Source organism: Gossypium arboreum, chromosome 12 (assembly GCF_025698485.1).
Source record: "Gossypium arboreum isolate Shixiya-1 chromosome 12, ASM2569848v2, whole genome shotgun sequence".
NCBI classification, from domain to species: Eukaryota; Viridiplantae; Streptophyta; class Magnoliopsida; order Malvales; family Malvaceae; genus Gossypium; species Gossypium arboreum.
The window spans coordinates 116,870,700-116,931,647 of record NC_069081.1 but is presented as its reverse complement, the minus strand read 5'-3'; the positions used below and the strand labels follow the sequence as shown (position 1 = coordinate 116,931,647).

Below are 60,948 nucleotides of genomic sequence, written 5' to 3'. Positions count from 1 at the left end.
TTTTATATTTTAAATAATTTTGATATAGAATTAGGGTTAAATTGACAAAAATATAAAATTTGAAGACTAAAATTATTGTCATACCAATTAAAAAAGTGTCACTTAACAAGTGACAAAAAAATAGAAAAATATCAGTGACTAAATTGTAACTTTTTTAGTTAAGTGACCAAAACGAAAATTTACCCATAATTGAATGATTAATGTTGTCGTTTACCCTTAAATTAATATACAATGCATCCAATTTTTCTTCAATAAAATTAGTCACTAAACTATGGTAAGTTTTCTTTTTGGTTATTTAACTAAAACAAATTACAATTTGGTCACTGAACTATTTAAAAGAATTCATTTAAGTTATTGAGTTGTTAAAATCGATGCTTTATAGCTTTCTCCATTTGCACGATTTGCATAAATCGAAAGCTCTTTTTCCTCTTCATTTCTATAGTTTAATTTTTTTTATGAAACAATTTTGGACATCACGAATTTACAAACCAAAATTTAAATAACTTTTTTCTCTCATCTCCGACATTGACCATCAGATTGACTTGGATTTGAGATATGTTTTTCTATTGATAGATGGATATTGATCCACCGTATTGATTAATCATTAATTAAAAATCATTGGTAGAACTTTAAAAAAAAAAAACTTAACAACTCAATGACTTAAATAATTTTTTTTGAACAGTTCAATACCTTAAATAAAAACTTTTCAATAATTTAGTGACGAAATTGTAACTTTTTTTTAGTTAAGTGACTAAAGTTTACCCATAATCGCTAAACTAATTGTGTTGTTTACCCATGCATTATATATGTGTGTCAAACAGTATTTTAACGGCCAGACAAGCAATTGGTTAGGAAGTTAATAATCCACTAGTGACTAAAAAGATAATTTTAAAATAGTTTAATAATATTTTATAATTTTTTAAAGTTAAATAATTAAAATGAAAATTTGTTAATAAATTAATGAATAGTTTACCCAAGTAATTAATATAAAAAGGGTAGAACAATCGGCATATCCTACAGTATGTCTATTTATGGTTTTTTTCAACTAGATGCATACTGCAAATAAAACCAAAAAAAAAAAAAAGAAATGAAAGAAAGAAGAAGAAGAAGAAGAAAGAATGGGTTTTGTGCGATTTTGTGTGTGTGTTGTCTGTTTGATTTCTTAATTTCTCAGAAGGCAATTTATGAAAAGCGGGACTTGCTTAAATGTAGCTTTCGGGCTTATATTTCAACCTTTAGTGAACTATTTATATATTTGTATAATGCAATTGAAGATAATCTCTGAGTAGTTGATATTTTGTTTTAGTTATTGCGTCGATATAAACAACTGGCCTGCAATTTTAAGACCAGGTTTTGCAGTTGTCTTTGTTGTCGACTAGTGGTATATCAGATGTACCCGTGCCTTTATAAGCAACCTGAATCTCGGCTACTCAAAGGTACGATAAAAAGGAAGAAATTAACTATGGCATCAGGAGCTTCCACCGGTGCTGATGAATTGGGCCGTAGAATGAAGCCGTCGTCTAGAGGACACCATAGATTCGTGGGAGTTGGGCAAAGACCATCAGGGAGGTGGGTGGCTGAGATCAAAGACTCTTTGCAAAAAGTCAGGCTTTGGCTTGGAACTTTTGATACCGCCGAGGAAGCAGCTCGAGCTTACGACGATGCTGCTCGGGCGTTGCGTGGGTCTAATGCCAGAACCAACTTCGAACTACCTAGTCCTCAGTTGGCTTCTAGCTCGTCTACCAACCGTTTAATCTTTGATAATCTTCGGCCTTTCTCATCTGAGAAAGCCTGTGGGAGTGATACTGGTGGGCTTCTTGTTGGTGCACTTTCCAAGTTGCTTGATGCTGGTAAAGGGCATGGGGTCCTTTCAGCTGCTAATTCTGCTGGTTTGCAACTTAGCGTTGCTTCTGACCTTCCTCTCAGCAACAAGAACTTAGGCCTAGAATCAGGAAACATGAACCTTGTTCAGGGTTCTAGCAAGCCTGACCTTGCCATAAATCATGATCAAGCATATGATGGTCAATCGGCAGTTGGTCAAATTGGGGTTCAATGGCATCAACTCAAAAGTCAACCGACATCTATGGCAAGCTCTAAGTGGTCCAATGAACCGTCTTTTGAAGCATTATGGGATTCACAGATGACCCTTTCCCCTCTGAATGGCTTGTTTAATATCTCTACTTCGATCACTGCTACATCAACATCAAGAGGACACCAAAGATGGGTGGCTGAGATTGATGACTCTCTGCAAAAAGTTGGGCTTTGGCTTGGAACTTTTGATACTGCTGAGGAGGCAGCTCGAGCATACGATGAGACTGCTCGGATATTGCATGGAGCTAATGCCCACACCAACTTCGAGCTGCCTCAGTCAGCTTCAAATTCGTCTGTGAATCGCGTCTCGTTTGATAACATTCGAGTTAAAATTTATTTTATGCAAATATTAATTAAATTACATTTTAGATTTTTAAAAATTTTATTTAATATAATTTTGAAATTTTATTTTTTATATAGTCACAAGACTTGCACCCTGAATCGACAATCGCGAAACTTTCCAATAAACGTGTTAGGGGTTCTGATGATTACATGAACAAGAAAAAGCTTAAAGCTATCAAAGCAAGTCTTTAAGTTTATCATTATTTTATGTTTTGTGATTTTTTTTAACTATATCAATAATTGTTCATCTTCGTGTCCTCTAACTATATATATAATCGGAAAATTATTTTCTTCTTTTTTGCAGAAAACTTGTCGGGACAATGCGTACAAGTATTGGCATATTGACGATGGGTTTTGGTCTCAAGCTATTGGGTGTGGTGCAAGGCCAAGACCACGTGTTTCACCTTCGACCAGCAATTCACACTGCCATTCAGATGCAGCGAGCTGCACTCCTTATGTTCCTACAGTTTCCCAACAGGGGTCGTCGACGACACAACAATTTCCTGAAGAAGTGCAAACAATGAAGTCTAATGTTTCCAACATCATGACGCAGATGAAGCAAATGAATCAGACACTGTGTAACATTCAGAGGATGTTGGAACCCATGATGCAGTTACAACAGCGGTCCCAACGGCAGTTCCAATTTGTTGGTGGCCGAGGCAGTCATGTAGGAGCCGGTGGTGGCAAAGAGAATAGCCCTCCTCAGTGATGCACTTATGATCCATCCCATTTCCTATTATAATATGAATGTTTGAATTTTTTATTTTAAACTGCTATTTTCTGTAATTTAAATGCTTTGTTATTTTGTGTAATTAAAATGTTTTGTTTTTATAATATTAATTAATTTCTTTTGGTTTGATTATTTCATTTTTGAGATTTGCTTGTCTGATCTTTCGCTCTCTAAAATTTTATCTTTAAGGATTATTTTAGGCCTTGTTTCAAGAATTAAGAAGTAAGAATATACATTTCAGAAGGTGGTTGTGAAGACGCAAATTAGATTTTTTTGTTATAAGAAATTATTGTTGTTTGATAGTTTGTAGAATCCATTGTATGTACTTTGCATGCCTTAGTCCATTCAATAAGATTGAAATGAATGAAATGTTCACCATTAACATTTTAAATGACCATTTTATAAAAATAGTTAAATTATATTTTTTAATGAAAATATTGATAACATTAAAGTTTTAAATATAACAATTTACGATAATTCTCGTGTCAATTCATACTATCTTTTAAAATTTTAATAACTTTTTTATATTTTTATTCAAACACGTGGGCTATCACAAATGGAATAAATATCAAATTTATACACGAGCTTTCATTTAATGTGATATTTTGATAAATAAACTTTAATTTGGTACAATTATACATATGACACTTGAATTGTGATTCAAATGTATACATGAAATTTTGATTTTGATTCAATTATACACATTTAAAGAAATGAATACATATATTATTTCCATATTGGATTAATATATTTATTTGTGTATGCAATATATTAACATAAAATGGTGTTAATTTAATGATATTGTTTTTGATTTGTGAAAATTGAATCAAATTAAAATTTTATGTATAAAATCACACAAAATCAAAGTTCATATATGATATTGCACATTAAATAAAAGTTCATGTTAAGTTTTGATATTTTTCCTATTTAAATTGAATTAAAATATTGCCTTAACTTAATTCGAGGTGTAGCAAACTCTAATGATCGAGTTATACCACCCTCAACCGGGTCACTAACTCATTAGGAAGTTCAGAGAGTGTCTTTTCATAATTAAAATAAATAATATTATTCGAGAGTATTTTAATCTTTTCACTTTATAAAAAAAAAACTAATAAAAATATGCATAGCGTGAGATTTGAACCCACACTAATTATATTAGTAAAATCTTTAATTTATCACTTAGTTAAAGTTTTACTTTAATATTTTATATATTTTAATTTTATTATGCACACTTTAATACATTTATCAGTTGTATATCTGTACTTACTATTAATAAAATCACTGACTGAGTTGTTGTCACCTTCAACCAGTTCACCAACTCGTTAGAAAGTTACGAGAACATCCTTTTGTAATTAAAATAAGTAATATTATTTGAGGGTATTTTAGTCCTTTCACTTTATAAAAAACCAATAAAATTATGATTAATTAGTTTCAATCCATACATTTCATTAGTTATTTTTTTTTATCATATTTGTTCTTTTTGACACAATATCTAAAATTAGGCATAACCCCTCCTAAACCCATAAATAAGAGGATAATGTGTTTTAACGCACTTGATGCCATATTCTCCTATATTGGCAACAATGTCTATACCAATCGAGTTAAGACCCAATCGACTATTATATGTTATTTTTAAACACACATTCATCTTTTAAATCTATAAGACTTTTGGTTTGAAATAAATGAGGTGAAAGATAAAATGATAATTACAAATTGTAAAATAATTGGAACGAATATAGATTGCGTAGCTAACCCATTAATCTTATCTAATATTCTGAGGTCTACAAGTATATAGCAATTAAAATTATAATATGCAAACTAAAAAACAAATCACAAAAAACAAATAAATCATAAAAAAAGGAAATCATAGTCACTACCTATGGTGATTAACACCTAAAAGATAAAGTGATTAAGAAAAATAGGTTTCCATTCTTTCATTTTTCATGTCTCTAAAATATTTAATATATATAAATATTTACAAATACAGGATCAATGAAATTAAATAAATTTAAAACATAAAATATTATCAATAAATTTCAAAAATGAAAATAAATTAGTCAATAATTTACCAAAAAAGTTACCCCATAATTTTCACTGAGCAAAAAAAATATCGAGAGAATAATTTTTTTAAAATATTAGCCTCAAATTTAATATATATATATATATATATAATTACTTTAAAAATTTTATATTCAAGCTTGATATTAATTTCGACAACACGTACTTCTAACCCTTATAAAAAAAAATAATCCCAATTTTTACTGCTCTATTTTAAAATTGGAGTTGCTAACTTGATTCTACTTGTAACAAGAATACAATACAACAAATTCATGTTTTAATTACTGGCTACTGTATTTTTAGTAATTGCGTCGATATAAACTAGGCCTGCCGCAATTGACATCCCAATATTTTAAGCCTCGGGTTTTGCCATTTTCTTTGTTGTCGACTGATGGCATACCAAAGATTCCCGTTGGAAACCCGCCGTTATAAGAAATCTAAACCTCGGCTACTCAGAGGTTCGATAAAAGGAAGAAATTAACTATGTCAGTTCCCATCCGTGCTGATGTATTGGGTGGTAAAAAGAAGTCATCGTCTAGAGGACACCATAGATTCGTGGGAGTTAGGCAAAGACCATCAGGGAGGTGGGTGGCTGAGATCAAAGACTCTTTGCAAAAAGTCAGGCTTTGGCTTGGAACTTTTGATACCGCCGAGGAAGCAGCTCGAGCTTACGACGACGCTGCTCGGGCGTTGCGTGGGGCTAATGCCCGTACCAACTTCGAACTAGCTGGTCCTCAGTTGGCTTCTAGCTCGTCTACCAACCGCTTTTCATTTGATAAACTTCAGCCTTTCTCGTTTGAAGAAGCCTGTGGGAAGGGAGGAAGTGATGATGGTGATGGGTTTATTGGTGCACTCAAGGCCAAGTTGCTTGATGGTAAAGGGCTTAAAGTCCTTTCACTTGCTAATCCTGCTGTGGTTCCTCCTCCTCAAAGAATTGGAAACATGAACCTCGTTCAGGGTCCTACCAGCAAGCCTGATGGTGAAGTTGCAGTAGGTCATATTGAGGCACAATGGCATCAACCTGTTCAAAGCCAAACACCATCTATGACAAGCAAGATTTGGTCCAATGAACCTTCATTTGAAGCTGCAACATGGGGTGCACAGATGAACCAAGTCCCTCCCAATGGCTTGTTCGATATCTCTACTTTAACTGCTGCTACATCAACATGGCCACTACCAGGGACAGCTGTATCGACGATGGACTTGTCGTTTCCAAACCAGTGCCAAATAGAGTTGCCGGTGAACATGCCGATTTCCCAAATCAATGGAACAACGACGGAAGGTGTTTGGTCATCGGAACAGCAGTTTCTTCAATGTGACAATGACACATTGAGTGGTCCTATTGGCTCTTGGGGGGATCCCTACTTGTATGTTTCCTCTGTGCTTGATTGATGTCAATCCAGTCACAGATTCATCATGCATGATTAATACAATTCTTTCATTCTCTATTTCTTTATAAATTGTTGTACAACAACATTCACCAATTAATCATTCTTTACTTTGTGCTAATTGAATCTCAATTAAGCTGCAATTTGAATGCTTCTTTTCATGGAAAAAACACAGAATATGAATAATCAAATACTAATAAGACATCTTTCATTTCAGAAAAAACCCTCCTCTAATATAAATGCAATTATATGAAAAAATACATGTGTAGAATTACATGACTCTACTAAACTTGTTGATATCTATCGGGTGAACTAAAAGGTGCCAGAACTTATACTTCGAGACACTTTCCTTAATAATGAAAGGTATGGATGAAACTATCAAAAGGGTCACTAACAGTCATCAAATTCTTTCTTAAACGTGGCTGAGGGAACTAATGCTAGATTTAGAGGCATAAACCAGAGGGAAAAAGAAACAGAATATTGAAATACTTTTGCCAATATTTTAGGAACAAATATAGTCAAAATCTTCCTTTAGATTTCTAAGTTGCTTGAGAATGTCTAAGGGTACTGAATGAGTGGAGCAAGGAGTTTTTGCTATTTCCTTAAACATTTTATATTTTTTCATGTTATTCCATAGCATAAAAAGGTCAAAAAGAGAGATAGGTGGGGTCCAATTTAGCTGCCATTCTAAGATAGGCAGTACGGTGTGGTGAGTCACAAAAGTTGATAAACGAATGGTCGTGGTCACAGCAAAGTTGTTTTCTTGGCATCTAGAATCATAATATCTTTCTCAATGCCTGCATAATTTAAGGAAAGTAGGAAGGGTGGAGAAATTCAGTAGAAAATGTTATCCGAGTTTTTCATTTTTTTTTGTAAATACTCGTGTTAGACATGTACCTAAATCCGGTAATATCGGTTAAAAGCCGAAACCCGAAAGCATCTCCTGCATGATCTTTTACATGTAAACCACCAAATCTGCAGAATAACACTAGTTTTCTAACATGAAGGCTTGATGGCTACTTTAATTTTTTGATTCTGGGATAACTTTAACCCAATTAACTTATGATCCATGTGGAATATGTAAATTTCAACGTGCAGAATGATTAAATACTAAATGCAGGGATGATGAACATTCTTTTTTTTAGAGCATTTTACCTGGAATAAATGCCAACTATCCAAAATATACAAAGATGGAAAATTAGTTAAAGACTCGGTGGGCACAATTTGTTGAGATTGGACTATTAAAGTTAAAGATGTTTAGCCTTTATTGCATAAAAGAACATTTAAAAGTAAACGTGTAAAAGTTGAAAAAACACTCAGCACTTGGATTGAAATTGAAGAAAGGTTTAAGGAGCAAATAGTTAGATTTATTTCACTTCAATAAAAAATCAAAGATGAGGGGAGGGGGGGTGCATCCAGTTCTTGGATATAACCATCTCTTCAACTATCAGTGGGTACAAAAGATTTGACACATTGTTCTTGCGTCCCACGTTGTAGGGTCTCTTCTCCTGTTTCAAAGATCAAGTATTTGATGCCATGCATGAGAGTATAAAATTTTTTCTCCTACATCCCTAATCAGAATTTCAGAATATGCCCCCCTATATGATGAAATATGATGAAATATTATCGTAAAATCTTGACTAGTATGAAGATCAGGAAGAGCTGGTCGACATGCATCGATGCTTTTTTTTCGATATATCTCGCCAGGGGCCTGGCAAAGGAGGATTCCAAACTAATCTCCATTAGGATCATTCAAACAAAAGTGATAAAAAAGAAAGAAAGATGAGAATAATTTTATTAAACTATTGCTAAAGTTGGTTGCTTAAAGCATTGATGTGATTTGAAGAATTTTAATCTTGCTTTCTTCCCACTTATTCCAGACTCCATCTATTTAGAGCTCTATAGATTTTCTATTTGTCTCTCATTTCATACACAAAAACAGTCAAAGAGAGAGGTAGCACCTGTTGCTCTTACCTTTAGTTCTCTTGATCGCTGGTGTTGTTTGATTCAATGGCTGAATTGAAAAGCTGTAATGAATGGAACCCCTTTTTCCTAATGATAGCAATAGATTTTTCTTTTGCTGTGGTGAATATTCTTCTTAAGAAAGTCCTTGATGATGGGATGAACCATTTGGTTCTCATAACATTCCGGTTGTCAATCTCTACAATTTTCTTGGCCCCCATTGGTTACTTTTGGGAAAGGTATATGAAGCTCTCTCACTCTCCATTATTCCCTTTACCTTTCCTTTTCATAAATTTTCACAAAATTTTTCCAACTTTTTTCATTAATTTCAGCAGCTGATTAAGCACTGAGCTTGCTTGCAGGAACACCAGACCAAAGCTCACACCGCGCATTTTATGTTACCTCTTTTGCAGTGCAATCGTCGGGTTAGTTTATATTTCATTATTCAACTATAGATTCATGGATATCATTACAGGAAAATCTAACTTAGTAATTTCCTTGTAGGGCCTCACTAACGCAGTACTTCTTTCTCCTTGGAATTCAATACACATCCGCTACATTCGCATGCGCTTTCGTCAACATGGTACCGGTTGTCACGTTTATAATGGCATTACCATTCCGGTATCGATGCGAATTTATCTCTTGTTTTAAACCGGTACTGTGTTCTTCTGCAAAACTTGGCCACCAATCCTCTCTTGTACTGCAGGATCGAAACTGTGAACCTCAAAAGCAACAGTGGAAGAGCCAAAATACTCGGTTCGGCGATTTGTGTCGGAGGAGGCTTGCTACTAACACTTTATAAAGGAAGGCCTTTGTTCAAACACCAACACTCACACGCCGTGGCTCAAACTGTGGCGAATGTCGTCAAGCTGAGCCCTTCTAGAAGGGCACAGAGGTGGACTATTGGTTGCTTAGCGCTGGTAGTGGGAACCCTGTTGTGGTCTTCTTGGTTTATCATTCAATCATTTGTTGGAAGAAGATACCCTTGCCAATTCTCCAGCACTGCAATCATGTCTTTCTTTGGTGCCATTCAATCGGCTGCCTTAAGCTTGTTTACAAGCAGGGACCTTTCCATGTGGGTACTGAAGGGAAAAGTGGAAATCATAACTGTCCTCTATGCAGTAAGTTTTAACCTATGCTATCCAAACTGAGTAAGTTTTAACCATATACTCGTGTTTGAATATATGCCGAACATGAGTACTTTTGGTAAAATAAAGAGTCCGAGAAACAGAGGTTTTAACCCAACCACGGTTTTGGGTCGAGGAGTAGGCGAAAGGCTGGCCTAGGTATATGCTGTCTTGTAGGTTAGGCTAGCTTTCTTCACCACATCTTTTTCCATGTTACCATTCAACCAAAATTATAAAAAAGAGAGGCATAGATTCCAACTTCAATTCTACGTATCCAAGCTTCAATTCTACGCATCTTTTTTTTTTTTTTTTGCAATTTTGTATTTCCTGGTTGCAGTACAGATAACATTAGTGTCTCTCCAGTCCCTGAATAAACAATCCAAATAGAATCCATTGACCAAAAATGGAGAACATTACAAACAAAATCAGTACTTTCCATTCCCCGAATTTCATGCTATTGTTTTGTTTATGCAGGGAATGATCGGGTCTGGCTTGTCGTACGTCGGCATGGCGTGGTGTGTCAAGAAGAGGGGTCCGGTCTTCACTGCAGCATTTAGTCCACTTGTCCAGATAATGGCAGCCATGTTTGACATCCCGTTACTCCATGAGCAACTAAATCTTGGGAGGTAATTAACTATCCCATGTCCCAATTAATCAGTATATTTGCTTATGTACTTGCAAGCTTATGAATGCTCGATTGGTAACTTTCTTCCCTGCTACACTCCAATGAACAGTTTGTTGGGTTCGATCATCGTCATTCTCGGATTGTATATTCTTCTTTGGGGCAAGAACAGAGAGATGCAGAACTGTGCTTTGAAAATTGCACAAGAAGCCAAAGAGATTAGGGAACAAGAGGTTCAACTACCGGTCATCACGGTTGCTTGCGATTCAAGTTATCCCCAGACCAAGTAGCTTTTTGCTGCCTACTGTTCAAGTTCATTTCTTATGGTATTCAAATAACCCTCTTAATTAATACCACCAAATATGTTTCCAAGTTCCCTTGTTTCAATTGTTCCACAACAAGGAAATCAACAAAAAAAAAAGTTTTACTTTTTTTTAACAAGTTTGTGATGGATGATAAAGTTTATCAAGGAAATTTAAAAAAGAAAATTCAAACATAACCCTGACCCTATGACTAACTTAATTTGATCCTTCAAGTTACATAGTGCTGTTTCACATGGAAAAACCATGCTTGAGCGATAAACCTTGTTATCAAATACGGTATCTCTGGCACTCGAGTAATATGCTTATCCATCGGTTTATGACTGCTACATATGTTGAATTAAGGTATATATGATGGTAGCTTTTCCTTCAGAGCCTACACATTGTTATAATAAATTAACTGATATTGAAATGCACCATCTAGACTTGTTCATTCCTCGGTTCAACTGAATCCCGATCGCATACCGGGGGTTCATAGACTTTGCGGTATCTGATATCTTTGTGCTGGAAATGTCAGTTTAGAAGGGCTATAAGAAACAAGTGATAGACCATTTTATTCATCACAATAGGCCTTCTTATTGCAATTAAAGACACAAGAGGACAAGTATGAACTTGAAAGTTCAAACACACTATCATTATTTGGCTAACAATAATGCAGAAAACAGCCAAAATGGTATATAATCAAAGACATAATACGAGAGGAAGCATAGTAAAACAATACAAAGATTTATAGTATGCAAAGTATATTGGGACAAGACCATGTTAATCGGAATCGGTAAGTTTGGCTTTGGCGGAATCATTTTCTATTTTCTTTCCCCTCCTATGCTTATCTGTTGACTTCTTGCCTTCACGTTCGGGAACATCTGAGACGTCCAAATGAACGCCGGGATCGTTGGCGTTATAGCTGCTCTCGAACATGATCGAATTGTTAACAGCTTGGAAATTGCTGTTAACATAGGTACTCCATTCATCAGGCTCCCCCCCAAGTGAAATCCCATGAGGACTGCTGGATTTCTCATCCACCTCGCTTCGCATTGTCGCCCCGGCATTGCTTCCTGCAAGCGTGATGATTCCAACACCATGCAGATCGTCATCACCATCGTCTCTGACGTGGCTCGATCCCGGTTTATGAATACCAACAACACGGCGAGTAATGGTGGAGACCATGTCTTTGACTTCTTTATCAAGTAATCTAGTATGCTTATCTCCTTCACCAGAGGAATGGTCAGGCTTGAATGTTTCCAGAGGCATTATTTAGCAAAACAAAGAAAAAAAAACAAAGCAAGGCAAATTATGATTTGGAGTATGGAGCTGAAACTGAAAAAAACATTTAAATATAAGAATAGGTGTAGGAACAAAAGGTCTGTTTGATAGGGAATAAAGATGTGCCTTCCATGGCAATTCAAGGATATATTTTTTTCAATTTATTCTCAGATTAAAGCAGAGAGATTACTTGAGTATTGGTTAAACTGATACAGATTATATATACTTTTGTCACTCTTACGCTCTTGTGATATGATTTTATTTTTCATTGAAGAGATTTGAAGGGAAAGAATCATAGTGGTAGAGGCACTTGTCAAAGCGTGCCATTCCATCCTAGTATTCATGATAACTCTAAAGCCATGAACATGACACCGTTCTCTGCATTGAAGTTCTCTTTGAGCTTGGATTTTTCATTTTTTATATATATATAAAATAAAAGATCGGCTTCGGGAAGGGCAGAGCTGTTTCCAATTAAATTTTTTGAATTTGGATCCGATAATAGCATTAATTTGGTATTGGATATTTGGGTGGGTTATCGGTCATTGAACAAATCTACACTTCTGCATCAAAAGCTTGTACTGGTTCTTATGTCTCACCAGGACGTCAAAGAACTCCTTGGGCCTGTATTGGCCCTTATGAATATATAATTATTTAAAATAAAAAAAAAGGTAGTTTTTCTAACTTGTTTGTAGTGTTTTTTTTTAAGGTGTGAATAATGTAAGACGGTACAACAACAAACACAGCAACAGTATAAAGTACAGCGAACTAAGAATAAAAAATAACTCCCACATGGTACATGCATAGACTTGATCACGAGTCGAGTCGAGTCGAAGTTAATACAGAATTTTAGATTTGAGTCCAACTTAAAAAATAGTCTAAAATTTTATCTAAGTTCGCCAGAGATTAAAAATATTAAACTTGAGTTCGACCAAGCCCACTCGTTAATTTTTTTCTAAGATTATTCTTTCATATGAAAACAAATTTAAAAACAAAAAATACACTAAAAACAGTAAAAGAAATGTTTCTCAATAAATTAAAAAGACATTACAAAAATACTTTATACTTAAATAGCACTAAGATAGTTGTAACTTAATCATTAAATCTCTCTAAAATAGTTGCAAAATTAACAATAAAACAAAAGTTATACCATATTCAAACAATAACAAAATATTAACAATATAGTAGTGAAATAACAGCAAAAACAAAAACAAATGTGAAGTTTATGTTGATTCGAGCTTAATTTGGGCCAAAAAAATTCTACCCGAGGCCCGGCCCATTTAAAAAATGAACTTTATCCATTTTTTAGTCCAAGTCTATTTTCCAAGGTATAATTTTGTCCAAATCTTTCTACTTTTCGAGTGAGCCTTCAAGCCTGGATAAGTAACTCGACTAATGATTAGGTGTACACAGTACTATACACACCCACAAAATGAGATAAAGATTCACATATCACAAATGTGCATAATAAAACTCAGAACCTAAATTTATTAGAGACTCAAAACCTTTGCTTTAACCAATAAATTAATGTCTCATTTATCTTTATTTATGTTAGTCCATAAAATAATAATGGTACCAATAATGTAACTATATATTAAATAAATGTTTACATTATTAATTTTAAAATAATTATATAGTATGTTATATATATTTTTAATTTTCAAAAATATTATCATGTGTTTTTAATTAATAATTAAAATTTTTAAAATAAAATAAAATAAGACTCTTTTTATCAATAAAATTATGAAACGAATAATACATCTCACGTTAACAAGGACAGACATTATACCTATGAACTTAATGTTAGTATTGAACATCTACTTCTTTAATAAGGTGAGCAGTCATCCAAGTCTTCACTCTCCAAATCTTCTTTAATACAGATAATTATTGGCTGTCCCAAATGCTAATTATGGATGATTAAAAAAAGAGATGGAATACCTCACAAATATCTTGCCTGTCTTAATGCCTTGACATGCCAAACATGCAATCTACATTTAATAAGGGTTGATAGCTACCCTTCATTCCCCTTGTGTACCAAATTTGATTGCCCTTAACAATAAGTTAGAGTAACACCATTTTCACTGTCATTTTCGGGGTTTTTTTCCTTCTAAAAAAAGCCAGCTTTCCGCAAATTTTTTTAGCCACTGATATAAGTTAGCAAACAAACGTGGAAAGCTAAGTCAGTGATCTAAAATTAAAATCTCTTATATAAAAAAATTATTTATTAATCTTTTAAATTTTGGATTTAAATTTTATAAATATATCGAAATTTAATGTGATTTATCTAAATCTCTAATTTCATAATAAGAAGAAGTTGAATAGATTTTTTAGAAGAGAAAAAAAAAAGGCTAAAATTTGCTTTTAGTCCATGTACCTGTAATTTGATATTTGATCCTTAGATCTTATTGCTTCAATTTAAAAATCTTTTTGCTAATCATATGCTTCCTCATATGAGAAGTGAAAACAACGTAATCATAATTTTAAATTAATAAATTTTGATAGAAAATATTTACTATTTTAATGATTAGACTGAAATTGAAAAAAGAGAGGATGAACTTAATTTTTAACTTTTTAAGTATAGGGATTAAATATCTAATTTTGTCAAAGTTTAGGGACTAACATCATATTTTAACCAATAAGAAAATCTCAATATTTTAGAACAACAAGAAATGGAGGGAGTCGGTCCGGTCCACCTTACCCCGTTGCGTTGCGTTATTAAAAACGAAAGATTCTTCGTCTGTTGGTTAACCCAATTTGTATTTATTAATTCGTAAATTTCTTAAAAAATGAAGAAAAAAAACCGTCATCTGTATTTAATCAGTATCTTATAGTTTCTCTCTCCCACTTTCTTCTATGGTTTCTTGTTCCTAATGTTGCTGTTGTTTGTTCAACTCTCGACTGTCAGCAAACTCATCAGTGATTCAAAGGAAACAAGCATTCTTTAGGTACAGTCTCCTCACTTTTCTGTATAGAAATTTAAACGACACTTTTACTCCTTTTGTTTATGTTGTTTTTTTTTTAATATTGAAATTTCAGTTTTTCTGAGCTAATTTTAAGGCTGAAATTTTAAGTAGTGCATCTTGTTATTGGGTTATCAATGATGGGTTGCTTTTGGTTTCATGGTATTTTATTTGAATTTTTTCTAGTTTAGAATTAAAGTAATGAAACTATGGAACTATCTGTTGCATTCTGTTTGAAGGGTTTAAGCCTGGTCTTTTGCAGTTTTTCTTGTTAAAACTGAGTTACCTCTAGGGTTTTGAATTGACTGGCAATTTTGATGGGGTTTTTTTTTTTTAAATTAACAGTGAGGGTGTTGTGGAAATTCACGAGAATTGAATCTTTTAGAACCAAAAGGAGATAAGTCTATACGCTGTAAATTATAATCAGATGCTGAATGAAGGTTCAAATGAGACTAGCACCAGAGCTAGTTACCACTCCAGTAATTTACCTGAACCTGACCTTGAGAAGCAAGGAAACAACCAGGTGTTGCCTCAGGATGAAGGACTGCCAGGCTCAGTTAGGGGTTCAGCCTGTGAGTCCAGTCCCACATTGTTAACCATCGTAGTAACGAAGGGTGAGTCTCATGTAACTCAGCAGCCGATAGCTCAATTAAAAGATATGGAATGCGTTTTGGAGGAATTGCCTCGTGTGGCTCCTCAAAAGGGCTATTTTTTGAGGAACAGTTGTTCTGATGAGGAATGCAGGTATATCATTATTTTTTCATCTTCCACCAGTCTTACTTCATACATCCTGTATTCTCATTTATTATGCACCTTTTGAAATTTTTTGTTTCCGATATTTGATTATTGTTGAATAGGATGGACTCCTCATACGAGTGTAGATCGTCACATAGTCTTGAGTATCTGTTAGCTATGTTCACTGAAGCCTCATAGATTAAAATCTTTATATGTTCAGGTTAACCACTTAATTGCCCTAAGCATTTCACTTAGTCTGGTGGGTAGTCTTAATTGTCCTGTTTATACTTTCTTATCATGTTATGTGCTAATGGGTGTTTATTTATTGTACTGTTTTGTTATAATTTGCCAAAAGAATGTGCTGCATAAAGGTTTTGGTGAGGTTAGATCCCTAGGAATAGGAATAAGATTAGGCTTGAGAAAAATAAAATGCTTCATTCAGATCATCTTAATATATTGTGGTCAGTCAACAATCTTTTTCTTTGTTGAGTTTCCTAATCTACCCCTATCTCCACCAGAGGAGGACCTTACGTGCCTAAGCACTCTCCAATGCTCATCCTCCGAGTCTTTCAGTAGCTATATATATGCATGCGTGCCAACTGATCTAGTACTCAATTGGCCGGTCTGTTAGCAATCTTAAATGTACCATCCCTTTCCTGGCCATCGGCTTGTTTTTCCGAGATTAATCTTGAAAGCAATCTGTAGTATTGAATACTCTTTACTCATTATTATCTGTATTATCCTTCAGAGTTTGTCAACAGGAGAAGGAAGAAGGTCTTATAGATCTTGGGTGCCAATGTAAAGGTGGTCTTGCAAAAGCTCATCGATCTTGCATTGACACTTGGTTTCGTACAAAAGGATCCAACAAATGCGAAATATGCCAGTAAATTATTCAAAATATGATTTCACGTATTAAAATTAGATTATTTGTAACCATACATGATTCAGTTCACTGTTGTTGTGCAGAGCAGTAGCTGTAAATGTGTCAGCTCCAGAGTCCCAGCCCAGTGTAGGTATTCTGTGCTTAAGTGAAAGGGCTAGCAATAAAAACCTTAGGACAAGTTTGCTTGTTTTATTCAGTTATAGCCTACAAGATGCTAGAAATTCAATATTATCATTTTTTTGAGTGGTGGCACTGGTGGTTTACTTTGCCAAAAAGAGAGGTTTCGTTGCCCAAATCAAATCTAAAGCTGGAAAATAAAACAAAGTCGAGGATAGAATGTGGTAGAGTTTGGGTATTATTTTGTTCCTTCGGCTACTATTATGCATGCCCTGTGCAATTGTAGGCACAGAGAGAGGTAAAAGAGCCATTATGGTCTCTGTGATTTTGGGTTCTAGCATTTTAAAAGCATAAGTGATGTTATTGAGTTTTAGTCCACAGCAAACATAGAAAACTATGTTTTTCGGTTTACTTGTAGATCTCATAGTCATACCTATATTGATCCTAAAACACGTTTCATGGTGCAGACAAATTACTGGGTTTGGAGAGCTGATCCAAGCTTTACACCACATGAACGTCAAAGGGTAAGTGGATAACTGCGCCTGTCTACTGGGATCTTACTTATTCTTGAAAAATTCTTCCTATTGTTTTTTTTTTTTTTTAAAACTTCGCATCAAATCATTCTTTATGACAGGGTTGTTTTAGTCCTCTGTGGGTGGCATTTTCGATCCTTATTGGTGGTTTATTGTTGGATGTGTTAATATCCGTTACTCTTGGTGTCTCGGCACTACCTGTTAACATCATAATTGGTACGTACACCTCAGTCATATTTTTCCCATACCTGTTTATAAAAAAAAAATAACGTTCTTAGCAAATAGCTTTTATTCTTCATGATGTTGTAACTTGAAGAGACATTGTACAGGTGTTATTGTTGTCCTAGGACTTGGAACAGCCCTTCGACTTGCCCTCGAATTCTGCCATGAGTGGAGTATTAGGAGAGCCATGCAAAGGGTAGAAGTAAATGCGACTCTCCAGTATCATCCTGCTTTGTAGGTAAATCTGTATATAGTAAAATTCAAGCGTTATTTGTGTATATGACATTCGGCATGCTATTCAGGAGGGAACTCATTGTTTGTTACTGCTCACATCTATACACCATGATACAGTTTGTAACATTCCCCTTGAATAGTTTGAGATTTTATAGAGTCAAATTGGACATGAACCTTATGGTTTCAAGCTTTGGTGATGAGTAACTCTATATATTTCCTGTATTGCTTATCTTCAAATGTTGATAATTTGTATTGGAATGGCAAGCTAAAAAGTATGAAAATTCCATTTCCACTGCTTTTGATGGAGGCTGCATTCTTTTGACTTAGGTGGAGTGGAGCCTGATTATGTTGAACAAGGTTAGGTTGCTGCTATGAGGTATGAATTGGCAGATTTAATAGTTTGTTTGGGTTCACTTCTTTATTCAATGAAGAAAATGGTTATTAGTAAATATTGTTGTGATTTTGGTGAATGGAATGGAGACATGTGGGGTTGCGAATAAAGGTTGTGCGGGTTTCCAAGGCTGATGGAATCTTTTTCGAGCATCGAAGTTATATTAATCATTGTCAACTTCAACCTACTTTTATATAATATCCTGCATGGTTGAAATTATAATGGGAATAAATAAAATTATTTATTAAATTATTATAAAATCAAGAGAATTTAATCCGTACTTAAACTATGATTTTTTTTTCAAGTTGGTAACTATTTTTTTTTTCAAAGCTTGCAGTTAAATCCTTTTCACAAATGGTATTTTGTTACTCAAAAGTGATATTAAATTTTTTTTCAATTTTGTATTTAAACAATATTTTATTACCTTACCTAGAGTGGTACCCAAACTAATTTTATTATTCAAATTACCTCAATTGTTAAAAAACATCTTTTAGCTAATCATCTTATGATATAAAGCAATTTTAACTAATTTTTTTTAAATTTATATCCTTTAAACTTTTTTAAAAAAAAATATGAACATATTCATTTTTTTCTTTATTCAAGAATTTTTGGTGATGGAAAAATTTAAGAAATCATTGAAAAATTCATCTAAAACTTATTTTTGAACACAAAAGCCAGATTTTGGTGACATTTTATTTCTTTTCTTAAATCTTGATTTTGATTTTTTTCACATAATTCAAAACCTATGCATTATTTTTAAAAAAATAATTTCATTCTTTTCTTTTTATATATTTGGCATAAAATAATTAATTATGGGTGAGCTTTTATAACAAAAACTTAAATAAAATGTGAAATCTAAATATTAGGAAAAAATTAGTAAAAAAATGGTAAAGGATTACAAATAAAATTATCTAACAGTTAATAAAGTGCATCAAAAAATGAAAAATCATTAAGACAGAGAAAGTGTAAAATTTTGAAAAGGTTCTATTTTAGTTCAATTCGATTTTTTATAATTTGATTTCATTATATTTGTTAATTTAATTTTAATTTAAAATTACTACGTCAAATATTTATTTATATTTGATTTCAGTATAATTTAAATTTTTTATAATTTAAGCTTTTACCATTCAACAAAACCTCAAATATTTATTTATATCAACATCTCAAAATAATTCTCTTATTCATAAAGTAGGTATACATTAATTTAATATATAAAATTATATTCAATAATAATTTTTTTTCAATTTAACATTTTATTAGTGTGAAAATATATGTTAATATAACGTAACTCATTTGAAAGGCAAGCTCAGTAGCATTAACACACAAATTTGTATGCGCCTTGAAATTTTCTTTTTAGAAAATGAATTTCATTAATCAAAAGCGATTATTTGTGATTTAATACAACAAAAAAATATGAATTGAACAAAAATATTTGAAGCAAATATTAAAAAATAATTAAAAAAATACTAAAAAAATTCATAAACAGAGAGCAGTGGCGCTGGCGCACGAGTAAAGTGCTCTTTTCTTTTAATCAAATTCAAAACCCAGAAAAAGAAAACAAAGCTAAAAAGCAAAAAGCGTAGCACTACTGAGATTACCTTTTTGACGGTAAGAAGAAGAGTCTTGTGGGAGAAGCTAAGCTCAGTGTTCTATTATTACAGCCCCCACTAACTATTATCTCTCCTTTTGTCCATTAATTAAGGGCATTTCAATAATTAAACTATCTGGTACCACATTTTTACGCGGTGAACCAAAAGGGAAAAATTACTGTCCACGTTTGGTTATTATACTATACGCCGCAGCTCTTTCCCTTACTATACGGCCGCTTAAATGATTAATCAATCCCACGAATGATAAAGCGACACCGAAGCTCCCAATATCACGCGAGAGTCACGTGATGTGCTTGGATTGGATCACCCCTGTAGTCCATTTGTACAAAAAGAACACAGTAAAATAAACAAAATTTAGCTGAGCAAGAAATATCAGTAGGCGAATAGCCAATCAAAATAACGACGACAACAACAACAAAAAAAACCCACAAAAACAAAATAGCCTTCGTTAAGTAATCGAAGAAGACGACGAAGATAGACGATTGTACTTACAGTGGACAAGGATTCGACGTTTTTTTTTTATGTTTTCTGGAATTATTTAAAGAAAAAGGTGTAGTTGTAAAAGAGTTTTAGAGGTTAGGGTTTATCTGAAGGGAGTTATGGAAGTGTTGACGATGGAAACTTTACCTTTAGGATTTAGATTCAGGCCGACTGATGAAGAACTTATCAATCACTACCTTAGGTTGAAGATCAACGGTCGTCATTCCGAAGTCGAGGTCATTCCTGAAATTGATGTCTGCAAATGGGAGCCCTGGGATTTGCCTGGTATTTTTTTTTCTCTCTTTTTATTTTAGTTCTTGTTAAGACAAAAAAAGAAAAAAGAAAGAGAAATTATTCGGTGCAGAATTTTTTTGAATCTTTGATACCGTGCGTCACCTGAAATTCCTTTATTCCCCTACACTTGAAAGACATATATAGTTCATAAATTTTATTCCTGTTTTCTATAACTGGAAATTTCTCGTAAACTCACTTATTTTCCTTTTTGAAATTCCTCTCACTATGCTGAAAATACTTTATATTGCGAAATTAGTCATTTTTAAATTAAAAAATGGGATTTTTGAATTAAATTCAGGATTATCGGTAATAAAATCGGACGATCCGGAGTGGTTCTTTTTCTGCCCTCGTGACAGGAAGTACCCCAACGGCCACCGTTCCAACAGAGCAACGGATAAAGGTTATTGGAAAGCCACGGGGAAGGATCGAACCATCAAGTCCAAAAAGTCACTTATCGGCATGAAGAAGACCCTGGTTTTCTACAAGGGCCGGGCTCCCAAGGGTGAGCGTACTAACTGGATCATGCACGAATACCGCCCCACTACCAGGGAACTTGATGGCACGGCTCCTGGCCAGGTTTTCTTTTTAGATTTTTACTTCTTTTTTTTAGTTTAAGTTGCTGCAATTATTTTCATGGTGTTAAAGTTTTGCTATTGTTAGCTTTATTTGTTTGATTGAAAAGCCAAGAAGAAAGAGAAGTTAAAAGGAAAGTAGGAATGGTTATATGACTTGGACCCTTTTTTGTGTGTGGTGCAGAGTGCTTTTGTTTTGTGTCGATTGTTTCATAAAGTAGAAGGGAGGAATGATATTGTGAAATATGATGAAGTGGAACAAACAGGATATTCCCCTGCCATGATAAAATCATCTCCTGATGATACTTCATCGGATCTTCTCCAAGATACTGTTTCATCCGATACGCAAGCTCAAAAGCCTGATAACTTAATGCAAAATGATCAAATAACAGGTGATACTAGCAGCTGCAATAGTCATATGACTTCTAATGCTGATTATCATGCCACAGAAGAAACTATGGTGGAGGTGTGAAGTGGATAATTTATCTATGATTTGGGACTTGTTGCATTAATCGTTATTTTATCTTGACTATATTGTGATTCTTGGCGAATGACTTATCTTGCTTTTTAATACAGAAATATCCGCTCCTGGGAAGCAATTCAAATTTGTATGAGCCCAATTATGGTGAAATTGACTCCAAAGTCTTTTCACCACTAATGAACTCGCAACTTTTTGAAGATCTGTCCTTATTCGTGGATTCTCCTTATGCAAATGATTTTGGTCATGATCAAAATGGATTTCATTTCCAGGATGGGACTAGTGAACAAGATGTATCGTTTCCTTTCTTGGATGACATCTTGAGTAACCATTATGACTCTTGTGAAGAGTCAAACACTCAAAAGAACTTGGTTGATGGAACAGAGATGCCTTTGTTTGGTGATTCATTCATCTCAAAGCCACCACCACCAGAAATCTCATATCTCAAAGAAAATGGCAGACCTGCTGACACGGACACTGAAATGCCACAATTACAGGTAAAAAAATAACTTTCTACTAGCTTTTATGTTCCTATACATGTAGCCTGTAGCCTTTTTTCGCTTTAGATTTCTGAGCTTTACTTTGGTTTGAGCCCTTTTTCTTTTGTATTAAATTTTCACTTGTAAGGCACTTAGATTTGGGTTTTAACTTCTTTTTATATTTTCAACTTCTTAACAGTTTGGTACGGACGTTGGAGCTCGTAGGTGGCTTGGTGGGCCTATTGATAACAATCAATCACTGCAAATGCAAACTTCTTTCGAACCTACCCATACTCAACCAGCATTTTATAACCAAGAGTACAGAACCAGGAATATTAGTGGTCTTGGAAATTATTCTGTTGGCCAAGGAACTTTTACTGATTCTGCAATGGGTAATATCAATAATTTGCAACAGTTAACCAGTCTGAAAATTCATGTGAATAGTGGTGGTGATCTTGGTGGTGATATTGGAATGAAGACTGGAACATGCCAGCCACTAAAACAGTTAAATTCAGAAAATTTTGGAACTCGTGGAGCTGGAATCAAGATTAGGACCCGTGGATCTCAGCAACAACCAAATTCAGACATTGTAAATCAAGGCACTGCTCCCAGAAGAATACGCTTGATGAAACTTTCTAGTGGGCCAATGAAAGGTTCTGTAGGCTGTGTCGATGGTGGAAAAATGATGAGCACTGGCCTTGTTGAAGAAGAAGAAGTTCAGTCTGCTCTAACTGAGGTAGAGTTACCAGTAAAAGCTAATTTTGAGCGCCGTTGATATACTGTTTATCTTACTTATCTTTTTCGTTTGCAGGTCACAGAAGCTGAAGCTGCAGAACAGACTTCTAGCTCTGATGAGTCAGAGAAGAATATTGTAAATCAAGTCACTGCACCAAGAAGAATACACTTGCAAACGAAACTTTCCACTGGGGCAATGAAAGGTTCTGCAGGCTGTGTCAATGGTGGGAACATGACTAGTCCTGGCCTCGTTGAAGAAGTTCAATCTGCTCTTACTGAGGTAGAGTTATCGGGAAAAGCTAATTTTGAGCACTGTTGATATGCTGTTTTTACTGCCAAGGCCAAATTATAATATTAGTACACTGAAATACATTTCTCAAAGTGAACAATATCTTCCAATACTTTAAATGCAGGTCACAGAAGCTGAAGCTGCTGGGCTGACTTCTAGCTCAGATGAGTTAGAGAAGAATATTGTAAATCAAGGCACTGCTCCAAGAAGAATACGCCTGCAAATTAATCTTTCTACTGGACCAATGAAAGGTTCTGCAGGCTGTGTCGATGGTGGGAGCATGACAAGTCCTGGCCTCGTTGAAGAAGAAGTTCAGTCTGCTCTAACCGAGGTAGAGTTACCAGGAAAAAAGCTAATTTTGAGTGCTGTTGATGCACTGTTTATCTTACTCCTTTTCTTTTGCCAAAGGTCAAAATATAATGCTAGTCACTGAATTACATTTCTTGAAGTGAACAATTTCTTCCAATACTTTAAATGCAGGTCACAGAAGCTGAAGCTGCAGGACAGACTTCTAGCTCTGATGAGTCAGAGATGAATATTGTAAACCAAGCCATTGCTCCTAGAAGAATACGTTTGCAACTTTCTACTGGGCCAATGAATGGTTCTGCAGGCTGTATCGATGGTGGGAACATGACAAGTCCTGGCCTCGGTAAAGAAGAAGTTCAGTCTGCGCTAACTGAGGTAGAGGAACTAGGAAAAGCTAATTTTAGCATGATTCGTATATTCTTCATGGTACCTTCCATTTTGTTTCGGCAAAAGTCTAAAGTATAATGTTAATATACTGAAGTACCAGGCCTTTCAAACTGTGAATAATATCTTTCAATGCTTTGAATGTAGGCCACAGAAGATGAAGCTACAGGACAGATTTCTAGCTCTTGCAAGACTTCTAGCTCTGATGAGTCAGAAGTAGAGAACCGGTTCCTCAAATTTGAAGGCAGCAGGGATATTGCTGATGAATCTTATTCAAAACCAAGGCTGCGGGTAAAACAGGTAGATGAGCAACATAGCTGCAGCCAAAAGGGTCCATCATTGCACTTAAAGCCAGCTCCTGCACTTCATCGCCCAAACTCCCTATTAGTTCCTGGTATAGCCATTTTCACTATTACTCTCTTGTTCGCTCTCTTCATGGGGATATGGTTATGACTTGGATCTTGACTTCTTGATGGTGTTCAAACAGGCCGTATGTAGGTAGGTAGACTGTTGCCCCCTTTTTTGTATCTTGTAGGAAATATGATCAAGTTATGTACATTGTGCCCGATGTGTATGCACATGCTTTGAAGAATACGTGAGAATGCTTTGTATAATATGTTGCACAATGGCCTTTGGTTTTACTGCTGGCCTAGAGAGTTGTCTTAATGTGTAATATGTAGGGAAAAGAGTGTTCTTTTTTACCATCAATCTTCGCCACAACAATGCCAAAACCTTATTGTAGATGAATTGGCCGGTAACATATTCACTGCTGGTAACATTAGCTGAAATCAGATAAGCTGTACGGTTGAGTAATGAAGTTTCCAATCTCAAAAGAAAATGTTGGCAATTTTTTGTATTTTTTTATCCATTTATGTATTTAATTGCGTTATAGTCATTTAAGATATTTTTTTTGTTTACATAAATACTCAACCCTCAACTGTTACCCATCAAATGGCTTAATGGCCCAACCCCACACCAAATGGCAAAAGTAGGGCATACCCCACTGACGTAACGTGCTCGTTATGGATTCTGTTTGGATGCCTTTGAAACCAGAAACATTGGGAATGAAATTCTTCAAAATGCTCCATGTTTCCCAATCACAACCATTTCTAACATGGGCTCTCAGCATAAGAACCTCCATGTATATGCTTTGGTGGTCCCTATATATATATATATGCAAAACATATATGCTTTGATGGTATTAGTTAAAATTCTCCAACCAAGCAAATAGCTATCAGGATTTCAGCTAAAGTCCTCTGGAACCACTAAGTAGCAGTGTTGCAGAAGGACCATCAAGTGATGCGGCATCTTTCAGAGTAATCGGAGCAAAGTCCCGCACTTGGGAGGCCATAGGCAAACTGAGAAGGAAAAAGATGTTTGCATAAAAGGTACCAGGGTTCATATCATCTCGTTGTAAATGTTGATATAATTGAATGTATTGGCACAAAAATACTAGCAATGTTGCTTCAGAAAGTATCTTGGAAATCAAAGCAGCTGTGTCATCTTTTTTTTTTTTTTTCCAGATTTTTTAAAATTCTAATGAGATCACAGGCCCCCCTTCTTTGATAAAGTGCCTCATCCTGTTAATGGGATCCTAAGTAGCAGATAGATAGTATCTAAATATGCGGTATGAGCAAATTATTAATTACAGAAAGATGAAAATTCTGGTTCTAAAAGTACAATAGGTGCTATATTATAAATGCTAAATTAGTTATGGTCCACGGAACCTCTAAACATGCAGAATCAAAATGCAGAAAGCTAGCTCTTGATTCCAATTATAAATTCAAGGACATTCTTCATGTTATACTGTTGTCTTTTTGCATCTCTAGAATTGTGAGTTAATGGCAGGAAAGAAAGTTGTTCTCTTTTTCTTTAAACAAGTTATGCTTCCAATGATAATCACTGAATTGTCACTAACAGAAATATAAAAAGAAAACATCGAATCCTGTGAACAAAAAAATTAGTAACCAAAAGTTGCTCAAGATAAACTACATTGGCACATAAATCTAAATGGATAACATTATTTTGTGTTAAAAATACAAAATATATTACAAGTAGCCAGTAGGGTATGAGTAGCACAAACCCATAAAATACAAACTATAGATATGATTACATCTAAGGTAGCCCTTCTTTTATCGTATAATTAGGTATTTGTCCCCTTAGAAACCATAGTTAAGATCTTAATGGAAGCAATTTACCTTTCTTAAAAAACTCAAGAGTTTAGTTCGGTTTATTCATATTTTCAAATTTTAAAAAATGATATCTAATAGATTCGGGATTCAAATTCCAGTAAACCCTTTTCTTATTTTCTTTAGGATTCCATGAAAACATACATAACTTGTAAGGTTTAACCTAAAATAAAACCAATGTGTGGGGAATAAAACTCTGGTAACCTTTCTATATAGATCATTGTTGCAAGTATGTTGTATTGGGATTTTCGAAAAGATGGTGGAGGATCACTTTGCATCAAAACCTGGCTTTCCCTACTAATTAAACCCATCCCATTATCTCAAAGTCAGCCGACATTCTCTTCTGAGTGTATCACCGATAATCATGTTTAGCTTGACCCACATTTCAAGCATTAACATATGTTTTTTTTCGATACCTTTCTCTCCCAAAAGGGTTTTATTTTATAAATTTCCATACCTATGTGTAAGCTCCAATGTGTTTATATGTATATTAAACATATATAAGAAATGGTTTGTCACAACTCTGGGTTTATATGCAATAGAGGAATATCTTCTGGGGCTGGGAAGGGTTATTGGATTCAACGTCTTTGATAAGTTTTTCTTGTCTTTATAAACGGGAGCTGACTTGTCTCTAATGGCTACCTTAATAGCAAGAGCATTTGGTTCCATTAAATCGGCCATCGCTTACTGTTTCTTTGGTGATCGACAGAAAAGAAAAGGCATAATCACCAACATCAATTACTACAGCATGCCTAAGGCTCGACCACTTTCCTTGCAGGTTTCCCTTCATCCCCCCATAGTATATTTTGTTCTTCTTTTTTGAATCCATCTAGGTATCTTAATTGTTTGCCTTCGCCGACTTGTCATGACAATGAATGGAAAAAAAAAATGGGTCTTATGAATGTATACATGACGGCTATTTATCTCTTGCATCTGATACATATTTAGATATGATAACGAGAATATATTTTTGAATATACAACCTACATGCTTTTCTTCAAAGAAAAAAAGGTTATATTGCTTGTTGAACATGCTATGTTTGTTCCTTTGTTGTTTGGTTAAATTTTAAACGTCCAAACGAGGTTTTATTAGGAAATGGATTGTATTTTATTTTATTTATTTAAAAAATAAGTAAATTAATCTTTATACATTAGATTAAAGAGTAAATTTGTTATTTTATTAAAAATTCCATTCATTTTATTATTAAAAATTTGTCTCAGTATGTCAGCATGAGATAAGCATTGCACGCCAAGTGTAATTGTCTGATTATTTCATCAATTAAACCAGTTTTTAATAGTAAAAATATTTTTAACAAAAATGATCAAATTACTTTTTAATCTAACATATAAAATTAATTTACTTATTTTTAAATAAAAATAATAAAATATAATTTAACTCTTAATTTTAACCGGTTGAAGAAAATATTGTAAAAACTCCTATCCTAAACCCTGTTCATTCTATGTTTGGAAGTTATTAACTCTATAAAACCATGTGCTAAAATCTTTTTTTTTTTTCTCTCAAAATTTACAAAAATAAAGCCTTAAACTTCAGTGAAATGTGCAGTAAACTTTTAGTATATAGTTCTTGAACCAGCTTTAGGAATAGGTTTCCTGGTCTGATTGGGTTCAAGAACCTCCAAAAACCAATCAAGTTTAAACATGGTGGAGGGGTTTCTTAATCCCTCAAGTTTCCTATAGCTACATAAAAGAACAAAGCATAAGGGGCCTTTTTGAACAAGGAAAAAAAGATGAACATAAACCCAGAATAATCTATTCAGTATTCACTGTTAAAACTTATAAATCTTTGCTTTATTAGACGGTGGACCTCAAAGTCAGGATGTGCTGCACTGGTTGCGAAAGAGTAGTCAAAAACGCCATTTACAAGCTTAGAGGTATATTTCATAACATGTTCTCCTTTTCTTTAAGGGAATGATTCCTTTTCATAGGATCATTATTAATGATGTTAGGGATCGATTCGGTGGAAGTCGACATAGAGATGGAGAAGGTGACCGTGATCGGATACGTTGATCGGAACAAGGTTCTGAAACGAGTGAGGAGGGCAGGGAAAAGGGCTGAATTCTGGCCTTACCCTGATCCTCCTTTGTACTTCACCACAACCGCTGAATATTATAAAGACACGACCAATGAGTACAGAGAGAGTTATAATTATTACAGGCATGGATACAACTTAGGACACAGGCATGGTAACATACCTGTAACGATTCGTGGAGACGACAAAGTCAGTAACTTGTTCAACGATGACAATGTGAATGCTTGCTCTCTCATGTAGCAATAAATGTATATGTAAATTGAATTTGTGACATTAATTCACCATGATGGATCAATAACTGAGTGTGAAAAGAATTTCATCATTGTGGATTTAATTATTAATATATGTAGCTTTTGTTAAAAGTAATCTATATATATATATTTCATCTTTTGGGGGTTGTAAAGAGTGAATGTACTCGATTGGAATCTGCTCCATTGCTTGCCGCGTTACTGTTTTCTTGGTCATGAAGGTATATTATCGTGCATGTGGTAATTTGTGAATTTTTTCCATTTTCAGACATGTTATGGATAAATTTTGAATCAATCCATTTTAAATGAATTTTAGCAATTTTGATATTTATTTGTTTGCACGTTTTGTCCTGATAATTTGAAATTACTATATTACCTTTATGTTTTAAATTTTAAAAGGATATAAAAATAATTTTTTTGTCAAAGTATACTCCATTCCTACGAGCAAGGATCAAACTTTTAGCCTCATGATTAAAAGATGAAGTGAATAACAATCACATCTAGTGGCGGAGCCAAGGGGGGCAGGTAGGGCCCGACCCTCTAAAATATTTTTTTTATTTAGGTATTTTATAATTTATAAAATTTTAAATTAATAATGATAAAATTACGCTTTAACCCCCTAAAAATAATAAAAAAAATTAATTTAATCTTTTAAAACTATAAAACTATAATCTATTAAAATAGTAAAATTATATTTTTACTATCGTAAAAATATATAATTTAATTCGACCCTCAAATTTTTTTTTCCAACTCCACCTCTGAACACATCACACCTATACAATTATAATATTACATTATACTATACAAACTAAAATATTTAGATAAGATATTAATAGATTATTCTTTCATTTTATAGGTCAAATGTACTTTTCTTTTTGTTTGATACAAATGGACCAACACTGAAACTTATAAACAAAGTAATCTTGGTGAATACAATTACTAGAGATTTTTTATATATATAAAACAATACTTAATGCATGTCTGGATAAATATGTATTTTTAATATAAATAATACTTTTTACAAAAAAAATTATTCACAAATCTTATGCCAGCGTCAAATATTGACAAATAAAAGATGTAACTAAAGTTTAAAAAAAATGCATTTACTAAAATCTTTTCTACAAATGTCAAAATACCAATGATGTCACTTTGGATAATTTAAATTTTTACTTAGCTCCATTTTCCCAGAAATTAATCAAAGTTTCCTTTTGGTCCTTGTATCTTCCTAGAAAGAATAAATTAATAAAATTGAACCATTTTTTTTCCTAAAAAAAAAAGTGCCCTTTCTTCATCGAGAAGGTAGGAAACTCATTGAAATTGTCTTGGACCGTTTGATTGGTTTGGTATTTGCCAAAAAGAAAGATCCAACGGTTGAAGTTCTTACCAAGTTGCCAATGTCAAAAGCCGTGTTCCACGTGCCATTAAAAAAATTATTAAGTTTTATAAGTAAATTATTAAGACACAAATATTTATTAATTTCTTGGTATATTTATATTCTTTAAAATATTGTTAATACATAATAAAAAAAAGAGACACAATAAATTAATTAACTTAATTTCAATTGATAATTTGGTAATTTCATTTTTCTCTTCGTGGTAGTTGGGTTCTTACTTCTTACCAGTTTCCCGGAAAGCCATCTATTTAATCCATTACCTAATAGGATATGCAACGTCCCTCATTTTGTGTTAATTACAAATGAATCCCTCATCTCTTCCTAATTTACATGAAATGATAATATGTTTTTCAATTTTGACAGATTAATTAAATGCCAGTTTCTTTTTGTCATTTTATAGATTTATATTTTCGTTCTGAAAGCAAGTCTCATGTAATCAGAGGGGGCCGAGCCCCTAATTCATTTATTATCCTATTCATATAGCTTTGATCATTTAACAAATTTTACTTACTAAATTTTGCAATTTGGAGTGATAAATTTAGCATTACTTTTAATTTAAACTTCATTCGTATTGTTAGTTTAATTTTACATTAATTATTTATAAAAATAAATAAATTTAATGCGAACAAAGAGAACATGCTTTTAGCACGGTTACTATTAGAGTAATCGAGTTGCTATAGGCGTAATTTAGTAATTGTATAAAAAAAAAGAAAATAAATGGAAAAGTTAAAGGGTTAAATCATAAATAGGAAAAAGAGCGAGGGGTGATCCTACGTGTTAGTGTAGAATTGGTCAATGACTTATTAAGGAAACTGTCATTAAGAAAAAAAAGTCCATGTTCAAATAAAAATCAAATAGAAGAGGAAGAGTTTCTCCGTGTTCTTCTTCCTACAGAATAAAACCAAACAAATTAAAATAAAAAGTTCAAACTCCAACCCCCCCCCCCCCCCTTTTTCTTCTTCTTCAGAAAAAAAAACCAGCTTCAATAATTTCTTTTTCAGGTAAGAAATATGAAATAGTCCATCCATTCATGTTATATTCAATATGCATTCTTCAATTATTCTTTTACCACTTCAAGATCAAAACTGTTTCCTTTTTTCATCTACCACTGGAAAAAAAATCATGTTAAGAATAACAGCATGATGATCATGTCCACTTATCATTAGTTCATGATTTTCTGTTCTGTTTTGTTTGTGTCTATGTAATGTTAAAAATTTAACAGGTTTTTTTGTGTGTGTGTGTGTTTTTAAGTGGGTGTGGTTTGGTGTGGAGAACGATGAGTGAAGGAAGTAAAGCGGCCATGAATGTCTTTTCAATCCCAACACCCTCGTCTCGTTTGTCTCCTTTGGCTCGTCCGTTCACCATCACCAGCCCTTTCAATCGCCATGAATCTTTTGACCCTTTGCTTGACTCTACTTCCGGTCTTGATCAACCCTTTCCTTACCTGAATTTGGGTGGTCAACGTCAACAAGGCTACTGTGCTTACGACTCTGACTCTACTGCAATTACTGCTACCCCTTTTGTCAATGACCTTGACTTTGAGCCTAATTCTTGTTTTACAAACAACCCTTTCGTGGATCCTCTAGTTCAAACCAGTTTCACTCCTAGTTCTTCAAGCTTGAACAATGTGGACCCAGAGAGTGGAGTGCTGGGAACTGCTACAAATCATCACGGGTTACAAGGGAACCTGCTTCAGCAAGGTACTTTCAGTTTCTTACAGGGTTTTTCATGTTCGTAGGGAACTAAATAATTTGCTATAATTGATTCACTGGTGCTGATTTTGTTCTTATATTCTTGTATTCTGTCACTAGAAATAAACTACGACAATCTCATTACTGTCATTAGGTATTAGCAATTGTGAGTTTGTGACTTTCTAATACTTGAAATTTAGTAACTTCAAAGGATAAGTAGTTATATAAGTTATGAATCTTAGGGTTTTATTCATCTTGGATTGACCGGAGATTAATTGTAGATGCAAAGATGAATAAATAGGAAACATATTTCAATCAATTTTTTCTTTTTCTAGTGTCCATGCAATAAGGGCTCAAACTGTTAATGATTTTGTTTAGGTACTACTATTGAAGTATCAAAACTTGTTAGTGAAACATCTTCTGTTTTGCATGAAAGAGATAATAGAATTAGACCAGAATACAAGGATAAAACACTTACAGAAAGCAGTGTTTTTTGAATGGCTAATTCCAAAGTAAATTTGTCGAATATATGTTTGACGAAGTCGTGTTCAATATCATCAGGTTTGATCTTTTCTTCAAGACCTCAACATACTCAGAGTAAACTGTCGTCTTCAGCGCCATTGCTGAGTATGAGTCATTGTGATTCAACTATTATTAACAATGAGAGATGCTTTCCCAATCTTGCCTCTTGTGCTGCTGAAACTCTGGTTTCATGTGCACCAAAGCATTTTGCTTATTCAGCTCAAACTTTCAAACCATCAAGTGCTAGTTACAATCCACCAATTGTTAATCCTGTTCCGTTAGAGAATGTGGCTTATGGTGGCACTGATGCACTCAGCAAAACGGATTCATATTTTGGCTATGTCATGCCTGGCATGATTGGTAGTGATATAGTGCAGAGTCCTGTAGACAAGGTTGCTTGCCAAGACCTTTTATTGAGAACTATTGTTGAACCTGCCTGCAATGAGACTAAAAGCCCTTCTATTATGGAAAAATCCAAGCTTCAAATTGCTTGTCCCAATGTTCATGAAGACTTGGCTTTAGAACAACATGATGCTAAAGCAGGCATAGCTGATGATAAATGTTCCACCAACAGTGATGATTTGGATGTAGATTCACCTTGCTGGCCAGGAACACAGGCATATAAGTCTCCGTTTAGCTGTTCAGTGCCTGTGAATTCAGAAGATTCTAAGGGTCAATCTCCTTTCAGAGTTTCAGTGTCTCCGAAATTAGAACATTCTAAGAACAAAAAAGTGGCACGTAATAGTTTAAATCCTCTGGCACCTGTGTTTATTCCTGGAAATTCTAAACAAAAAGCCGATTATCATCAGAAGGATTGTCATGGAGATAATTCTCTCGCTTCTCAGAATATTGGAGCTTTAGCTGCTATTTCTTCATCAAGAGAAAATGAATTATTGGGTTCTGCTAGAGCAGGCACATGTCCTTCAGAAAGGATCAATGATATAGGATTCCATTTTTCTATTGATGCCCATGACTCAAGACTCGAGTATGGCAGTCCTTGCAGTTTTCAACCTCCTGGGAAAGAGAGTGTTATCTCTGAAAGTCAGCTTGAAAATGTTGCTGGCTGCATGGAGGGTATTGCTAATGCAACATATAATGCGCTAGACAGTGTTGCGGACATGGCACAGGCTGGGCCAAGTTCTAGCATCTCATTCCCTACGACAGAAATTTCCCTGACTTCACATTCAATTGGAGATGGTGTTTTTTCTGATTTAACTCAAAGATTTCAAGAGCCATCCAAGTCTACACCTCCCAAACTTGATGTTAATTTAATGATTAACACAATCCAATTTTTGTCGGAGTTGCTTCTACAGAATTATTCATTTGCTTTAGGTTCAATGAGTGAGTATGAGCATGATAAGATCCTTAATATAATTAATAACCTTTATGGTGTTATCAGACATTGGGCTGGTGAAAGAGGTGTAAGGCCCGAATCAAGTCACTTGAGCACTTTATATGGTAAAAGACAAGCAGCTGATCACCGTGAGGTACGGTACTTTTATATCTTTTTTCGCATTCTTGGTCTTGTATGCGTCATTTTGCTTAATGTTTTAAAGATAACGTTATTATGTTCCTATGATAATAATTGCAACCTTATTGCATCTGTTTTTCGATTTACATTTCACCGGCCATGCCTAGATCAGAAAATAAACTATTATTCTCTTATATGCTAAGACTGAAAGCATTTGACCTGAGATAGAATGATCTTAGACCCCCTTGCTGCCTCTGTATGAATAGTTGTTTTCTATTACAAGACATGTAAACAATCTCATCCTAGGAGCTTTACCAGGTTCTGAAAACCTTAAATAATGCATTGTCAGTGGATAATACAAATTTTCAAGTGTCAAAGGTGAGGGATAAAGCTGTTTTACATTATCAGAAAATGCATGAAACATCTGTTCTTATGTTAAGTAGTAGGGCGCTGTGACATTGGTTCAAACCCTGTTATCCCCCTTTCCCTTCCCCCAATATTGTAATGATTAAAAAGAAAAAAAAGTAGGATGCTATGCTCTTTTTATCAAAGTAATGATGCTGAAGGTTGCAAGTAGGTCAATGAGCTGATAATTTGTTACTGAATTTGATGCTTTAATTAATTGGCAAGATGCTCTTAACTTTTCTATTCTCAGTACAAGATCCAGGTTAATAAGAAGGAGCATGAAATTCCACCAGAAGCCTTATTTTATAGGCAACTGTGGCTTGAGGCTAAAGAAGCTTCTAACTTAATGAAGTATCGAGCGCATGGCTCACACACGAAACCAGAACCAGAGAAATGCTGATCAAAATAAGGGGTATTTCCTTTACCATTCTACACTGTTGTATTCTAGACTCTATTGATGGTAGGAAGCTTTGGCTAGTAGACATGTACTTATAGGACTGTTTACATAACCAATTTTCACTATATTGGCAGCGGAATAGAAGGTTATTTAGTGCTTGAGCCCGAATATAAAATGTGGGGTTGATGAATCAACGTGCTGTTGGAAGCGTTGTATATTGTGCATAGGTGTTAAAGTATAGAAAGTGAATACATTTCAGAATGTGGTGAAGCCTTCGGATGGAAGCTCCTGTACTGGACTTGCAAGATTCAAGACCTGCAAGCTACCTGACCAGGTTGAATGATTGTTTTAAAGTCATTTATACACCAAATCTCTGAGCTCCTGGGATCAATATGGGGCAGAAAAGTTGGTTTACAAAGCATAACGAAAGAACCCCCAAGGCTCACCATTCTAGAGGATATACACTCTTCAGCTTGTAGCTAAATCCTGGCAGAATTGTAACATACTTCAGTTCATGGTTGGTGTACTAATATTAAACTGGCTGTGTCCGCCACTAGGCCCATTGTATCCGAGTAAGCGTTTTGGGCTGCTTACCTGATGGGTTTTATACCATCAAATGCGTTGTTGTACTGTATGTGCCTTGGTTTTGTTATTTTCGTAACTGTCCACGTATGTAAACATTTAAGGATTAAGCTAAATTCCTAGTTTTGCCCACAAATACATTACAATTGAAATTATAAAGTAGGACAAGAGATGTATGCACAATCATGAAATCAAGAATTATGTGATGGGGGCTTTTGAGGTAAACTAAAAAACTTTAGGGCAGTCAAAGCTACATATTTTGTATTAAAATGGCTTAGAGTGAAATTTGAACTTTTGACCAATTTTTCCATTAAAAAGTTGAAAGGGATTAAATTGACTAATTTACACTTGAAGAGGTACCATTCAGCCAAGAGGGCCAAGGCCCTCTCTTCCTTGGTTACGCATTGCTCGACAATTAGGCATGGTAGGACCTAAATTTAGATTATCAAGGACCCAGAACTAAAAATAATAAGGCGGCATTGACTCTAGTTAGAAAAATCGGCTAATATTATTACTAGTCAAAATTGCGTACATACATTATAACCATTTTCTCTATTGGTCAGGACCAGAATCTCGGCAGTTTCAGTTAATAACCTGAACAGAAGTTCGAGGCTTTTAAAATAAATGCTTATACATTAACAGTTTTTATCAAAATCCATCATTACAACTAATCATTTCAACAACTGACTAAATTGAAACTAAATAACTATAATTAAAATGAATTTAAAAAATAACACATTTATGAGATTCGGATTTGAGATTCAAAATTTACTAAAATCTCAACGTTATCATTTTTTTTTTTTGTAACTAAGGTATCCATTATTGATAATAATAATTAATTTTCTCACTACGGATACACTTTGAAAAAATAAACGATTAGTCATGAAATGGGACTGAACCTCCAATCACATAATTAAAGTATGAGGTGAGCACAACACCATATCTCATGATTTCAACCAAATGATTTAGATGTACCAAAATGAAGGAAGTTAGGAGTGATTATTTCTGGTGGGACAGAGGTGTAACATAAGCAACCTTCATAACCTATTGTTGTCAGCTTTTATTTCCACAACCGTACTTAAGATGTTCTACAATTTGATTGATCAGTGTGAGGTTTGAATGAGAGAAAAATGAACAACTGAAGCTGCAGCAATTTCATTGTTTCTTTTTCTTCTTCTTCTTTTGTTCCCATTGTAAGCGTGAGTGGGTAAATCTTAATTAGCATCCCCCATGGCATTTATCTCACGGTAGGGTTTACGGTGTACTAGTGATATTGGTTGAATTGAATAATTTATTTTTTTAAAAAATTAAATACAATGATCATCATTATTCATTAAACATGTAATAATAACGGAAAGAAAATAGGAAGCAAAAACTTAGATACTATAATCTATTTCGTGTATCCCAGCCATAAGGCAATATATACATACAAATGAATAGTTGAAAAGAAAGTAAATGGTTATTTGATTGCCTTGTAGTTTGGTTGGAGAGGAAGGAAAAAAGGGGTCATTAAATTCTCATTTACTGCGTCGACAGTGGGTTACCACGAAAGGCTTAGGTTTTTGGAATACCCATTTAGAAGTGCAGAGACAGCCCACGTAACATCCATCATCTCGGCAAGCCTAAACTGACCACTCATCCAGGTTGGGGACCCCTACCTATTTCCCAACCTATTTTATGCCAATGGTAGTTGTAAATAAATAAATAAAATCATACGAAAATTCCATGCTCACCTTCCTCTCCCACAAAAATCATCCCATCCCATCTTGCATGAAAATCAGAATAATGGTGTCTCTTTTCTCATTACAAAAAAAAAAAAAAAAAAGAGGGTAAAACCCTAACAGCAGAAGATATCAAGATATAGAATAAGAGAAGGGAGACCATAACATAAACCTTAGCAACAATCTGGGGACCCTTTGATTAAATTGAGGGACAAAAGAAAATCAGCCCTATCAGGCATCACAGGTGGGTCAGAAAATTCCGCAGTCAGCTGAGCCTTAGCTTCCCCTTCGTAAACTATTTACAAGCATAAAAGTTTTAGATAATATATTCATAAAAACATTAGTATATAACATTGGAGTCTCTGATGTTTTTAGCCTTTACGGCTGTTATGGAAGTTGTATGTGTGCAGCAGCAGCCTGCGCCTCCCCCATTGAGTTGTTACTGTCTGTCAGTCACCTTCATCTCTATAATTGCGGTTGTGTTATGGGATCGGCTGCCTGTTTGCTGCCACCCTCACCCTCCTTTTCACTGTCATTGTTAATGCTTTGTCATGGATAAAGAGGATGCTTTATTATTAGTATTATGAAATGTAAGCAGTAGTAGTTGTGTTGTTATTATAATTTAGGCCCCCACCCCCCCATCCCTCCCTCTTTTTGTTATTGCAGGCTTTCTACTTCTTTTTCGGCCTCTTTTGCACTTTATTCTTTATATATATATATATATATATATATATATATATATTTCACTTGCTTTCTGCATGATAATAGCGTCATTCCATCATGTAATCAATTACTACATAATAAAACCAAGAAAGAGCTTGAACTTGTGCTTTAATTTTTGTTGGTTTATGAAATAACATTGATTGAGTTTGTGATTCTATATTTGTAACATGCATATATATATATATATATATATGTTCCTTTTATTCTCATACTACGATCTCGAGAGAGTTAATCAGAGCCGTCCATGGTTTGACATTTTCGATGCCAAAAACATTGAGAAATGAGAAGAGGGTGATACAAATCCATTGTCCACATCCACTTTTTTTTTTTTAGAGACAAAGGAATGTTGAGTGATAGAATTGGGACAAAAGAAGGGAAGGGAAACATGCTTCTTCTCTTTCTTTTTTTTCTTTTTAACTTTTGGTTTAGGACTAAAAGTAGTATTTACATATCACCCATCAAAGGAGACTTGAACCCTAATGTTTACGAGAGTGTTAATGAGTGAAACAACGAATTCATTAGTTTTCACCGTTGAAAAAAATCGTCCAAAATAGAGCACATGCCAAGCCCAAAGCAAAGACGAAAGGGAATATAGTGAAAGGGTATCACGGGAACGAGGTAAATTAAACCTAAAGGAAATATCAATATCAAAAAAATAAAAATTACAAAACGTGGTCCATGCATGCAGTCTAGGGAGTGGGAGTAGTTTGCACGCTGTCCTCATCTGTTTGGCAAAGTTTTTGGGATTCATTTACATCAAATCAAAGCCAAAACATGAAAATAATAAAAACTAGTTTTATTATAAATTTCTTCTTTTTGTATATATATTTCATTCTTTATTGTCGTCATTGATTACGCCTATTATCTTTTTAACCCTACAATCCTATTCACCAACAATATCTTTCAGTAGGGTCGGAACTTGGTTTTGTCCCTGATCCGTCAGGTTCGCTCCTAAGTATCTGGTTATAAGGTGGTGTTTGAATGGTGGAACCCTCTTATGACTGGCTGCCTGTAAGGAAGGAAAGGAGAGTAAAAAATCCCTGGAACCCAGAAGGGTATAGAGTATAGAAAAGGGTTAAAACTTAGAAGGGGTCATGAGGTCATTTCAAGCAAAAGTTATACGTATGGGAGAGGACATAAAATAATGGTAAAAATAGGGTGAAAAGACTAGATTCTACATTACTTTGAAAAAAAGGGGGGGGGGGGGGATAAATTGGCATTGACACGAGATATCGTTACGGCTGTCTGTTGTATGTTTGCTGTATCAGCAGCATCCAAAAACAGCCGCAGCAGCCCTACAAATAAACGCCATTCATTGAAGGGTCTCTCTCTTTACTGCTATACTGTGCCTGGCTGTTTGGATTGCCACTTGCAAGCTATACCACCAGCCTATCACCATAGATTCTAGATGCTATTTCTTTTTCTTCTTTTTTTCTATGGTTGTTTTTTGCGTTCACATACTTATGAAAGGGACCCAATCTAACATATACACGTAAACATGTGAATAGTAGTGAAGAGAGTGTCTGTCTTGTCCTAAATATAATCCATAATTCATGTACATAGCTTATATAAATGAAAAAGAAAAGAAGATGAGTGAGGTCGATTGGCACTGGGAACATGGCAGTGGCTTGTCATTGTAAAAGCTTGACTGCCGAACCACAATCATGCTTTCTATGGTTAAACGACACACTAACCCCATAATCTCTGCTCCTTTTACACAATCGAATTGGGATTTTGGGTTCCCTTTTTCCCATAGCTTCTGTACTAAAACGGCAAATACTAGCCTTTCTCTACTCAGACCATCCAACTTTTCATGACAATATTGAAATTTAATATATTTTATTCAAATTATAATATAAAAAAATGCGCAATTCCCGAATTCATATTTTACCCACTTCCTAATTTCCCACCTTTTTCTTTCCGTGGATGGTAACTTCGCCCAATATCAAATAAGTTCGTTTTTGCTATCCTTTTCTGGATTAAGTCTTTACATTTTAATTTGATCAATTTTAGTCCTAACTAGATTAGTAACAGTTAAATTTATTTGATTAGATTTAATTGTTAGTCATATACTACGTATACAATTATAAATTTAGTTTATATTCTCTAAATGGAAGCATTTGATACTTTTTAATATTAAAATTTTTGTTTTGATGGAAATGACAGTTTTAATCCATTAATTTAATTTTAATGAGTAATATATGAAAATAACGAGCTAACATTATATTATACATATGATAATGTGTTTGTTCCATTAGATTTTGAAAATAGCATAACTTAATGAATTTAACAATTATTGTTTGAGGAAAACTGAAATTTTATAATCCAAAAATTAAAAATTAAAAATAACCAAATTAAGTATAGGAATTAAATCCACAACTTTCGTAAACTAATTTCATAAACTAATAACAAAATTTAACATCTCTCCTTGATGAAATGATAATATAGTATCATTGCATTTGTAAATCAACACATGTATTTTCATGATAAGACTATTTTTCGAGATACGGTGTAATTTTTTACACATGTTTCAATATACCTATAATTTTTATTTTTATTTTGTTTTCAGATGTAAGGATTGATTTAATTAATTGAATAAAATTGTTAAAATATTAATGGTTGATGGATATACCATGTCTTAGCTAAACAGGATTCTAATTAATTGAAGTGTAACAAAATTGAGATCAATTCTTTATTTTACCTAGGTATAAAGTATATAATATAGTATTATATGAAATGTATACCTATTGCGTACGAATATTAACCTTTATTTTTATAAATTAACCTATACTAAATTAATTAACTTCATAATATATATTCAGGTTAAATAAAAAATCAATTTTATTAATAATAAAAAGACATTGAATTTCATATTCCCAATAGTAGAATCTATTTGCTTTATATAAGATTAATTTAAGTCGCTAATATATTGAATTTGAAAATACTTTGTCCAAGGCTATCTACTTTATATAAATAACTTGATTTCATCATTAAATTAAGCCTGTGCTCAATTCACATCATTATTGTGGCATATATATATATATATAAATTCACATCAAATTTTAACGATATAAGAATTCAAATATCATCATAATAGATTAGCAACGAAACAAACTGATTTAATTATATATTTTTATTTTTATTTATTGAATCTTAGCTCAATTGGTATGGGCATTATTGTCAATGCAAGACGAGGGCTTAAGTGTGTTGAAGCACATTATCCTCTTATTTATAGGTTGAAGAGGGACTTTGAGTAGTTCTAGGTATTGTGTCAAAAAAAAAACAAATATGATCAGAATCTATAATAAGATTATTAAAAAAAATTACATATTCTTATTCAATTTCTATCGATTTAATTAATTTTCAACATACTAACGAATGAAGAAATTACCTTTTAATGAAAAATTGCAGATCTAATCAAATCAATCCATTATAAAAAAAGTAAGAAAAATTCCTCCTGATTAATATATGAGCAATCTATCTTCAAAAATATTATATATATATATATTCATAGATGATGAACTGGAGACAATTAAATATGGGCATTTGATTTCAATTACAGTTGATTTTACTGCTGTACATTTACTATTTCAAAGAAATTTCCTTTGCAGTTGAAGACTATGATTTCCCTAAAAAAATTGTATGAAATAGTCATATCAACATATATCATTTTCATTCAAATCATACTATATAATTATATATAATTAAATTATGAAAAATTATTTCAACAATGTATTAATAATTTGGTTAATTTTATATAATTTTAATTATATGACATGATTTGAGTAAAAATAATATATATTGAATCTTTTTTTAGGACAAGAGAATCATTTCTCTTCTCTTATTACTCTTCTACATTTCTTTCCATTTTTCATTTGAGAGATGATGGAAAAACCCTGCATTACCAAGGATTGGGTAGTCAAAATATTGGTTCCCCAAACCAATATGATTACGGTACCATGAAATAAGCTTCTATACTTAAATTCGAAGTGAACTCAGATAATTTTAAAAACAAATTAGATAGACAGAAGACTTTAATTACATTGCTTGAATGCTCATACCCATAGAAAAGTGTTATGAAAAGGAAAATGTAATATATAACAAGATAATTAAGCATCCAACATGTATATAAGTATGCATGCAAGCAACCGTGGGATATGTCTTGGTCTGTATAGAATAGTAGTTAAATTTTTTTTTTAAACACTCAACATAAGTATCAACCGTATGACCTTCATCTTCAACTTTCAAAATATATATAAAAGAAAACAATCACGCATATAAATCGAACTCTTACTAACATAACCACATGTACAAGTATTTTCTATTGTGGTTTAACCAAAAGTAGATATCAAGTAAAGTTTTCATCTAGGGCAAGTCCAAGCAAAAGTTTTCTACTCAGCTTCATACGAGGGAAAAAAAGAAGAAGATGCAAATGAAATTTGATGAAAGAGACAAAGTTGCAGCCAATTAGGTGACGAATGAACAAAAAAATGTGATATTTAAGTACATAAGCATGAATTGCTAACTTATTCATCTACATTTTTTTGGTGAGTCCATATGATCGGAGTAATATTGTTCCAAGTTTCATCTAGGGTTTTGGTGTTGAGAGAAAAAATGATGAAAAGAGCATATGTGATGAACTTTAAAATCCATTGGAGGATAATCTAATTAACTTTTTCAGTCTCCTAAAAGAACAGACCAAGTTTTAAAGAAAATGTAGATTTTGCTCTTTTGCTACTGTACCTGCACGGGATTTAATTCACAGATACTGTATTTTGGTCCTTTTAGGTCTAAGATTTCAAGCTATATATAGAAAATAAAGTAGGAAAACTTTTGGTGTTTGTCACTTAACAGTTTCAACTTCCCGTCAATTATTACTGCCAACATGCATAGTTTTGTTCAATTAAAATTTCTAAATAAGACCAACACCTTCTTACTATCTTTAAATGAAATTGTTAACTAAGCAAAGAGATATGTATATATATGTAAAGAAATGGAAAGCATGCAGTAGTAGAGTCTAACCAGGGTAACTAGAACAAAAAGAATAAAATAAATTTGATATTTATATATGATGCCATCTGCATTCTCTAAGAGAGTTAGTAGCATATGCCTATGTGGGTGAAGTGAATTTGTGAAGGGAAATGGAACAAAGTTAATGCGTAAGGGGAGGGGCTAAACAGGTGAGAAAAGAATTTATGGGAACAGATAAAGGAAGAAAAAGGGGGTCCAAGAAACTTGAGGTAAATTCCTATATACCTTTTAAAGGTCCCTGCAAAAAAATTTCTCTGCACAACCTGCGGGCGTGTCCAACGAAGCAGTGACAACAACAACAAACCTACCAAAGTAAAAAACAAAAGAGAGCAAAAAAGACTTTGGGGTTACATTACATCAGATGGCTAAGCTAACACTCTGCTGCTCAGTTACTGGGATGTAGTAAAGGAAGGTTGTTGATTAACGAAAGAGATGCAGTTGAGAACCAAAGGGAATAAAAGATACTACTACTTGGGATCTAATTCAATGACAAACAATGGGATGGGTGGTACATTCAGTCGACACCAGGCCCTACAATATGGCATATTATCTATGTGTATTATGCTTTTATATATATTTTATACATAAGGGCAAAAAGACTCTTTGGGTTATGGTTGTTATGTATCCCCTTCTGTATTAAATTAAGCTGTAAACATTGAGATCTGAATATTTTGTTTTTCCCACTCAATATCCCTTTTTATTCAGTATTGATTATAAGGATATGATGATAAAGCAGCATTGTATGTTTGAGCAGCTGGGTGGGTTTTCTCCCTCATATAAGAATCAAGAAAGTGGTAAATTTAACAAAGAAAAGAAAAAAAAAGCCTATTAGCAGCTAGCTAGCATTGCAATTCAGCCATTTTGTTGGTGGTGGTGTTGATTGTGGCAAAATGTAATTGAAAGTGGAATCGATTTGTTATGTGTCAGATATCCAAATCCAAGGACATGGAAGCCTTCCCTTTGTTGGGGTTAAGGAAGTCAGTAGGGGGAAGTGGGGTTTCATTGTAGAGCCTTAATTGAAGAGGATGCTGAGACGATGTTGAAGAAGGCCGTGTCTGCGATGCTGCCATTGTGGCGTTTGCTATGGTGGTTGTAGATATCACGTCGTACTCATCGGATTCCGATATGGGGCAATCCATGTTCACCCCAAAAAGCCTTAACCTCTTGGCTGCTGCCTGGCCTTGGACCACAGGTACTGATTCGAACGCAACTGGTTTTACAACTCCACCGTGCTGTTGCCACTCCATCATTCCCATTCCCATTTGTGGGGCTGTCGAAACCACTGCTGATCTCAAATAAAACACCGACCCCATCGTACCACCAGGATTCACCAAATTGCTTCCACCTCCGTAGTATGTATTTCGGCTAAGAGGGTTTATCTGCGACAAGTGCAAGTGATCCCTTCCTGTTGGTGGCGGTCGCATTAGCAATGGATTCCATGGGATCGAGCGGTGCAAAGGGAAATGGTGATGTCGAAAAGAAACCTGCGGGTCTGGTGCATCAGGCCTCCGCCTCCAATCAATAAAAAGACGACCTTTACCCAACTCACCGGCTCCTCTCTGAAAAGAAACTATATCCCCAGCATCGAGTTTCTTATCCTTGACAAAACGGCTCCACCCTTTGGTCATAACATAGCTTTGGCTACTATTCCAATAAGAGTACCTGAATCTCCAGGGCTTTCCATTTCTATCCTCGAAATTCAGTAGAAGACCTTTGTCGCTCGTGGAAGAATCCAATGGGAAATACTTCTCAGCGTGTTGTTTTGGGATAACAAGCCGGTTGAGTTTCCCCACGTCGCTTGGGGTGACCACTTTGTCGAACATGTGTTCTTTCTCGATGTTCCCACTTGCACTACTCCTAAGCTCAAGCGTTGAATCTGAGTCTACGCGTGTAGAGTTACCTTCACTTGCTGTTGCTGCTGCCGGGACGGTAGTGGTGGTGGTGGTCGCTTCTTTATCTTCTTCGGCTTCGTACCTGTTGCCTAACCAGTTGGGACTCATTTGCTGGTGATGAGGCTCCCATCGGGTGTTGTTGATACCGAAAGGACCCAACTGGGTTTTATACTGTGAAGAAGATGAATTAGAAGAAGAGGAAGAGTGCGTAAAAGGAAGCTTACCTTTACTACCCATCTGTTCTTCTTTAGACTCAAAATCCATGACCAATTCTAACCTTTTATGGAGGGATCTAAACAATGAAGGTGAGGCAAAGAAAAATCAAACCCAAAGAAACCTAAAAAAAAAAGGAAGGAAGAAAATCAAACAAACCGACAAGCAAAGAACACCATAAACTTTGTCATGCTTTTACTACTACTTTTCTCGGACTTGCTAGGGTTGAAACACTGTTCGAAAGGAGAGGGGAAGAACGAAGGGTTGTCTCTCTCACTTGCCGTGTGTGTTTTGTGATTTGGTTTTAGCTGAAGAAGCTAATAACATCTCTCACCTTTCTATCAAGTACAGTGAGAAAAAAAGGTCGGTGCTTTGTTCATGGAGGAACGAGAGACCCCAACACGAAAACTAGAGTTGAACAACAAATGAAACCCCTCCTAGACGTTTTCAACACAGATATATTGCAACTTCAGCATCTTGTTGACCTTGAAAGGAGAGAGTGAAAGAGAAATAAAAAAATAAGTTAAATTACCAATTTCATCCCTCTATTCTAATTTTTTAAAATAAATTTAATTCTTCTATTTTCATCTGTCATATTTATGAAAAATGTAAAATTACTCCGTTTGTCAATAGGTTAGCAATTTAAGGACAAGGCATACAATGTCATTTAATTGGATAATTTTAAATTTTCATAAAGTATTAAGACTGAACTTTAATAAATTAAAATAGAGAGTCTAATTTCTGAATTTTCATAAAATGAAAGGATGAGATTAATGGTTAGATCAAAAAGGAAGGTGTTAATATATTTCCAAAGGTTGCACCTCCCTCGAACCTTCAACGGTTAGGCAAGTGTAGTATATTTCCTTCTTTTCAATTTTCTTTTCTCTTTTCTTTTCTTAATATATTCTCACTTTATAATGTCTCATATGAATATTTTTAGATCAGCATTTAACATTTACTTGACTTGAAATATTATTTTAATTATTAATTAAAAACCTTTTAAATCATTTTCAAAATAATAAATATTTCAAGTTATGTCTTTTGATTTTTAATTTAAATAATTTTAGACAAATATTTTTATTTTAATTAGTATATTATATTATTTTCAATAAACAATGAATAAAAATTATAATCAATATTGTTTCAAATAAAATATCTATTTTAGTAACAGAATGAATAATTTCAATCATTTCTTATTTCATTTTTATTTTACTTGAAATACTATTTTATAATAATATTTTAAATATTAATATGATTAATGTTTTAATAGTAGTTGTATTTTATCTATTTAATATTATTATAATATTTTCTTATGAAATATTTAAAATTCTGTGCCAAAATAGTTACAATAGTTTGATAATAAACAATATATTGAAATGGTTATATCAATATTTATTGAAAAATAAAATAAAATGATTTTATTTAGTCACTTAAATATAAAAAGAAAAATCATTTTAAGAAAACAAAATATGGAGCCTAAAAAAAGCATAAGGCACAAATCCAGTCAAACTCAACTTACCAGATCTTGGCAAAGCAGCTCTATCTGGCCTTTAACAACTTCTTTTATATTTAGTCTTTTTCTTTTTCTTTTTTAATGTGAAGATGGTTTTTAAAATATATATATACCTTATTATTATTTTTATTGATCAGTCATGTTACCAAATTAATTTTTATAAAACAAACATAAATACATAAAAATATTATTATTATTTAAAAAAAAAGTCATTTTCTTAAACAAAATGAAACCTTAATTTCTCTCCATATCATTATTATATTATTTGTTCAGAAATGAGGGACCCATGTCTTATCTGGTTGGGTTCATGTGAGCTTGTCACTGTCATAATCCTGGGTGGTATGCATATTAATTTATATATATTTTTTGTAAGATATATTACTCTCTAAAGCCAGCTGTTTTTGAGAGCACGAGCTTCATATTTAATTCAATTCTATCTTTTAATTTTTCTTAAAAAAAATTTAAATAAGAACCAATATTTATATTAATGTTGGTCCATTTCTTTCTTAGTTGTTGTGATTTTGTAGTTGATAATGTTTGTCTCTTTGTTGATTCCTTTTTGGAATTTTGCTCCAAAAATGTTAAGATGATTTGCATTAACTGTTTAATGTTAGTAGGGGTAGTAATAAATTTGTTTTCTCATTAATTTACTCCAACAATATAACTTAATTATATGGGCACCTACGTGCTAACTAACACCCTCTCTCCTCATAGGATTCGAAGAAGGGAAATAAGCAATTTTGGCAATTTTAATATATCAGTTACTCACTAAATAAATTATATCATTACTGATTAATCTTTTATGCACTCAGAGTATATAATTCTATTCTATTCTATCTTTTATTTTTAAATAAATATGTTAATGTGTCATTAACTGACAATACATTAAATTATTAATCTAAAATAATTTTTTAATTACCAATGACATCTTAATTTGATGATAAATTGAAGGTTTAAGGATTTTAAATTTTCAAGTTGGATTCTATGTATGAATTGTTGGTAAATTGTCCAACTAGAACCGGGATTAGGGTTTTGACTTGAAAAAGTCATTCAATTTGATCCACAGGGGTGTGGTGGCCAACCAGAAGAAGAAGGGAAAAAGGATATTTTCTCTGAAAATCAAGTATAAATAAATAAAATGCAAAAAAAAAAGAGAGAGAGAGAGAAATATATATATTTATAAATTAAATATATGCTTTTTTTCCCCCACAGAATGCAGCACCTGCGGTCCTCAAGGGACCCATCTATTCGCCACGCTTTTTATTTTTTGTTCTGCCCCTTCAATCCTGTTTAAGATTTAAAGTTTTAAAAAAATTAATATTCAATACATTATTTACATTTTTTAAAAAAGTTCAACTTTATCCTTCATTAATACAGGGACTATATTAAATACGATCTAAATTTAAAATCAACATGTGATAAAAGAAAAAATTTCAAGTAACAAAAACTTAAATTATATATCTTCACATCTAACACTTGCGTCATTATGTGTGGGTTTTAATTTAGAAGGTTTGGAGTGAGAAGTCGACCGATCTGGTCCAGGGGATGCACAGGCAAAGGCCATAACTGGTCCAGCCACCCACACTTTCCTGCCGCTTCTTTGCTTCCTCAACACATAAAACAAAGGCCACCATACCATGCATTGGGAAATTATGATGTGAATGAATTAAATGTACATCGATTAAAGCTGGTGGATGGTTTACATTGATGTACACATATTGGTACCACTTCCATTTTAGTGCAACATCTTTATCATTCCTAAATTGTTAGACATTAAGCAATTCCCACCCCCTACCCCTTTATTACAGCCATTATATATATTGTTGATATATGATGAAACTCAATTTCATATTGGATCTTTTTGTGTGTGAGAGAGATTTAATTTTATCCAATCAAAATTACCTATTTGATTCAACTATATCAAGAGGCACGGGCAATGGAACAGTGTCGGTCTTTGTATTAAAACTGTAATAATGAGGACTACCATCACAAACATTTGAGGTAATATTTTCTGTGGGTGATTATGTTAGAAAAAATTAGGTCGGTGAATTGATGCTTTTTAAAAAATTAGAATAATTTAAATTTTTATCAATTTTGAAAATAAACAATTAAGGACAATTAATCATGACATTAACATTTTTAATCAATTAAATATAATTTTGATTGGTATGATATCAATTAATTTAGCCATTTATGTTTATGTATTCTGTGTAAATATTGAAATAATATGTAAATTTGAGAGTTAAATTTGTCAAATCAAAACCAAATTGAATGTATAAAATTTGAGGATAAAATTTATTATTTATGCTATTATTTAAGCTCCTGACTGAATCAGTGTCACCCTCAATTAGGTTACCAACTTGGTTAGTAAGTTATGAGAATGTCATTCCGTAATTAAAATAAGTAATATTATTCAAGAGTATTTGAGTCTTTTTACTTGAACTCACACCTATTTCATCCATAAAACTTTTAATTCACCATTCAACTAAAGCTTTTTTTTTATATATTTTAATTTTATTGTACACGTTTTATTACCTTTATCAGTTGTATATATTAATAATATATTTGATTGAGTTAATGTCATAAGTTAACTCCACACCTACTCAAAATTAATTGTAACACCGTAATAAACAATTTAATCTAATTATTATTAATTAATTTAAAATTATACATTTTATTATTTATTATATATAATTTTAGACAAAATTTATATTTTAAATTTGGGTTTCAGATGCACACATAATAGAATCTCTAACACCAATAAAAAGTATATACAATTCAGAAAAGAGGAAATATATTAACGTTTTCATCATATGCTAAACTTTTTAATTTCCAAAGTTAATGATTGCTTGTCAAACAAATAGATATAATCACAGGTAATAAAACTTGATAAAATTATGTACCAACATCACATCAAAGGAATAATTTGTTCAGAAAATAAAAGTTAAAACAAGGGCTGCTACACTGATAAATTGTAAGCAACGACAAAAAGATATTTACAAAAATACAAAAAAAAAAAAAAACAACAACGATTTTCTTTTTTAACTTAACACATGGAACATGGTACACATATTTGTTATTTTGTTTACGCCAACATGAGCTCATTAGTTTAATTTATTATTCGTTTAAAATTAAAGATAGAACAGGTATTATAAATAATAAAACATATTAAATTTTGTGATACACAAATACCCAATAATACATCGATCTGTCGGTCTTGTTATTGGATTAAGGTAAAAAGACCCAATTTCGAAATTTTGGGAGAATGCTGTATTTATATAAATTGTAACACACGACATTGTTGTTTTCTCTTAAAACGAATAAATCTATATATTAATGCCAAAGGAGTAACATGAAGCTTTCATTGGTTTCAAGAGGATGCTTTCGTCACCTCACCTGATTAGGGTGACGTTGGAGATATTTAAATAATTTTATTGAAAATTGAACGAATCAAAATGCTGGGAATGGAATCGGTTGTAATGAATATGAATATATATTTGACGAATTATTCTATTCAGAATTTTATTGACTTACAACAACAATAAGATAAAATAAAAAAACAATGGGCCAAATGAGCTCCCTTGCCCTGTATTTCTACCACCCACTTGTGTGTATGTTTTGGAGCCACCAAGCCAGCCAGCCAGCCTTGTAAATACTAATATATATAAGTGTTTCATCATTTAGTAGTAGCATATTTTATGTATTACCTCTAAACAAAGCTCTCCAATCATGTTGAAATCAACTTATGATTAATAATACGACACAACTAGTAAGGCTTTTAGGGTTGGAGGATATCAAATTGATATTGATAAAGTCATCTTTTTGTAATCACTTTCACTATCTATCTTAATGAAAAAAAATCAATTAGAGTCAAAGCAAAAATTGAATAAATATTAAAGGTTAAATTTGTCAAATATATACAAATCTGTATAGGGATAAATATCAAAGTTGTACACTAACTTTAATTTTATGAAATTATAAGCATTAAACTTTGATTTTGGTTCAAATATATACATAAAACTTTAATTTTAATGTATTTGTGCACATTTAAATAAATGAATACATTTATTTATTTTTATATTGGATAAGTATAATTATTCGTGTTGTAAAGTATCAACATAAAACGGTGTTATATTGATAACGATCGATGTTAGTTGTTTATGAAAATTGAATCAAATAAATTCAAAATGTCATGTATAAATTTGCTCAAAATCAAAATTCATGTATAACGTTGCACATTAGATTAAAATTTATGTGTTGTTTTGAGATGTATCCCTACTATATATTTTATACAAGTATGTTTAATCTTACATATATTTGAAAAATTATTTCAAACTTATATTCTCCAATAAGTGTCAAATATAAATATATTTTAAAATAATCTAAATAAAATAATTTTTTATATGATTAACGTATCATTCATATTTATTTTACGGTTCATGAAAATTAATTTTTTCGAATTTTATGATTATATCTCCCTCATGATATCATTTCTAGGACTCAAACCCGAGCCAAATAAATAGTTGGAAGGCATATTATAAGCAGCAACTTCCTAGAAAATAATTAAGCCAAATGTTTCGGCCAACTTGCTATATATGTTTAAACCATTACTTTAAGCTCAAGTTCAAGTAATTTGCTACTCTTGTGTTATTATATTTTGTTGTTATCTGTTCTAATTAATTACAACATTAGGAAAGAAGATACTGTAATAAGAGGGAGGGGGGAGGAACCAACAAGAAATCCCCAAAATTTAGGTCCACTTGATGTCGAAATCTCTCAAATTTAGACCTAATTAATGCTCAAACTTTTGCTCTCTTCACAGCAAGCAATGACATATTTTTATCAGCTAGACTAGATATATTATTGGAAATAGAGAGAGAGGATATTTTATGATTATTATTAGCTACATATATTTGAAAAAAAAAAAAGTTAATTTTGTTAATAGGCTTTTTCTATCCTATGGCAGTAAGGATATATAAAGTAAGATTATAATAATATTGTAGATAGATCTTATAACTGTGGGCTGTGGCACGTTTTTTGGGTGGTTTAATTAATGTGGAGGTCAAATAATTGAGTTAAATTATAGTTTTAATCACATCACAAATTTTTTTCCTACTTCTGTTCACACCGCGCCATATATATCCCAGTTAAAGATAGGAGGAACTTTCCATCTACATCCGGTCCACAACTTTTAAACAAATTATTAGGTATTATATCATTACACGACTTCAATTTCAATCTACCAAATATAAAGCGTCCCCAAAGAGTACAATATTGTCATCTATAGTTCAAACGAATAATCAGTAAAGCAATAAAAGATTTGTGTTGAAATATTCAGTTGGGTTGGATGTTCTTGCTTGTAACAGTAGCTAAGTAGCAGAGACATCAATGAGAGACGTGAGGCTTTAGGTTGGGCTCATGGAAAAAGAAAAAGGGTCGCTATCGACTTTCAATACTCCTTGCTCTTTGCCATTATCAACGAAAGTTTTTTGACATTGCATCGTAGGCTCGGCTGACAGCAAATATATGATGTCATATATATAATTAAATATAAAAGGAATGTTGGAAGGGTAGATGTTATAACACCTAAAGAGTTAGGACCATATTATAGCGTGGTTGCAGACTGCATAGAGAGAGATGGAGAATGTGAATGCAAGGAAACCAAAAAGGTGGAACAGCCTCTGCATTAATTGTATTTATATTTTGTGTTATATAGTTTTTATTTTATATATATATACTGTACACGGACTGCTTAATTATATACATTTTCATTTAGTTCTGGTAAAAAGCATTTGGTGGGTGAAAGAGAAAAGAAAACCCAACAAAAAACAAAAAAAGAATATGAAGATATATAGTAGATTGAGTAGATACATCTCGGTCCATATGTTTCTGTAATAGAAGTGTATAGTTACAGGACCACCACACCTTCCAATCTCAACTGGACCATTGTGGCCTCCCTACCGTCCAGTTGGCGGCTGCTATGTCTTGTTTTCATGCTTCAACTGTCGGCTTCTGTATACATATGGAGTGTAAGTTGACGTGTAAGAAAAAAAGTAGCCCAGGGGGTTCCTCTCCTGATCAATTGACGATTGGATAACTTGGATTGTATTGGGGCCTAGATATAAAATCATCTTTGACATTGAAGGCGTTTTTCCTCAATTATATTGAAAGAGACAATGATAAGCCCTCAGGGGGGGGATATGCTGCTGCTTGCCTGCATGCATTAGCATTATTATTGTTATTATCTTACAGCAATTTAATTCCTTTGTCTGTTACTTTCTATCTATTTATCTATGTATGTGTGAGTTAAGTAATCACATGTGGTTTATTTTTTGTCTCAACTTTTACGTTGCTAGCTAATATATGTAGTTCGTGAATCATGTGGACAGCTTGCCGTCCTCATTTCTGCTAAGTGGGAGGGAAGGGGACAGTAGTGACCAAAATTAATTATGACACCATAAATTAATTACAATATATGCTCCCCGTGAACTTCAACTTAGATATTTATAGGATTAATGTTCATAGGTATTTAATTATGTTAAATTTAGTCTTTCTCTTCTTTTAATATGATAATTTAAGTACAATTTATAATACAATAAAGAAATTAGGTTAAATTGGATTATATGGAATTTTAAAAAATCAAAAGTTGGAATTGTCAGGTTTTCAATTCTAAATATGGAATTGTAACATTCTTCAAAATTGTGTTAGAGAAAAGGGTAAAAGTCAATTTCTATTTTATTTGTATAGCTTCTATGTGATTTTTTGGTGAATTATAATAACAGAGCAAGAATTTAGGCCATACTTGAGGTGATGAACACTATTAATCATCACATAGAGTTCGATTTTTATGTGATTTTAAATTGATTAAGTAATTAAATTTATTTATTTTAGAAATGTATATAACTCAATTAAACAAATGTTTATCATTATTTAATTTCAATTATTAATAGAAAAATTAATTTCATAAAATTAAAGTAGTGAACATAATTAGACCATTTATCTATATGTATCCATGTGGATACATTTGCCTTCTTTGTAATTAATTGCCTTCTATGTGATTTTAAATTAATTAAATAATTAATTAATATATGGAAAGATGATAAAGCTATATATAATAAAAAAATATGATTTTACTATTAGAAACTAAGAAAAGTAATCGAAGAATAATATTATCGTAACGTCGTGAAAACATAAGATAGCACTTCGGCTTGAAAACCACCAACGAAAACCCCACACGCTTTTTCATAGACTTTTGCGTTAGGAATATTTATAGGGAATGTACACTCACGTGTATTTTTTCTTAAAAAAATATGGCTATATAATAAATTTGATTTTGCACAGGTGGGATTTTCTTTAAAGAAAAAGTTATAATTACAATTTCCTTTTTATACAAGTGAAAATTAGCTATAATAACAATTGTAATTTCTGTATGTATGTTGTCTCTAGGTCGATGGAGTACTGTATTTATGATTTCTTTCATTTGGATCCCATGAAGTCAACTATCCCATTAAATAAGAGAACTATTGAGTTGTTGGTGGACATTGGATACGTTCGAAAGTTATAAAATGTATGTCTTCATAAATTATTTTAAATGGATCTGGTCAGACGAAAATAAAATTTATGTGCAAAACATGAGATAAGTGTTAATAATCATGTAAAGTAAGATGTAGGGTCACGGGTCAATGTACAAAGCTCATGATTATCGCACAAAATATATCTCATGGAGCTCTATCGATAAGATAAAGATCATTTGACCCACGAGAGCTGACTCGATTTAAAGAACTGTTGAAAAAATTTATCTATTTGAAGCCTAGGTGGCCCCATAAAGCAGCTATGAAAAATTAAATTAGCTTAATAAATAGGAAAACTAATGTTAGAAAATGTAGGGAATCATGTTTGATAAGATTTGATTTGATTATGTAATCTTATAAATCCTTTAGGGATAGGCTTCATCTCGTCTATTGATGTACAGTTAGCTAGACCGTTGAATTCGGGGAACTCAACTATAAATAGAGAACTTATTTTGTTATTAAAGTTTTCTTTTGGCTTTATGTTGCTTCCGCTATATAAATTGGTCAAAAATTTTTAATTGTTGAGAATTAAATTAATTTAGACGTATTTGAAACGAAGCAATTGTCTAATGTCAAATAAATTGCGAGACTAAAAATCTTGCCATACCACTATTGAGGTGTTTCTAGTAAGTGAACTTCTTTGACATGGTAAAATCTTTTGAATAAGGTGGAAATCAACATTTGAGTAATTACAGTTAGACTAAATCATCACAACTCCAGTTAGATTTTAAAAAATAAATAAATGTTTTATTTTATAAAAAAACACAAATATTTTATTTCAAATTTATTATATTATTTTCTTATATCTTTATAAATTGTGAAATTTACGGATTTGAAGTGGTTGACTAAAGCAAAGCTTAAACCCAATTTAAGTTGAGCACAAATCCATAAGCCCATTACAACAAAGGAGCCTCTTTTGAATCCAACGTAAAATGATTATCGTCCTGGGCTAAATTTTTATATTATTTTTATTCTTATTTTCGTATGATTAGAGGAATTTTTATTCTTCGTATCAATGGCGTTTAGCCGTAGCCTTTCCAGTAGAGCAACCTTAATAGCTAGACGGTATCGACCATCGTTTGCCTACATTTTCCATGATGATGACCGTAAGACTCATCCTTCTAACGAGCCTCAATCTCCACAAAAGCCTGGTAATTTTGGTCAACCAGGGCCCTGGTTTAAATGCGATTCCACTTTGATATTTCGTTTGTAAGGCCCAAAATTTGCCCGGCCCGTTACAACACAAAAACAAAAAACCAAGCTTAAAACCTTAGCCTAACGCCAGTGCCGCAGCTAGCCTCCAGTAGCGCCCACGCCTCCACAACAACGAGCCGTACGCCACAGCTGGCCCTGTACCTCCACACCTGCAAGCAAACAAGAGAGCGACAGCAGCAAATAGAAAAAAAAAAGAAAATTGTATTTTTTGTTTTGATTTCGGCTATAAAGCCTTTTTGATTTTCAATTGTAAAGGAGGTTCCTTTTTTACAAACACACGCACACTATTTGCATATTGAATACAAAGAAAAGAAATAAAAAAGGATAGTAAAGGTGATTTCTTGTTTCCTTGTTTCTTTTTCTTTCGATTATTTCTTCTTTTTTCCCTTTTTTTTGGCTCGATTTCCCTTTTAACATGTGAATCGATACTGATGAAAAGCCCAAAATATCTCGAAAACGAAGAGATACGGGCGAAGGTCGTGAGTTTCACTTCGAATCTTTGCTTGGTTTTCAAGAGGGTAAAAACAATTTGAAGGCTTCTTTAAAAAATAGAGAAGGTCGAATAACTTACCAAATCCTTTTAAGTATGGTCGGAGACCTTCAATGACAGGATCGGGTACTGTTTGTATGCTGTTGATCACCAAATACTATGGTGGTTCGGCTGCTGGCAAAAGAAACCCTAGCAAATTGGCTTTTGGGGGCTGTTAATTTGGGTTAAAAGTGTGGCTGCTTCTAAAAAGAAAAGAAAGAAAATAAGGCATTATTAAAACCTTTGCAAAAAACGGTGCCGTTTTAATGGGTGAGGGTCTGCGCATAAACCCGATTATTGGGTTGGATCCATGCCTTCCTTCTTGAAATGGGAAATTTGTGCAGAAGGTCCTCCCCTTTGTGCATGCGCATCCGATTGCGTCTTATTTCTTTTACTTTCTTTCTTTAATTTGGCCCTTTAGTTTGTGCGCGTTTGGGTTTTGGTCCGCGCTTCAGTGATGCACTTTGGGGATCTGGTATATTGCCGGTTTTAGTCCCTATGTATTCGCACTCGTTAAGCTTTGGTCCTTCTTCTAATTTCAGTAGCTTATTTTATTTATTAATTGCCCTTTTGGTTTAATTTTATTTTAATTAGGTCCTCTTGACTTGTTTAATTCTTTTATTTATCATTCATTTTTTATTTTACTTAATACTTATTTTATATATGAATGTATATATCTTTGAGTTATCAAGACATTTTGTAGTTTTGTATATTGTGTGGTTTTAAAGATTTTGTATAATATATCTTCCAAATTTTCTTATATACTATTAAATATGTATAGTTCATGATAAAGTTAGATTTTATTCTATATATCTTATTAATTCTATGTTACTTCACATATATTATTTCTTTCGAATCTATTTGAATAGATATTAAAACCTTACGATATAAAACATATTTTATCATACCTTTTTGTCTTATTTAAAAAAAAAAACCTTTCATATTTTTTTTACATTCTTTATTATAGGTCTATTTTGGTATTTGTTTAAAAAACATTTTGTACATTTTTTGAATTATTATATCATATAATCATTTTAAAATTTTCTTCATGTAATTTTATGTTTAGATGATTTATATAATTTTATTTTCATATATCAATATTTGTATATACATGTACATGATTTAAATCGAATTACTTATTTAAATCCTCTTTTGAATATGTTCGTATTTTTTTATTTTACTTATATATATTCTTTATTTCTTTTAAATCCAATTTTGGTATTATATATTTTGTTTGTTTGAATATTCTCCTATATTATTATCCTTTTGTATAAGCGTTGTTTATATTAAGCTTTTTACTTCATGGACATTAATTATTGTGGATGAATAAATCTTGTTTCAAATCATTTTGTACAATCACTAGTTTCAATTACATAGTTAGTATTTCATATACAGTCTTTTAAATATTTTTATATGGTTATACTCATAAAATCTATTTGTCTTAAAACTTTCTAAGATGTACGCCATCGATTCGAAAATTAGTGTTGACATCCATTACTATATTTACGTATATTGTATATAATCGATAAGTTTTGGATTTAAATCTTTTGGTATAGTTTTCTTTTCAAAATGCTTCTAATAATACTCTTTTTGAAATTCATTTATATATTAAAGTGTACATATTACTTACTCCATATTTTTATTGTTTGATGTTCTAATTCAAATTTTTGTGCATATATACATTCCTAGTTTCTATAAAATATTTGATTCTAGCTTTTATGATCAATTTATTTTATATCATGCTATGTATATTATTTTGGCATGTTTTATCTATTGTTTTGTGGTATTGTGTTGTTATGTTATTATTTTCTTTATTGTATTATATATCAATTATTTCCCATGCATGATTGTAGTCGGATTATATTTTTTAGGTTATTTTATTTAATTATTTACTTTGTTAGTTGATTAAATAAGACACATTATTCTTGTTCGTCGAGTATTGTATCTTATATGCGTACATTATCCCATATCATGGTTTTCCACTCGGTTTATGAAATGGGGTTTTATAAAATCTGAATTTTTAAGATTAATTTCGTCTTATTTCAAATCGTATTAATACGTTTTAAGCTAGTTTCACAATTATTAAAAATCCCTTAAACGAAGGTGATATGCGGCATTTGGTAATTCGCGGAATCGTGCCCTAACGTGCTAGGTTGCTATTTCCCGTTTGCTTAAAATAATCAAATATCCCTTCAAAATTTCACTCATGTATTCTAAAAATCCTTTAAAACAAAGGCAATACCCAGTGTTTGATAATTCGAGAATCATGCCCTATCGTGTTGGGTTGTGATTTCTCGTTTGTTCAAAACAATCGAATATTCCTTTAGGTTTTCACTCGTGTTTATTAAAAACCTTCCAAAACGAAGACAATACTCGGTGTTTGATAATTCAGGGATCGTGCCCTGACGTGTTGGGTTGTGATTTCCCCTTTTTTTCAAAACAATCGAAGATTCCTTCAAAATTTCACTCACATTTTCTAAAAACCCTTTAAAACGAAGGCGATATTCGATGTTTGGCAATTCAGGGAATAGTACCCTATAGTGCTGGATTGCAATTTCCCGTTTGTTCAAAATAAATCGAATATCTCTTCGGAGTTTCACTCGTATTTTCTAAGGTGAGGCAATGTTCGATGTTCGGAAATTCGAGGAATCGTGCCCTACTGTGCTGGGTTTCGGTTTTTCGTTGGACTAAATAGTTGGGCATCCTTTTGTTAATTTCAAATTATAAACTTTCGGACGTCGAAACAAGAAGATTTTTGGCAACCAACTCGGGTTATTCAAATGTTATTAACAAGAACCATATTTTAAAAACATTTTTAATTTTAAGACATAAGGACAGTATTTAATCGATTTGGTACCAATTTTGGGCGTAATGAGGGTGCTAATCCTTCCTCATACGTAACTGACTCCCGAGCCTGTTTTCTCATATTTTCGTAGACTAGAATCGTTGTTTTAGTAAATCAAAAATGTTTTATTAAAATAACCAAATTCTTAGGTGATCCGATCACACCGAAATAAAAAGATTGGTGGCGACTCTATATTTTTGTTTTTTAAAAGTCAATTCCCCCGTTTTTTCATTAAATCTTAAAATATTTGAAAAGAGGTGGTTTCGACAGCTTGACGACTCCACTGGGGACAAAGAGAGTCTAGCCATAAAATTGATTATTTGTTGTCCTTTTGTCAAAGAAATTGAAATTTTGTTTTATCATGATTGCATTTGATTGTATGATTGTTTTGGTACGGGTCTTGTAAAATAATGTTGCATTGCATTGCATGACCACTGTGGTCACACCTTCTAAGTGGGAGTAAGAAGCTATGCCTTCGTGAGGTTTCACCTCCGTATGGGCTAGTGGATTGCTTCCGGGGTACATCTGTACCTATGATTTCGTGAGATTTTCGTCTCCGCATGGTCATAAGGAAATGTATCCCCTTGAACCGAACTCGATCTATATGAGCCTATAATGGGTGAGGATCGAGGAATCTGCTGGTTCGGGTACCCTTACTCTAGAACCGAGCCACATATAGAGAGACTTAGGAGCTTACCCTAGGTAGAGCCACTCCGAACCCCTAGTGATCACCCGATTAGGTACTTTGTTGGTTGTTTATTTCTGGACTAACGTGTTTTGTTTTTGTTTGTTCATGACTGTATTACATTATATCATCATAGAAAAGAGGTGTTGATTCATATTCAATTGCTAAATAGAACAATTTGTCATAAGAAAACGAATCTCTTAATAACGCGGATTACAATACAGTTGTCCGAATTTAGTCCAAGTGAACACGACAGAAGAAGGCTAACAGTTCGTGGAGGAAAACAAGACTTTACCTAAAGATTCAAGCTGATAAAGATTATCCAAAAGCCGTCGCGTCCCGACTTTCTTAAAGGAGCTAATCAACACTGCGAGGATAGTAATTCGTGGCCTGGATCAAGCAAAAAGGAGCTAGTAGAGGCATGCATTGGAAGCTTGCGAAATTTGACTTTCATGAAGAAAGATGATTAGTTCCCTCGCCAAGAATACGAAAGCAAGGCCGTTTACGTAATCCGTTTTATGAAAATGAATTTGTTTTATAGAAAAGTTGTTCTATGGGAATTGAATTCAAAATCAACATCTTTCTTTTCTTTGCATTCATCCCATGCATTTGCATTGCATTGCATCATTTGCATTAGATTTTCCTAAAACAACCCTAATTAGGTAAAATTATTTCAGAACCGACAAAAGATATGGACCAAAGGTTGGAGAGAATGAAGCAAAGGTAAATACAGATGCAAGAGCAATTGATCAAAATTCAACAAGTTATGCGAGAAATGCTAGAACTCCAAATAAATATGATAGGCCAGTTAACCTAGTTACTGGCCGAAGAATTTAAAAAAAGGAGTGACCCAGTGATCAATAGTGAGGATAATATTGAAGAGATTATCTACTCCCCAGGCTTTACCCCAATAAGCGTCCCGACCCAACCAGACATACAAGGGGTACCCGTTGTTATCGGACACCAATACCAGACGGATACATCAGCACTGTTGAGCTTCTCGATAGGTTCAGGTTTTAACCCGAAAGATGATCAAGCCAAGCCAATTGTTCTGACAGAAACGAAGGCAAGGGGAGAGTGGACTTTAAAGGCCCCGAAGAAGAAGGAAAATAAGGAAAATAGCACGAATAGGTATAACAAGGGTCGTTCGGAGCCGATTATAGCAGGCCGGCCAAGGTCAATAACTACCAGCCATCAGGCCTCCTCAAGGCAAGAACCCAACCGAAGACCGAACTCAGAAAAACCCCAATACACGTCCATTCTAATCACGTACGGAGAGTTGTACCGCATTCTGTTTGACACACATGTTATATCCCCTTTTTACATAAAACCTATATAACCCCCGTACCCTAAATGGTATGACGCAAGCAGCCAATGTGAATACCATGCGGGAATCACGGGGTATTCCATCGAGAACTGTACCGCTTTTAAAAAGCTAATCGAAAGATTTATTAAATTGGGTATTGTAAAATTTGATAGTCCCTCTGGAGCAGGAAATCGATTATCCAACCTTTCTGTTAAAGAGGCGAACGTTATGAGTTCCATGCTGGATTAGGGCATGAGATTTAAGGGTGCATCGAGCTCGGGACTCTAATGCAAGGCCTGGTATTGGGGAACCCGAACATCAACGACGTATCAGAAGAGAAAACCCGGGAGTAGACTTTTCCAAGCTTCTGCCCTTACGTACTTAGGGTGTTTTAAACAATGGGACTTTGAAAGAGATCCTTGTATTGTTAGAGCTAATCTAGAGTAATATTCAAAACACACTTGTTGTTTTAAGCCTAGAAGCAACAAGGATCCTTTTATGAAATAGGCTTGTACCCAAAATCTTTATTTCCATGAAATGCATGCTTGTCTTGAGTAAATATTCTTTTGTTCATTTCATACTGTACAAACGATTATCCTTAGATTCTTCCATTCATGATCATGCCATACAAATAATCATCCTTAGAATTATTCTTTGGAATATGCCTTCAACAGGCCTCCAGATATCAATGACGTGAGCGACGCTGTCAATAATTCCGAGTCTCTTTTTTGAGCAAGATATGTTTCTAGAGGGACCTCAGGACCTTGAACATGATAGAGATTGTAGCCTATCTCTTAATTTGTTAAGGACGGTAGAACAAGAAGAGAAACAGATCTTACCTTAACAAAAGGGCAATGGATGTCGCGAACCTGAGATAAAGAGTGGAGTATATAACACCACAGAGACAAAGCAATATGCCAAGAATGCAAAGATATTTTTGCATGATCATATCAAGATATGTCTGGGATACTAAGGTCTGTGGATGCTAAAAAGGGGTCCATATGAATGTCAAGAGGACACATGGTAATGGTCTTACGTTAGCTAGGCTAATCATGAGGTTCGAGTGCTGCTGATCCAACATGGAAGAGGATTGTATCAGTCAAGCTGTGAATGCCAAACGAAAGAAGATAAGACTTTTAGGCCTCCTCAATTTCT

General features: G+C 33.3%; 8 protein-coding genes and 1 long non-coding RNA gene across 12 annotated transcripts; 6 read left to right on the top strand and 3 right to left on the bottom strand.

Annotated features, from left to right (window-relative positions):
* The first annotated feature begins 5,704 nt into the window (after nucleotides 1-5,704).
* Nucleotides 5,705-6,613, top strand: LOC108487849 (uncharacterized). Its single transcript, XM_017792191.1, has one exon. It carries the CDS (start codon nucleotides 5,705-5,707, stop codon nucleotides 6,611-6,613), a length of 909 nt encoding a protein of 302 aa, XP_017647680.1.
* Nucleotides 6,614-8,434: 1,821 nt separating this feature from the next.
* LOC108488780 (WAT1-related protein At3g30340-like) lies at nucleotides 8,435-10,819 on the top strand. Its single transcript, XM_017793065.2, has 6 exons — nucleotides 8,435-8,810; nucleotides 8,934-8,996; nucleotides 9,076-9,192; nucleotides 9,278-9,692; nucleotides 10,173-10,324; nucleotides 10,433-10,819. Exons 1-6 carry the CDS (start codon nucleotides 8,620-8,622, stop codon nucleotides 10,608-10,610), a joined length of 1,116 nt encoding a protein of 371 aa, XP_017648554.1. The 5' UTR covers nucleotides 8,435-8,619; the 3' UTR covers nucleotides 10,611-10,819.
* Nucleotides 10,820-11,191: 372 nt separating this feature from the next.
* On the bottom strand, nucleotides 11,192-12,065 carry LOC108488535 (uncharacterized). Its single transcript, XM_017792815.2, has one exon. It carries the CDS (start codon nucleotides 11,889-11,891, stop codon nucleotides 11,403-11,405), a length of 489 nt encoding a protein of 162 aa, XP_017648304.1. The 5' UTR covers nucleotides 11,892-12,065; the 3' UTR covers nucleotides 11,192-11,402.
* A 2,503-nt stretch (nucleotides 12,066-14,568) lies between these two features.
* On the top strand, nucleotides 14,569-18,197 carry LOC108487316 (uncharacterized). Of its 2 annotated transcripts, none has more exons than XM_017791624.2 (8): nucleotides 14,569-14,845; nucleotides 15,206-15,604; nucleotides 16,344-16,478; nucleotides 16,562-16,604; nucleotides 17,063-17,119; nucleotides 17,230-17,344; nucleotides 17,458-17,584; nucleotides 17,912-18,197. In XM_017791624.2, exons 2-8 carry the CDS (start codon nucleotides 15,288-15,290, stop codon nucleotides 17,925-17,927), a joined length of 810 nt encoding a protein of 269 aa, XP_017647113.1. In that variant the 5' UTR covers nucleotides 14,569-14,845; nucleotides 15,206-15,287; the 3' UTR covers nucleotides 17,928-18,197. The 2 variants fall into 2 exon arrangements, with proteins under 2 accessions (XP_017647113.1, XP_017647114.1); XM_017791625.2 differs by having other exon boundaries at nucleotides 17,458-17,588.
* A 634-nt stretch (nucleotides 18,198-18,831) lies between these two features.
* On the top strand, nucleotides 18,832-24,440 carry LOC108489398 (NAC domain-containing protein 14). 2 transcript variants are annotated; one of them, XM_017793932.2, is made up of 9 exons: nucleotides 18,832-20,350; nucleotides 20,658-20,935; nucleotides 21,116-21,397; nucleotides 21,508-21,906; nucleotides 22,088-22,624; nucleotides 22,700-22,903; nucleotides 23,037-23,243; nucleotides 23,393-23,593; nucleotides 23,750-24,440. In XM_017793932.2, the coding sequence occupies exons 1-9, from the start codon at nucleotides 20,185-20,187 to the stop codon at nucleotides 24,053-24,055; spliced, it is 2,580 nt and encodes an 859-aa protein (XP_017649421.1). In that variant the 5' UTR covers nucleotides 18,832-20,184; the 3' UTR covers nucleotides 24,056-24,440. The 2 variants fall into 2 exon arrangements, with proteins under 2 accessions (XP_017649421.1, XP_017649420.1); XM_017793931.2 differs by having other exon boundaries at nucleotides 19,776-20,350; nucleotides 23,393-23,644.
* Nucleotides 24,441-26,309: 1,869 nt separating this feature from the next.
* LOC108489399 (heavy metal-associated isoprenylated plant protein 30-like) lies at nucleotides 26,310-28,227 on the top strand. Its single transcript, XM_017793933.2, has 3 exons — nucleotides 26,310-26,569; nucleotides 27,607-27,682; nucleotides 27,758-28,227. The coding sequence occupies exons 1-3, from the start codon at nucleotides 26,426-26,428 to the stop codon at nucleotides 28,078-28,080; spliced, it is 543 nt and encodes a 180-aa protein (XP_017649422.1). The 5' UTR covers nucleotides 26,310-26,425; the 3' UTR covers nucleotides 28,081-28,227.
* Nucleotides 27,453-28,182, bottom strand: LOC128285572 (uncharacterized). Its single transcript, XR_008276047.1, has 2 exons — nucleotides 28,004-28,182; nucleotides 27,453-27,910 (listed from the first exon to the last, which is right to left on the bottom strand). It is a non-coding gene; the product is annotated as an uncharacterized LOC128285572 (long non-coding RNA).
* Nucleotides 28,228-30,315: 2,088 nt separating the features above from the next.
* On the top strand, nucleotides 30,316-34,685 carry LOC108487210 (uncharacterized). Of its 2 annotated transcripts, XM_017791489.2 has the most exons (5): nucleotides 30,316-30,482; nucleotides 30,733-31,181; nucleotides 31,734-33,181; nucleotides 33,821-33,982; nucleotides 34,102-34,685. In XM_017791489.2, exons 2-4 carry the CDS (start codon nucleotides 30,758-30,760, stop codon nucleotides 33,968-33,970), a joined length of 2,022 nt encoding a protein of 673 aa, XP_017646978.1. In that variant the 5' UTR covers nucleotides 30,316-30,482; nucleotides 30,733-30,757; the 3' UTR covers nucleotides 33,971-33,982; nucleotides 34,102-34,685. The 2 variants fall into 2 exon arrangements, with proteins under 2 accessions (XP_017646978.1, XP_052879169.1); XM_053023209.1 differs by lacking the exon at nucleotides 30,316-30,482 and having other exon boundaries at nucleotides 30,503-31,181.
* An 8,008-nt stretch (nucleotides 34,686-42,693) lies between these two features.
* On the bottom strand, nucleotides 42,694-44,642 carry LOC108487532 (B3 domain-containing transcription factor NGA1-like). The gene is made up of 2 exons (XM_053023208.1): nucleotides 44,464-44,642; nucleotides 42,694-44,208 (listed from the first exon to the last, which is right to left on the bottom strand). The coding sequence occupies exon 2, from the start codon at nucleotides 44,178-44,180 to the stop codon at nucleotides 42,948-42,950; it is 1,233 nt and encodes a 410-aa protein (XP_052879168.1). The 5' UTR covers nucleotides 44,181-44,208; nucleotides 44,464-44,642; the 3' UTR covers nucleotides 42,694-42,947.
* Between the last annotated feature and the right edge of the window lie 16,306 nt (nucleotides 44,643-60,948).

Bases quoted from the DNA above. Each gene is read 5' to 3' on its own strand.
- LOC108487849 (XM_017792191.1), top strand. From the start codon at position 5,705: ATGTCAGTTCCCATCCGTGCTGATGTATTGGGTGGTAAAAAGAAGTCA.
- LOC108488780 (XM_017793065.2), top strand. From the start codon at position 8,620: ATGGCTGAATTGAAAAGCTGTAATGAATGGAACCCCTTTTTCCTAATG. The intron at 8,997-9,075 runs GTTAGTTTATAT...ATTTCCTTGTAG, and splicing joins TTTTGCAGTGCAATCGTCGG to GGCCTCACTAACGCAGTACT. The intron at 10,325-10,432 runs GTAATTAACTAT...TCCAATGAACAG, and splicing joins GAGCAACTAAATCTTGGGAG to TTTGTTGGGTTCGATCATCG.
- LOC108488535 (XM_017792815.2), bottom strand. From the start codon at position 11,891: ATGCCTCTGGAAACATTCAAGCCTGACCATTCCTCTGGTGAAGGAGAT.
- LOC108487316 (XM_017791624.2), top strand. From the start codon at position 15,288: ATGCTGAATGAAGGTTCAAATGAGACTAGCACCAGAGCTAGTTACCAC. The intron at 16,605-17,062 runs GTAGGTATTCTG...TTCATGGTGCAG, and splicing joins CTCCAGAGTCCCAGCCCAGT to ACAAATTACTGGGTTTGGAG. The intron at 17,345-17,457 runs GTACGTACACCT...GACATTGTACAG, and splicing joins ACCTGTTAACATCATAATTG to GTGTTATTGTTGTCCTAGGA.
- LOC108489398 (XM_017793931.2), top strand. From the start codon at position 20,185: ATGGAAGTGTTGACGATGGAAACTTTACCTTTAGGATTTAGATTCAGG. The intron at 21,907-22,087 runs GTAAAAAAATAA...ACTTCTTAACAG, and splicing joins CTGAAATGCCACAATTACAG to TTTGGTACGGACGTTGGAGC. The intron at 23,244-23,392 runs GTAGAGTTACCA...CTTTAAATGCAG, and splicing joins TTCAGTCTGCTCTAACCGAG to GTCACAGAAGCTGAAGCTGC.
- LOC108489399 (XM_017793933.2), top strand. From the start codon at position 26,426: ATGGCTACCTTAATAGCAAGAGCATTTGGTTCCATTAAATCGGCCATC. The intron at 26,570-27,606 runs GTTTCCCTTCAT...TTGCTTTATTAG, and splicing joins CTCGACCACTTTCCTTGCAG to ACGGTGGACCTCAAAGTCAG. The intron at 27,683-27,757 runs GTATATTTCATA...TAATGATGTTAG, and splicing joins CGCCATTTACAAGCTTAGAG to GGATCGATTCGGTGGAAGTC.
- LOC108487210 (XM_017791489.2), top strand. From the start codon at position 30,758: ATGAGTGAAGGAAGTAAAGCGGCCATGAATGTCTTTTCAATCCCAACA. The intron at 31,182-31,733 runs GTACTTTCAGTT...CAATATCATCAG, and splicing joins AGGGAACCTGCTTCAGCAAG to GTTTGATCTTTTCTTCAAGA. The intron at 33,182-33,820 runs GTACGGTACTTT...TTCTATTCTCAG, and splicing joins AAGCAGCTGATCACCGTGAG to TACAAGATCCAGGTTAATAA.
- LOC108487532 (XM_053023208.1), bottom strand. From the start codon at position 44,180: ATGGATTTTGAGTCTAAAGAAGAACAGATGGGTAGTAAAGGTAAGCTT.